Below are 72,089 nucleotides of genomic sequence, written 5' to 3'. Positions count from 1 at the left end.
ATAATATATTTATATAATCATATATTTATTAATTATATAATTATATATACATATAAAAATATATATTATTCTTATAAGTATATATACTTGTATAATTATATAAGCATGAATATATAGAAATATAATTACAAAATTGACTAGTATATAATTACATTTATAAAATATATAAAATATACATAATTATTATATAAATCTATTCATATAATATAAAGAATATGTTATATTATTATATAAAATAATGTTATATTATGATACATTACATATTTGTATTATATGTGTGTGTATACATAAATGTCTGACAGCTGCAGTGCTCCTATAAAGGAAGTGGCTTAATTTCATTGTTTTCATGGACTTTATTAGAGGTTCAATGTTTAAATCAAACCAGGTTCACATTTTTTAAACTGTTATTGGTGTCAGTTATGTTTTAATTGACTATATTTGAGTATGAGTTCCACACAACCTGAAAAATACAAATGCTAATTAATGATGGTTGTTTATGTACTGAAATGTTGATTTTATTGCTCATATTTAAGGATTGAAAGGAAGCTGCACTTAAATTGACTTGTTTTAAAATATCTTGTCATATTAGCAGTAACAAAGTTCTATTAAGAACAGAGTAGAAAGGTAAGAAATCTTTTCTTTTTAACCAGATATGAAATCCCAAATTTATTCTAATAAATTCTAGATATCTGAGGATTCTTAGGTTCTTGAGGTAAGTTTAGATTAGCCATTATTAGCTTATTTAATTATTTTCTGTCTAAAGTTATGTATACCCAAATTTTAGATATATATTAATATATATTCTATATACAATAAGTATATATGTAATAATATATAAGTGTACATATTTCATATAACATATGTTCAATTTTTATCTCGTAATTACAGGACAAGAGTGTGACCAAAGATTAAAGAAAAAAGAGTTTTTGAGTCAGATTAGAAAATAAACGTTATGATTTAAACAGAAGAGAGGCTAAGTATGTGGCAGGCCATGAGAATATAATTTTTAAAAGCACAGAGAAAAAGGAAGCACAGGAACATATAGCAAGACCTGCAAGAAGGGCTCCTGTGTCTTTTACAAAGGCTACAAAAAAGCAGGAGAGAGGTCTTGCCATATTCATATATATTCTAATATAAAGCTTTGCTGATCATGGCTAGAAGGATTTTGGATAATATACCTTTAGACAGAAAATAATTAAATGAGCTAATGATGGTTAATCTAAACTTATCTCAAGAATCTAATATTCCTCACATATCTAGAACTATGTTGGAATAAATTTGAGATTTCTTATCTGGATTACTCTGCTCTTATTTGGACTTTCTCAGTGCTAGCATGACAAGATATTTTAAAGCATCTCAGTTTAGGAATAACTTCCTTTTAATCCTTAAATATGAGGCAAAATATGAGCGATCAAATTAACCTCTCATAGTATAACCAATCATCATTGTTAACATTTGTGTTTTTCAGGTTGTGTGGAACTCATATCCAAATCTAGTAGGTTCATCCATAACTGACACCAATAATAGTTTTAAAAATGTGACCCTTGTTTGATTTAAACGTGGAACCTCTGATAAACCCATGAAAACAATGAAATTGAGCCACTTCCTTTATAGGAGCACTGCAGCTGTGAGAAATATTTAGTTTGCTCAAGCATTAATTATGGCTTTTCTATTAAATATTCCTTGAAATCATTAACAAAAAGCATGAGTTAGATGAAGGACCTGCCAACATAGGCCGCGATCCCACCCAAACCGTGAGGAAGGCGACCTGGGTCATCGTATGGGCAGCAACTTCCACAGGAACAAGCGCCTGCATGAGGAGATCGCCATTATCCCCAGCAAGCAGCTCCGCAACAAGAAAGCAATTTATGTCACACATCTAATGAGGCCGATTCAGAGGGGCCCGGTGAGATGTATCTGCATCAAGCTGCAGGAGGAGGAGAGAGAAAGGAGAGGTAACTACCATCCTGAAGTCTCAGCCCTGGATAAGGAGATCACTGAAGTGGATCCTGACACTAAGGAAATGCTGAAGCTTTTGGAGTTAAACAGTCTGTCCAAACTGCAGGTCACTCAGTCTACGTTAGGATGAATTTCAAAATGCCTCGTGGAGCTGGCTGAATCTTTCTGTAATGCTGTAACATTTTCAATAAACCTGGGACAACAGCAAAATAAATAACTAAATAAATAAAAATAAAAGCATGAGTTACACCAAGATATGTCAACGTAAATAAATTTTTCAAAAATATTATATATGATAAATACATGAAGGAGCTCTCAGCATGCATTAGGAGGCCAATAGTTTGTACATGGCACACTCAGTGATGCTAATGGTTTGGCATGATTAAGACCTAATTCTGCTGTAAATAGATGCCTTACTATCAGCTCTCTCTCTCTCTCTTCTCTCTTTTTCTTGCCTTCCATTTCCATCCCCAGCGAACTAATTCACTCAGGCCTCCGTGTGCTAAGAAGCTAGAATATTTTGTTTTTCTGTATTCAAATAACTAAAAACTGCACATAAAGCTAAATCTTATCAGCATGTGATTTTTTGGTGTATAGATGTGTAAGTTAATGCAAGCATTTAGCACATAATGTATTGCTGGGCCTCTAAAACTGTATCTTCCCTTAATGTGTGTAATGTAGGGCAGAGACCCCAGGACATTAACTACACGTAATGATATTTTATTCCTCTAGGATATCCTTATTCCATATCATCTGAATATAGTAGTACTTTCTTTCTAGTTTGCTGTAAACTAAATATACTTGCTTTTCCCAGCTTCCTTCTATTACTAATAAATGCTTACATAAGCCCTCTTGACACAATTACACAAGTTCTGCTTATTATGGTAAGTCCAGTGAAAGCCCACCCAGAGATCCTTCTCCCCTTTATCCCATGCACCAGTTAGGCAGCTTTATTTGTGTCCTCATTTTCCAGTTAAGCTTTCAGAGCCATCTCAACTTGTTCTTTTCTAAATGTCTGAGTGTCATCTAAATGTCAAGTGTAATTTCAATGGCTTCAATATGGGGATTCTTTATTTCTTCTTTTTTATACTGGGTTCAGCCCAGTCATTACTCATCCTTTTTTCTGCAACTAAAAACAAAATTGTTAGCACCATGTCTGAGGATGGCCCCATGACATTCTCCAATATAAACTTAGAAAGAATTTTTATGAAATGCCCTATAATCAATAAAAGTAGTTTTAACTATTGAATAATAAAAGAGACAATAGCTAGGTAGTCTTAATTCTCATTCAAATTCTCTGAGACATTTAGTTTCCAGTTAGTTAATATTTTGTACTTTCTTGTGTCACTCATATCCTGGGAAAAATTAATGTTATTTTTAAAATGATCTTCTCTACTCTGTCTGTGACAGTAATTCATACCAGATTAGACTTTATGCTATAAACACTATAAAATGGAAAAAATATTTTAAAACAACTTTTTGCAAGTACAAGATAACAGATATTTTAGAAACATGATTCTTGAGAGATGAGAAGTAAGCAAATGATCCCTATGATCCCCCTAACTCTGTGCCTTGAGGCACTTTCGACTTTGGCACAGCAAGGGATAATGGAAGAGTGTGGAAATTTTAGTAAGCTGCAAGTAAATTAAATTAAATACCTGCCAAAACAAAATTCAGCTATCTACAAGGAAAACAAAAAAATCTAGACCCTCAATATCATAATATTCACTTCAACCTCCAATAATAAAGACCTAGACATGAGAAGAAGTAAAATGTGACCAAAATGTATGAGAAATATGAATAGACGGAAACAGACACAGAACTGAGAAGTGATGTAAGTAGCCAGCAAGGACTTTAAACGTCATCATAAATGTGCATGAGAAACAAATAAAAAAACACACATAATGGGGAGATGAATGAAAGATGTTAAAAAAAAACTGCATAGAAATTTTAAACCCCCAAAATGTAATATCTATATTAAAAAAAAATAGTAGATGGACTTAATAGCAGATTCAATTCTCTGGATGAAAGCCTTGGTAAACTTGAAGACAGCAATAAAACTATCCAAATGGAACAACAGAGGAAAAACTGCTGAGAAAATAAATAATATAAACAGACCCCCATGATCTGTGGGAAAAGATTAGCAGTATAACATGCATGTGACTGAAGTCCTGGAAAGGAAAAAGGAGGTGGGAGAAGGGAAGACAAAAAGGGAAGACAAAATATTTAAAGAAATACTGACTGAAAATGTTCCAAATTGTATGCCAATCATCAAAAATCCCAAAGAACTCCAAGCTATAACACACAAAGAATACTATACCAAGGCTCATTACAATCAAACTTCTGGGACCACTGACAAACAGATAATATAAAAATAACAATAGGAGGAAGAAAACACATTGCATAGAATGAACCTCAAAATAAAAATTATCATTGACTTTGCATCAGAAAAAAGGCAAGCCATAAGAAACTAGAAGAGTACTTTTATAATTCTTTAAAAATTTAAAGCGGCTAACCTAGAGTTTTATAACAAAACAAAAATATCAAAAATAATAGTGAATATGAGATAATAGACATATTTATTTGTCTCACTATAGTAACCATTTTACTATATATATAATACATATACATGAGATACACATATATATGTATCTCATAACACTATGTTGTATACCTTAAATATTCACTTATTTATTAAAATAAAAAAAGTTGAAAAAAATGTAAAAAGTGAAATAAAGACAATTTCAAACAAGCAAAAGCCAAGACTTAATTTTAGGCTAAACTGCACTTACAGAAATGTTGCATTCTTTAGACTGAGGGCAAAGGATACCAAATGAAACTCATGTCTACACTAAGGGAGCACAAGAATGGTAACTATTACCCTGCTAGATGATTGATTAGCCTAAGGAAAGTAACAGAAACTGATGAAAGGCAAGCTAGAATAGGACCAAGAAAGATGCGGTAAGACTACACAGGAACCCGATAATTTACATGCAGGGTTAAGATGAGCTCTAATCATGCTAAATTATGTTATAACCCAGATAAAAGCAAACTGAAACAAAAGTAGTGACGAACTGCATATAAAACTAGTCCACAATATAAACAACTTACATACATGTAAATAACCACGTTCCCAAATATGACTTCTAAAAGTACTGACCTATCCAGCATAGTATAATACAATCATAGATACATTAATCCCACAGATAAACTCCTGCGCCTATTATGACAGGCTCCTGTCAATGGTGACACACTGAAGACAATGGAATATAATCTAACCTAATTATAACTGTATAACAAATATAACTATAACTGTATAACTATAACAATTGTATAACTATCTATACTAGTCTCAGAGAGAGTCAGCTCTGATGGCACATCATTCTCATTTGGATGATACCCTAAAACCCTATCTCTCCCATCTGTGTGCTTTTTTTTTCTGGATAAAAACAACCTTTGAAAGAATTGAGTAGAATGAAGCCATAAATCAATATTGTGAAAATGGCCATAGTGCCCAAAGCAATTTACAGGCTTCAGTGCTATTCCTTTTAAACTACCATTGAGATTCTTCAGAGAACTAGAAAAATACTATTTTAAAATTCATATCGAACCAAGAGCCCGAATAGCCAAGGCAATCCTAAGCAAAAAGAACAAAGCAGGGGGCATAATGCTACCCAATTTCAAACTATACTATAGAGCTACAATAACCCAAACAACTTGTACAACTTGTACAGTGGTACCCATACAAACACAAACACATAGACCAATGGACCAGAATAGAGAACCCGGAAATAAAGCCACACATCTACAACTATCTGATCTTTGATAAATGTGACAAAAACAAGCAGTGGGGAAAGGACATCCTATTCAGTAAATGATGCTGGATAACTGGCTAGCCAAATGCAGAAGATTGAAACTGGACCCCTTCCTTACACCATACACAAAAGTTAACTCAAGATGGAATAAAGAGTTACATATAAAATCCAAAGCTATTAAAAAAAACCTGAAAAAAACCTGGAAAAGTTAACTCAAGATGGAATAAAGAGTTATATGTGAAACCCAAAGCTATAAAAAACCCTGAAAAACAATACCATTCTGGACATACGAATGGGCAAAGATTTCATGATGAAAATGCCAAAAGTAATTGCAACAAAAGCAAAAATTGACAAATACGATCTAATTAAACTAAAGAACTTCTGCAAAGCAAAAGAAACCATCAACAGAGTGAACAAACAACCTACAGAATGGAAAAAAAATGGTTTTCAAACTATGCATCCAACAAAGCTCTAATATCCAGCATCTGTAAGAAACTTAAACAAACTTACTAGAAAACAAACAACAACCCTATTAAAAAGTGGGTATAAAACATGAACACTCTTCGAAAGACATACATGTGGCCAAGAAGTATATAGAAAACAAACAAAAAAACAAACAAACAAACAAAAAAACACGCTTCACATCACTGATCTTTAAAGAAATGCAAATCAAAACCACAATGAGATACTATCTCACACCAGTCAGAATGGCTAATATTAAAAAGTCAAAAAATGACAGATCCTGGCAAGGTTGCAGAGAAAAAGAAAATACTCACACTCAGTTGGTGGCAGTATAAATTAGTTCAACCATTGGGAAAGACAGTGTGGTGATTCCTCAAAGACCTAAAAACAGAAACACCATTTGACGCAGTAATCTGATTACTGGAAATATACCCAAAGGCATATAAATTATTGGGTAATTTATAAATTTTAAGGCATATAAATCATTCTGCTATAAAGACACACATACACGTATGTTCATTGCACTATTCACAATAGCAAAAATAAAGAATCAACCTGAATGCCCATCAAAGATAGACTAGATAAAGAAAATATGGTACATATATATCATGGAGCCATAAGAAGAATGAGACCATGTCCTTTGCAGGAACATGAATGGAGCTGGAGGCCATTATCCTTAGCAAACTAACACAGGAACAGAAAACCAAACACTGCATGTTCTCACTTATTATAAGTGGGAGCTAAATGATGAGAACCCACGGATACATAGAGGGGAACAACACACTGAGGCCTTTTGGAGGGTGGAGGGTGGGAGGAGTGAGAGGATCAGGAAAAATAACCAATGGGTACTAGCCTTAATACCTGAGTGATGAAATAATCTCTACAACAAACTCCTATGAGACAAGGTTACCTATGTAACAAATCTGCATGTGTATTCCTGAGCTTAAAATAAAAGTGAAAAAAGCAGAAATTATCAACAAAACGCATCCCTGAGGGAAAATTCCTTGAAAATACTCTCCTCAGGAAAACTGAAATAGGAAAATAGGAGGTGGTAAATGGTGCTGTTTTTTTCTTTGCAATTTAACTAAATACATGTTTCCATTTTCTTTCTGAAGATTATGGAATTGAGTGCTCAATATATTAAATATTATGAATGGGTTGTAGAGAATTAGAAAGAGCTAAAATGTAGAATACTTGCAATGACCTCCAACCTCAATTTTGCTTGTGCCATATCTCATACTCCCTATGGAAAAATTAGAATTTTAGAATTGGGAGGATTTATCTAGTTAGGCCAGTTAATATACAATTAAGAAAAAGGGCATCTCCCCTGCAATGTTAAATATGCAAGATCCTCTGAATAGACTTCCACATGAAGGAGTTGACAATAATTAGCTTAAATAACTGATTTATGACTCTCTCCTTTTAATCAGTAGCACCTTTTAAAAGGAAAATGTATTATTAACTCACCGCTTTGTATAAAGTTTTCTTCTGAACTAAAATACCAACTTTCACTCAATAACATTTAATATTCTTCATTATTTCCCCCTGGGGGAGAGAATGAAGCATTTTGAAATAACTCACATATTCTTTTTGATTAAAAAGAGGCAAGAATATTTCTCTTGTTTCTTGAAAAACCTGCTCTAAATTAAGTCTCACACCTTCATAAAATATGAATCTTCCTCCTGTGTTACATCCTCCTCTATAATTTCACACCTCCTCTTTGCCAATTACTAAGCCATTGTCTCTTAGCTTTAAATCTCCCTTCCCACTTCTACACTCAGGTTTGTAATATGGCTGTTAGTAGTCTACAAATCATATTTTGGCTTTTCTATTAGATTCTACCTAAAGGGAGTGCTAGATGAAACTGGAATACTGAGGAAGAAAGAAGGGACCATATTATTTGCTATCTCTTTGCTTCCTGTTCCTCTTGAGCATTACTTCTTCACTAAGCTTTAGTAGTTGATTCCTGTTTGCGGTTTTTTGGCACTTACAGATTCAGCCTTGTTGTATACTCCTTTGGGACCTCTGACACCAGTTGGCCAGCGTTTCTTCCTCAAAAACCTGAGTCCAGCCCCACATGGATAATCCTTCAAGTTTTTAAATTGTAATAATTCCAGCGTCTTCCCTTTTTTCTCCTTGGTCCTAGGGTTTGCAGCTGCTTTCTCCACTGTTGTTTTTGTGATACTTTATTTCCTTTTTCTCTTTCAATGTTTTCAAGTCTGAGAAATACTTTATATTAGAGAAGTTCAATATATTAAAAAATTATTCTCTGTTGTTAGAATAAATGGGTACTTTCAAGTCTCTTGACCAGACCCTAACTAAATTCACACCTCTTATAACTCCGGCTATTTAAGTTGTGTACCATGTTTCTCAGGACTGAGACGCGCCAAAATAGAATATTGCAGTAGAATCATGGCTTCTTTTGGGGGCACAAGTAAAATTACACTTAAAGTGGCAGCATTTTCTATCTCTGGACCCTGGTATTTCAGTGTTCACAGTTGTGAGCCAAAATGATATATCTGCAAAAAAAAAAAAAAAAAAAAAAAAAAAAAAAAAAAAAGGATGCAAGTAAATTAGAAGAAGAGTGCTTCATTGTTCTCTATTCCAGGTTCATGTAAAGTTAGTACCTCCCCATGCCAGCTTACTATTTGATCTTCAGAGATACACTGGCTCCCTGGCTCTTACTTTATGTTTCTCCTACATCATGAAGGTTTAGACAAACCTACATTTTCTATATTTAGTCAATCCAATCCTCTCATTTTGAAATTGAGTCATCTGAGCCCAAGAGGGGTTAAAATAACTTTTCCATAGACACCCAGCTAGTAAATGAATTGCTGGAACTCTATCTGCCTCTCACAAGTTGATTTCCAATATATTCTTTCGCAAGTATAGAAATAGCTGATTATCCACAAATTATTTTATGTTGCATAAATGTAAGTTTAACTAATCTGACCGCAGATTAAATTGACTGTCCCAGCATTAAAACTAAAAGTATCTTCACGGTTAAGTTCGGCTTCAAAATCAGTATCCCCTGTTATGGTTTGAATGTTTGTACCCTTGAAAATTCATGTTGAAATGTAATTGCCATTGCAACAGCATTAAGAGGTGGAACATTTAAGAAGCCATCAGGCTATGACAGTTCCACCCTTATGGATGGGATAAGTACCCTTATGAAAGAAGAAATCTAGCCCTCTCATACACTTTCCCCCACCTCCACCCTTGCCTTCTCCCATATGTTGAGGTAGCAAGAAGGCCTTCACCAGATGCTGGCACACTGATATTTAACTTTCTGGACTCCAGAGCTATGAGCAAATACATGTCTGCTTGTTGTAAATTACCCAATTTCAGATATTTTGTTACAGCAGAACAAATGGGACTAAGACAACTCCTTAAATTAAAGTCTACACATGTGAACTGCCCCGGCCAGTGTGGTAGCTTTGATCTCTGAAGAACCCAGAAATACTGGCTCTTTCTATCTTCCACTCCCAAAGTCATTTCATGGTCCCAAATGATTTATCTACCTCAGTGAATATACTAACAAAATAACCAGCAGGGAACAGGAGAGAGTAGGAAAAGGTCCACTGTCTTTACTTAGAGACACTTCCTGAATATTTTATTTGCCACTTACAGTAACAAATAGCACATTGTCAAGAACTTATTCAGAGTGCTACACACTACATTAGAGGAGGCTGCGCAAAGTAGTCTTTATTCTGAGTATCCATATTTTATATAAAAATTGGAGTTTAGTGATGAGTGATAGGAAATACATCTGGTTGTTTTCAGGGCATTTGGAAAATACCCGCATAAAAGCATTTTTTTTTCACGCTTTCATCAGTGTCCTTACCATTTATTTCCCTTAGGCAAGTGTTGGAGTATAGAAGCTTTGAACTTTCTGTCTCACTGGATTACAGATTAATTAATTCAACAAACTGAGTTCTCACAATGTGTCAAGAGCTTACGCTGGATATTGGAGAAATGTCCATGACTAGGATAGTCATGACTGCTGTCTTCAGGCAGCATATACCCTAATCAGGAAACATAATTGTATTTACTCTGATTAAAATTGAACAGCACGTAAAACCCCAGCCACAGAAATGTTTTCTAAATAGGGTCCTTCTTCCTCTATTATAAAGGACAAAGCAGCATTTTTCAATATGGTTGTTTACATTTTCGATATTGACACAAAATTTAAAAATTAAGTATTTATACACAGATTCATTGCAAACTCCTTGCCAAATTTTTAAAATCTTGTTATTTGCAGCACAAATTAAAGGTGTCATAAAAAGTATATTCTTTTTGCTTGGAATCCTCAGATTAACCTATTTTATGGTAAGAAATCAAGCTTGACGTGACTAAACAAGTAGGCAGTATATCAGATAATTAGTGGGTACGAATCTCCATTTAATGCCAAGTTTGTGAGTCTAAAGTTAGTCATTTTAATGACTATAATGACTATAATACATTAGTAATAGAACAAATGATAAAAGTTGTGAAAAATGTACAGGAAAAAACAAAGAAATGATGTTTCTGTATTGTAATCTTGTGAGCAACAAAACGTAAAAAATACATTTTGTGAGAAAGGGGCTCAAAGCATCATTCTATTCTTTACTCTGCTGTAGCATAAAGTTATTTTGGGTAGAGAGGAAGCTCTCTAGAAGCCTCCATGCACTGGATGGGAAGCTGACGAATGCCTCTAGCCTGGCTTAACTAAAGTTTTTATATTAAACTATGTCAAGCTATGAATAAATTAGTAAAAAGATAATTTAGTGTGTTAACTTTAAAGAGAATTCCTATATCCACTTGGTCATTTCAGAGATGCCGTAAATATATAGAAATGGGTCTGGGGTACTAATGTAATCCTAATGTTAATACCAAATTTGGGAATAATTAAAGGCTATTCAGAAGGCATATTATGGTTATATAATTATGTTAAAAGTGAACACATTATTTTGGAAGAGTGGGGAGTTTTTATTTCAATATATTATCTTAATTCTTTGAATACTCAATTCAATAAAACGTTGGAAGGGAGAAGGGGCTCTGATACTTTCCTTCTACTTGATATACTGACCCTCTGGCTGTCCTCACTGTTTCCATGTGGATAGAGAATTTAAAGCATGTAAACGATAAAAAAAATTTCCATTTTCCTAAGAAAATGATTTAAATCAACCAAGCTAATAATGAATGACAGAGTATCAGCAATCTTCAAGTCATTTTTTAGGTATTTCAACAGCTACAAAAGTAAGTACAAAATCCCTCCCTTCAAAGAAATTATTCTTTAATAAGAGAGATTAGATTTGAAAGGCATCTATAACCAAAAGAAAGGATGGACATAAAAGGGGTACAGATGGATTACCGGAAGAAAGAGAGGGTGTCTGGTTTTACAAGCAAGATATGATTTTTTTAATGAAATGATATTTGATGTGTACATGGTGAGTTTAGTGATATTTCAAAAGAACATAAAAGTATTAGAAGAGAGATGGCATTCAGAATAGATATATAAGTGTAAGCAAACAAGATGATAGGAACTCGAGATATTTGACCTCTCAGGTTCAATTTAATTAAAGAAAATTTTATGATTGTGTGTATCTTTATAGTAATCTAGCACTTTTAAATGAGTAATAAAAAATTTTATGCAAATAAATTATTACTCTCATCCTGATAGGAGTGAAGTTACATACCCACTGTGGATTGAACAAGAATAAAAATAAATCAGTTATTTGGTAACCTAAAATAAGGATTAAATAGGTTTTTAAAAAATAATTGTTTTATATTACTGAAGCATCCAAGTATATAGCTGGATTCAAGAGCTCAATAAATATCACTGAATTCTTTCCCTCTCTATCCCTCAGTCTTCCTCGGTGTCATAGACATAATTAGACCATATTCTCCAGCCTGTCCGCCATAAAAGAAAGAATCCATCGTCTCTGACAAGTAGGAATAGAACATTCACAGAGTTATCTGATCGGCCAGTTTGCATCACAGGCACACCTTTATTGAGGCAATTCTAACTGGTTAGGAATAGTTCAACACATCTTCATAAATTGCTAAAATTTGTGATTTAATTTTGCATATTTTTATCCCATTTTATTCCAACAATTTTGTGAGTAAAGCTGGCTATGATTATCTTTATAATAATATAAGAAACTGAGACTCAAGAAGATGATGGATATGGGAATTTGTCTGAGATTTTCAAATTCCGTCAGTGAGCGGAATTGATCATTTTAAAATCCTATATATGAGAACCTGGAAGATGATAAGGAACTAGTGAAATAGACCAGACAGATAAGAAGAACATTCTAGAGTCATGGAACAGAAGAAACAAAGACAATTTTAAGACATAGAAAGATGACAGAAACTACATAATGGTTAAAGAATAACACTGAGAAAAAACCAACAAATTTTAAATATACATGTGAAAGAGGGAAGGTACACTGTAATAAGATTATGTTGAGGAAAGCTTGGCATCTTGGATATTGACATTTGTGTGGCTTAAGAATGGTAAAAAGGAAAGCAATAGGATTGTATCCCAAAAGAATGAGATACAGTAAGAATTTAATATATTTATTTATTTTTGGGTTTCTTTGGTTTATTGTTTTTTTGTTTTTTGAGATGGAGTCTCACCCTGTCACCTAGGCTGCAGTACAGTGGTGTGATTTCAGCTCACTGCAAGCTCTGCATCCTGAATTCAAGCGATTCTCTTGCCTCAGCCTCCTGAGCAGCTGGGACTACAGGCACGCACCACCATGCCTAGCTAATTTGTGTAATTTTAGTAGAGACTGGGTTTCACCATATTGGCCAGGCTGGCCTTGAACTCCTGATCTCGTGATCTGCCCACCTCAGCCTCCCAAAGTGCTGGGATTACAGGTGTGAGCCACCATGCCAGGCCAAAAAAAATTTTTTTAAGATTTGTTTTGCTTTCAAGATAGCAGAAATCAACTTTTATAACATATGAGCAAATAGAAATAAACATATATTAAAAATATTTTAGAAATACAGTTTTAAAAGTATTAAAAACATTTTAGAAATAAAATTGAAAATGTATGGAAACTAATTTAGAAATAAAAGCTTCATTAAAAAGTATGTGTTCATTCAAACTGGTTTTAAATAACTGTGTTCAATTGAATGTAAAATTTCTGATAAGCTGTCAAAAATCTATTTCATTTCCTTGTAGGTGACTACGCCCATCCCATGACAAACCACTGACTAGAAACAGATTCAGTCTCCTGTGCTCTGAGGTCTAAACAGCAGTGACCATGACTTCACCTATCATCATTTCTTGATTGTAACAGAACAAATAGCTGCTAGAGGTTATCAAGGGTAAATTTTTTACCTTTACTAAACTGTCGCAAGCTTGGCAATTTTGGTGATTTTGATCAATAAGCTGTCTTCTCTTGAATTGCCCAGCAGTATTTCTGGTGTCAGTTTGGGTCATTCTCTTAAGATTTCTAGACTCCAACATTCTAACTAGCCCTTTTACTTTTTTAAATTTTTTTATTTTTATTTATTTATTTATTTTAAGTCTCTGACAGGTGCTAAACCCTCTTAATTAGTTTGAGTCACTGGAAAGAATAAAAGCACAGTGAAACAACTTGATGCCTGCATTTAGCTGTCTTTTTTGCTTGCCTGGGTTCTGACTTGCGGCTTGTAACAGAGGTATATTTGACTTCACGCTGAATTTTTGTAAATTTTTTCTTGCATATCCAATGAGATTGTGCCTTAATGGAAGCATTTTTATTCTGGGATAATCCTGAAAGTCGGCACAAGGTTAAAAATGTTAGCCTCTAAGGAAAGAGAAATCTGATTTTTGACATATCTTTTATATTTCCATGCTTGTAACATTTTTGTCTGTATCACATTTTGAATGCACTGACTACCAGTAACAACTCATCTTGGGCCAAGTGAAAAATTAATGAATGAGCAGAAAGAGCAACTACTGATGTTATAGGTAACAAGTGCTTCTTTTCTGAATTTGGAAAAATATCTTAATCTTAGTTTCAGTTCTTTCATTTGTTTAAACAAATAATAATAAAGTAAGTTAATAATTTTATATTTTTTATGGATCCCAGCACATTTATTTCCAATGAAAGCTTATACAGATCACCAGCCAGATATTAATCAAGTATGAATCCTTTTTGAAAAAGGAAGATTGAGCCCACAGTCCTGCCTGACTAAATCCTACATAGTGTGAAAAATCACTGAACTGGGCAGATGGCATTCAAAATAGTTTTTACTTCTGAATCTTATGGGCATTGTACTAACAATGGTCATCTTGGATTTGGGGCAGGTGTTGAGGGTGACTGGGAAGAGGTGAAATATATGGTTTGAGTATACACAATATAGTTAATGTTTTATTTTGTTGAGCAGAGTAGCAATTGACATTATTGGAAATACCAAAAATTTAAGGAGTATTCATTTGGAAAAATAGTCTTTACTCTGGTTTTTAGAAGTATTAAAAAAATTTTGTCTGGGTTGGGGCAAAGGTCATTCTATTTGAGTACAGAGGCAATGATTCTGCAAACTCAAGGTTGGGAAAAAATGCATTATTCTGTGAGATAATAAAGTTCACTCTGATGGTAGTCTATTTTTTTCCTTCCGGAATCCCTCTTTTGCCCTGATGTGGATACTCTTTCCTCTAAAAAGGGAAACAGCTGGCATAGCAATATAGTAACAAGTTGCGCAGTCTTTGAAAGTGCAATATCCTCATTTAGCACTTAGAGAAAACATGATTGTACTCAATGAAAATAACTGCTTCTAAGCTATTAACAGGGACATTTTTAGGCTTACATCAGATAGAAGCTTGTCAAAATCATACAATCTATAGCACCACTCTATTATTATTTTGTCTCCAATTACTACAAGTTTTCATTCAAAGAACATATCACAATTTTTCTTATGCATTTTCAAGGAATTCCTGAATTTAATACCTTATTACCTCACTCTTTTGTTCACCCAGTATCCAACATTTGGGGGTGCTCAATAATTTGTTGAGTTAATGAATAAATGAATGAATAATAACAAGAGTTCCTATGAAGAGCTATAAATCTGTATAAACTGTGAAGGAGATTGAAGGGAAATGAATAGGTAGTCAAATGGACCTACCCATAGAGATCAAAGGTTAATATATTTACCTACTTTCCCAATTTCAAACTGATGACCTCATTTAATTCAAACTTTCCTCTGGAGCGGGAATTTTTTCATGTCAACTTATTACAATAGACTTGACGTTTCATGGCATGTGACTAACTTTCACTTCTGCTGAGTCACAAATTTGAGGCATGGAGAGGGGCTGGAGAGAAGGAGCAATAATTTTTTTAATCTTTCATGAATTAGACTAGGCAGTGACAACTTGTACTTTCTACACTGCAATGAAGGTTTGCTTTTCTGTACTCATTGGTACAAAAACTCTAGATTTCATAATTATTTGCTAATTTTATGAAAATAAACACAAAGAAGGAGAACTCTATAAAAACAGAACTCAAGTAGAGTGTATTTAAATATGCTTTTAAGTGACTCTCTGCTTAGAATCATTAAAGATTTAATGGGAACCCACAAATACCTTTCAAGTATGATTTACCTTGTGGGAAAAAAAGTATTTACTATAGTGTTATTAAGGAATTTGAGAATTACAAAGCAATTAATACATGTCCTTCATAATGTCGGTGATCTACTGAGCAATTTCACAGTTCAAGTTAATCAAGATTCACTGAAGTTACATTCAAGTAAGTCTCCTTAGGAGAGCATATAAGCGCATATGAGAGGGTTCTTTCATCACAAATGAATCCCAGATTATTTCTTTCTTTGTTTAAAAACCTGAAAATTCTACTTGCTTTTACAACTTCCGTACTTAATACTAAGTTTCCATAGCAATTTAGGAAATGTTTATGTTGGAAAAATACTAAACAGGGAAATAAAAGTTTTGAGGACAGAAAAATGCAACTAGCAATATGCCCTGCAGCCTACAGTATAATTGCTTTAAAAACCAAGGAATGGAAAACAGTTAAAGTGTTATACTGCCATACATCTTACAGGGATTAAAAGTTATCATTTTTCAGACTTGCGCAGGGCAGTTTGTTTCGGCATGGCACTCTGCCACATGGTGATATATTTGCCTGCAGAGATCACACTGAGGTAGTATAATAACCAGTCCTACTTTGGATTTTCCCTAAAGGCAGACACAATCACTGCAATAATCGTGATAAATTGTGTGGCACTTTGCTGAACAGCAAGAGACTCCCCCCAGTTTTGCAATAGTTTGAGGCAGTTTGACTGTGTTTGGTTGTTTTTTTGGTTATTCAATCATGTTTTCCAAAGAAAATACTGGTACCAGGATTTCACTGTAAATGCCAATAACACAAACATTTTGTTCCATGACCTTTAAAGTTTTTGTGAAAACCTTTTGCATTCCAAATCATGGTTCAGTTAAGGCAAAAGATAATGTATTTTCATATTTTAGTAGAAATTGGACTTTGAATTATATCTATTTCTTAGCAAGATGTAATGTGTTTGACTAAATGTTCATTTCAGAAAACCAAAAATGTTGAGTCCCCTCAATGTGCCAGATAATGGATTATGTGTAGAAGAAACTAAAATGAATAACCTAACCATCAAAAATTTTCAATTTTAGGCCAAGCACAGTGGCTCATGCCTATAATCCCAGCACTTTGGGAGGTAAAGGCAGGACGATTACTTGAGCTTAGGAGTTCGAAACCAGCCTGGGCAACAAAGTGAGATCCCTATCTCTACAAGAAATGAAAGTGAATTTAAAAAATTATCCGGTCAAGGTGGTGTGAATCTATAGTCCCAGCTACTCTGTAGGCTGAGGTGGGAGAATCCCTTAAGCCCAGGAGTTCAAGGCTGCTGTTAGCTATGATCGCACCACTGCAGTGCAGCCTGAGCAACAGAGCAAGACACTGTCTCAATTTTTAAAAAATCAATTTTAGAGGATCTTGCTATGAACACAACATGATCACACTGTCCTCTTAATCTTTCAATGGCAATGCTCATGAATGAATGCAGACTTCATCATTTGTTCTACCCTCTATGTATAACAATCGCTTATATCTGCAGCAGAGGGAATGTTAAAATCTTATGACACCAGAGAATGATTTCTGCATCTGAATATGGATCAAAGTAGAAAAAAGTGTGAGAATGACCAGTATACATATTAAAGTAAGGACAACATGCATTTCAATAATCCAGCTTTATTAGACTAAACTTTCATTTCAAAAAGTCAGAAAAATTATATGAAATTAATATATCTATAATAACAATCATAGTTGACCATATAAGGGAGAATAGTGTGACAGCACAGAGAAGATTTCCTCTTCTCAGGGTCTTTGAGGTCAGAAGTGATAAAAGGAGTTTTTCCTAAAATGACCAGTAGTACACTTTAGGAAAAACTGGGCAATGTGACTTTTACTGAGCCTGTGCAAAGAGACTAGAAGTATCAGAAAGAAACCTCAGAAAGGTTCTCTTTTTCTCTCTCAATATTTCCTTTCTTGGCATTTTTACCATATATTGTGGTTCCAACTGTCACTTTTAAAATGTATCTCTACAATCATTATTCCAAATAACCTTTTGAAATCCTCATCTGTTTAGGTTGGTGCAAAAGTTTTTCCATCGATGGCGAAAACCACAATACCTTTTGTAGCCACCTATAGATTTTCAGCGTCTTAAACTCATTCTGTCAAAACCTAAATTAATTGTCTGCCCTTTTGTTTTACCGCATCCAATCTTCTCCCAATGACTCGAATTCAAAATTCTATGTTTTTTTTTCTTTTAGATTTACATTACAAAATGAATTTCTACACTCTTCTCCACCTCTCTCTTCCTCCCGCCACTGTCTTCTTTCAGATTACATCCAGGAACAGACAACACAATATTGTGGAAAGACCACAGGTTTGCAGACCAGTTTTGTTTTGAGTCTTTTCACTTCTCTCAGCTATATAATCCTGTGAAATAATTTCATCTCTCCAGCTATAGTTTTATCACTTTAATAAGTACGAAGTGTAGCTAGCCTAGTATTAAAGGAAGGAGTCTCCTTGATAGATTAGTCATCATTTAATTAATCCATTAAATAATTTATTTATTATTTTAAAAATATGTGTTAATTGCCTACTGTGAACTAGAAACTATGTTATGCACTGAAATTATTCAACCTGGGAGCATATTTTTGCCATTAACGGGGATGAAGGGCACTGGAAGATGCCTGGGTTTTGGTGGCATAAATCAGTGGAGTAAAGAGGAGAAATGTATAAGACATTCGATTACAGGTTTTGTTTGAAACCAGAGATATAAGTGAGGTTTTATGAAGGTAGAATATAGTGATAAAAAAAAGAATGGTCTAGTATTATCATAATGAACTCTAACGCTTCATAGACAGAAGAAAATGAATCCGCAAAGTATATGACAGATAAATCAGAGGAAATATGGAGACTTAGCTCATAGAAGTTGAACTAAAAATATTTTAAGAAGGAAATAAACTGCCAATTTTTGTTGAGAGATTCTACAAGGGGAGGATGAAGAAACTACCCATTTGATTTGGATTTATGGACATAATCACATACCCCAGTAAGAGTTAATTTGTAGGAATGATGGAAATATAAAACTGGAATATTTGGCAGATTCTGCTACATGTCTTCCACATGCTATTTTCTCTAGCAGAATAATAAAACTTCCTATTTTTCTCTGTGCACCTACAAAATTAAGCAAACATTTCCCAACCATCATTGTAATTGCATGTGATTAAATTGTTAATTTATAGATAACGTAACAGAACTTCCTGATAATGCTTTTCATTTTTCCTTTTCCCTTGCCCAGTGACTGGGATGTGAACATAATTGTATGCTACCTTTGACCATGCAGATAAAGGCAAAACTTTATAAATATCAGAATAAGATAGAATAAACATGGGCTTTGAAATTTTATCAGAAGGATGATGTCATACCAGTTTCTTTCTTCTTCTTCTTCTTCTTTTTTTTTTTTGAGATAGAGTTTCGCTCTTGTTGCCCAGGCTGGAGTGCAATGGTGCAAACTCCACTCACGGCAATCTCTGCCTCCAGGGTTCAAGCGATTCTCCTGCCTCAGCCTCCGGAGTAGCTGGGATTACAGGCGCCCACCACCAAGCCTAGCTAATGTTTTTTTTATTTTTTAGTAGAGACAGGGATTCTCCATGTTGGTCAGGCTTATCTCCAACTCCCAACCTCAGGTGATCTGCCCGCCTTGGCCTCCCAAAGTGCTGGGATTACAGGCGTGGGCCACCGCGCTCAGCCACCAGTTTCGATTTTTATAAGCAAAATATAATTCACGTTTGTTTAAACCTTTGTTAATTTTGGATCTCTGTTGTAGTAACCAGACTTATACATTCTTACCAGTATATAGATAATATAATGAGAGTGCGTTGAAAAACATGGAGACAGCACTTTAGAAAACTTCCTACCATTTGACCTAAGGAGAATAGAAAGCTAGCGAAGTAGCTGGAGGAGAATGAGGGGAAAAGTGACTGTAACAAGGTGTATTTGTTTTCAATGGTAAAGATTTGAGTATGTCTAAAAGTAGGAAGAATCCAGGTGACGGGTAGAGGTTAAGAGTGTTGTTTACCTGGTATACTGTTTCCAGGCTCAGATATTATGACTCTCTTGTCCTAGTAGGTGATGCTGCAAAGCCTGTGTGAATCTGGCATGGTTAAAATGCAGATATCAAGAGATTAATGAAAGACTGATACTGCTTCTTTTGTTTTCGTATCCTCTTTTTCTCTGCATAGGATGCATGGTACATTGCTTTTTTGCTACTTCAATGAATTCAAGAAAATTATGTATAACATAGTAGGAACTCAATGTCTATTTTTTGAATGAATGAATGTAAACCCATTCTATCTAAACTTCACTCTTTTGGGATTTCTGTATCTAGAGTTGAGTGCTAAATACCACAAAATTACCACCTGTGTAATGGAACCATAAGCAGATCGAAATAGGCAACAAAAGCGTTCCACATTATAATTTCTCTGGGGGAAACACACGTATTCCTTATGTATTTCATTATACAGTACCCAGAATTGTCACTGAGATTTTTAACCTGTCTGTATGTAGTAAAGGCTGATGAAATTATATTTAATGATTGTATTTTCTATGCTTCACTCATTAGAATTATATTCAGATAGTGTGGCTCAAGCCTGTAATCCCAGTACTTTGGGAGGCCAAGACGGGCGGATCATGAGGTCAGGAGAACGAGACCATCTTGGCTAACCCGGTGAAACCCCGTCTCTACTAAAAAACACACACAGAAAAAAAACTAGCCGGGCGAGGTGGCGGGCGCCTGTAGTCCCAGCTACTCGGGAGGCTGAGGCAGGAGAATGGCGTGAACCTGGGAGGCGGAGCTTGCAGTGAGCTGAGATCCGGCCACTGCACTCCAGCCTGGGCGGCAGAGCGAGACTCTGTCTCAAAAAAAAAAAAAAAAAAAAGAAAGAAAGAAAAAAGAAAAAAGAAAAAAAAAGATAGTTTAAATACACTATTGTTTTTTCCTCCCTCATAATTAAAGTCAGGATTCCACTTGATCATGATCAGTTAAGCATTCCTGAAGATCTCTGTCAACTTGCATTTAAATATCAGGTCCAGCCTTTCTTTTGGTAACAACCTACTCACTGGCATGTCTATCAGCTGTGGCATTTCTTTGCAATGAGTCTCTGGTGTAACTTGGCTGCATATGTTTCTTTTTGTTTTCCCAGTAACTGGGAAATACATCTTGAATGCAGCCTATAATGACCATTCAATCCTTTTTTTCTATTTTTAGGTGTTTCTCAGTCAAAGAAAATACATTTTTTTAATTAACCTGAATTTTGTGACTCTTTTTTTTTTAAATTCCAAGGGATTAGAGCATTTGTGTAAAAATAAACCTGAAACATATAAATATGTCACACAAAACTTCATATTCTGAAAATGTCTACACAGAGCTCTATAGCTAAACATGGGTGTAAGCACTTGACAGAATAATAAATTAATTAACAAGCCTCTGTAAGCACTAAAAGCCATGTTCACCTTTTCAATACCAGGCTTTAGGAGGTCTGACTTTTTTTCTTTCTTTTTTTTTTGACGGACTCTTGCTCTGTTGCCCAGACTGGAGTGAAGTGGCACCAGAATCTCAGCTCACTGCAACATCTGCCTCCAGGGTTCAGGTAATTCTCCTGCCTCAGCCTCCTGAGTACCAGGGACTACAAGCACGCACCACCATACCCAGCTAATTTTTGTATTTTTAGTAGAGATGGGGCTTCACCATGTTGGCCACGCTGGTCTCAAACTCCTGACCTCAAGCGATCCACCTGCCCTGGCCTCCCAAAGTTCTGGGATTACAGGTATGTGCCACCATATATCAGGAGAAACCCCAAACCTGATATTCAATGTGGATTCTTTTCTATTTCCTTAAGCATCAGCTGGTCTGAGAAATAAAGGGAAAGAGTACAAAAGAGAGAAATTTTAAAACTGGGTGTCGGGGGGAGGCATCACATGTTGGCAGGTTCCATGATGCCCCTGAGCCATAAAACCAGCAAGTTTTTATTAGCACTTTTCAAAAGGGAGGAGTGTATGAATAGGGTGTGGGTCACAGAGATCACATGCTTCAAGGGTGACAAAAGATCTCAAGGTAGGAGATGAAGGTGAGATCACAAGGTCAGGGTGAAACTAGAATCACTAATGGACTTCCATGTCCAGCTGTGCATGCATTGTCATTGATAAACAAGGTTCAAGAGTAGAGAACCAGTCTGACTAGAATTTGCCAGGTTGGAATTTCCTAATCCTAGCAAGCCTGGGGGCCCTGCAGGAGACTAGGGCGTGTTTCATCCCTATTTACATTTGCTTAAAGTCAGATACTCCCAGGGCGGCCATTTTAGAGGTTCCGCCCTGGGAATGCTTTCTTTTCCCAGGGCTGTTATTTATTAATATTCCTTACTGGGAAAAGAATTCAGGGATATTTATCTTACCAGTTTTCGATAATAAGAGAAATATGGCTCTGTTCTGCCCAACTCACAAACTTCAAAGTTATCTCCCTTGTTCCCTGAAAATCACTGTTATCCTTTTCTTAAGGTGCCCAGATTTCATATTGTTCAAATACACATGCTCTACAATTTGTGCAGTTAACGCAGTCATCATAGGGTCCTGAGGCAACATTCATCCTCAGTTTATGAAGATGACAGGATTAAGAGATTAAAGTAAAGGTAGGCATAGGAAATCACAAGTGTATTGATTGAGGAAGTGATAAATGTTCATGAAATCTTCACAATTAATGTTCGTCTATCACGACTTCAGTTGGTCCCTCTGTTCGGGGTCCCTGACTTCCCACAACAACCACACTCAGCCTAGGAGGCCCAACTTTTAAGTGCCAAAGCCATTATAGAATTTAACCTTTGACCCCCTAAGATTCTGGATCCTGTAAACAATTTTGAGAACCAACAATCAGAAAACAATGCGATCAAATGCTTATAACATGTTTGTGTGCTTATGGGAAGAGGAAGACCAAAGGGATCAAAAGTAAGAACATGTAATCCCAGCACTTTGGGAGGCCGAGGCTGGCAGATCACGAGGTCAGGAGATCAAGACCATCCTGACTAACATGGTGAAACCTGGTCTCTACTAAAAACACAAAGAATTAGCTGGGTTTGGTGGCAGGCACCTGTAGTCCCAACTACTCGGGAGGCTGAGACAGAATGGCATGAACCCGGGAGGTAGAGCTTGCAGTGAGCCGAGATAGCACCACTGCACTCCAGCCTGGGCTACAGAGCAAGACTCCATCTCAAAAAAAAAAAAAAAAGTAAGAACAAAAAGGGGAGGAAGATACAAGCCTATTACCATTTCTGAAATAAATGCTCTTTTGTTGTACTGACTTCTCATCACTTTGGATTTCACGTCTCTTTGGTCTTCTCTGAGCAGCTCACTTATATGAACATTTTATATTACAATAGTGACCCCTCATCTTTGGTTTTACTTCACATGGTTTCAGTCACCTGCAGTCACATGAGGTTTAATAATACATGCAATGCAGTACAATAAGGTATTTTTGTGAGAGACCACTTTTACATAACTTTTATTACAGTTTGTTGTTGTCATTGCTCTACTTTATTATTAGTTATTATTGTTCATCTCTTACTGTGCCTAATTTATAAACTAAACATTATCATAGATATGTATATATAGGAAAAAACAAAGTGTATATTGGGTTTGGTACTATCTGTGGTTTAAGGCATGAACTGGAGGTCTTGGAATGTATTCTCTGTGGATAAGAGGGGATACTGTGTGTGTGTGAGATGATTATCATATCAGAAGCTACAAACTGCTGTAAAATTACTGCCTCTTCAGTAACTCTGTATTACTTTTTAGAATTTATACTATTTACTGAACACAATCCAAACTTGCATATTCAAGGCACCTAAAATGATTACTTTACTCTAATAATACACTCACAAGTGGAACCAAAGAGAAATTGAAAGAGTGAAAGGAGGACAAAGACAAAGGAAAAAAGAAAAAAAATAGGATGGAATGCAAAAAAGTCAAGAGGAATAAGTGGAAAAATTGTGTGAAAAACAATATGGAAAATAATAATTGAGGGCACAGATACCTAATGTAATGAATACATGAATGAACATTTCCACATGCTTAATTGTTCTTTAGTTGTGAAGAACCTTTACTGAAAGCAGTTTTCTTACCTCAGAGCTGTACTTTCTTTTACGTATAGCTGCTGTAATGTTCTAAGAAATGTTTAAATGTTGGAATAACGTCAGAAAAGGCTAAATATTTATATGATACCTGTAATTACAAGAAATGGGAGCAATGGAATTTGCATTGTTTAGAAAATTATATCACCCTTATGATTATCAAATATTCTCCCTCAAATTCATTTCCATTTCCATCTTTCAGTTGTGCAATTCTAGGAATAAAGTGTAATCATGGTCAAACCTAGATATACTTGGTCTGAGAAGCTTAGAAATGAAATGTTTATAGTTTGGATGAAGGAGTGTAGTATAATTTTCACATATGGATACATACATATACATACACACATAAAGAAGCAAACATAAATTGAGGTGTGTAAATTCAGTGCATAAACAAATTTAATGAAATTCTACATCTAAAAAATAAAAACCATCTTTGTGTGCATATTAACTTCCATAAAATATACGCTAAATATTTTAAACAAAAATTGTATTCATAGATACCTTTATTTTTGGCCCATTTTCATTGTATTTAGTCCAGGTTTCCATATTATTTGATGTGACTTACCTTTCTAACATGTGAAAACCTTCTGCCAGATGTCTCTGTAATAAAATATTAGAAAGATAGCTGCTAATATATGCTCATTACTCTTACTTTTCTGGGATCTCAGATAACATGACAGGTCACTGGCTTTTAGTTTCTCAAAAACTGTACGTTTTCATTGGTTAGAATGTTTTAAAAATGCATATTTTTATGTTACTAGCATTGTATGTATAGCCTATTCTCTGTCAAAAAGTGAATCTTGAAAAAATAATGAAAGAAAAAATGATTTTTAAGAGAAAATATAAATTAAAATGTTTCATTGATTCATAACTATTTTCTTTTTTCTTTCAAGCAGTATAAATCTAGGAAGTCCTCTTTTTGCACAGTATTGTATCATAATAAAAATGACTGTGCAAACTGAATGATCTTAAAAGTGATCTTAATAGCCAATGAGAAATTTATGATTGTTCCATTACCTTTAACAATTTTTGCCAAAATATTGGAATGTGCCAATTATAAATGTACACAGAAATGAAAAATAGTAAATTTGTAATATTTATGCCATAATTTGAAATAATGAGAATGTTTAAAGTGTTTTATGTCTTCTAAAAATAAATGTCAATAGTATTTTGCACACACAGTGAATAGTCTTTAGCTCCTTCTTGTTGCATAATTTACAATATGGAATGAGCATCCGTTCTATACTTTGTGAATTATCATACTCTTTTCTAATCTGGATCCACTTCCAATACTTTATCCTTTGTTTCTTCAATGTCATGAAATACCTCTGAGAAGCCTTCAGAAGTGCCTATGTCAATTATGGGACATTTGATCTTTTTCATCACAATCATATTTTTCCTCACTTATATTGATAAGTTGGCCTTCACTAAGTTCTTCTGGGTGTGTATCTAGTGTCTCTCAAATAGCTGCAGTGTTAACATTCCGAAAGTTAGCTGTTTCTGCTATAACCCCATTTACATTTGACTCATATCCTTTAAAGTTATTTGCGTGGTACAGTAAAATTATGCCATACTGCATGCATCTTACTTCTAATTACCTTCTGCCAACACTTGAATGTTTTCCATTGCTTTATGCTTTATGTCATATTTTCTCCAAAATTCAGCAAAAAAAAAAAAAAAAACTTACATGATCTTCCATCATAGCATTAATAACCTTTCCAAAAGTCAATTTGTAGTAATGGGCAAAGTTGAAATAAATTCCAGACCCATTGATTGGATTGATGAAGTTGCATTTGGTGTAAAAATTAAATGTTCACATTTTCATTCATGCTACAAAGAGAACCAAGGTGACCTGGAACATTTTCCAATGGTAGTAGTACTTGAAAGTTAAATTATTTTGCTTAGTCTCTTTCTACATCTGAGAGATAAAGAAGCACAACTATATACTTTGCTGCCTGTGTGTGAGCTGAATAACAGATGTACAGTATATCACCAAAAGTTTTTGAAGGAAATAATAGCCATCTATCACTTAATGATGGGGATACTTCCTGAGAAATGTGTCATTATGTGATTTTATTTTTGTACAATCATCATAGAGGATACTTACAAACACTTAGATGCTATAGGCTGTCACACACCTGGCTATATGCTATAGCCTATTGTTCCTAGGCTAGAAGCCTGTACAGCATGTACTGTACTGAATACTGTAGGCAGTTGTAACACAATGCTAAGTATTTATGCATCTAGACATTTAAACATAAAAAGGTACAGTAAAAATACTGTATAAAAGACTTAAAAAAGGTATATGGTATATCTGTGTAGGGAGCTTACTGTGAATGGAGCTTGGAGGACTGGAAGCTGCTCTCAGTGAGTTGGTGCATGAGTGCTGAGTGAATGCAGAGTCCTAGGACATTACGATATACTACTGTAGACTTTATACATACTATACTCTTAGGCTACACTGAATGAAAAAAACACTTTTTTTTTTTTTTTTTACTAATAAGTTAACCTTAGCTTACTGTAACATTTTTTGTTTAGGAACCTTAAATTTTTTCAACTTTTTGACTCTTTTGTTATAACACAGCATACAACACAAACATATTGTGCAGCTGTACAAAAATATTCTCTTTATATCCTTACTCTATAAGCTTTTTTCTGTTTTAAAATTTGAAAAAAAATAATTAAACTTTTTTGTTAAAATCTAAGACAGAAACTCACACATTAACCAAAGCCTCCACAGGGTCAGGAGCATCAATATCACTGTCATTCAACTTGACATCTTGTCCCACTGGAAGGTTTTCAAAGGCAATAACGCATGCGGAGTTATCTCCCATGACAACAGGGTCTTCTTCTGGAATACCTTCTGAAGGACCTGCCAGAGGCTGCTAATTTACAGTTAATTTTTTTTTTAAGTGAAGGAGTACACAAAATAAAATGATAAAAAATATTGTGTAGTAAATGCATAAGCCACTAACAGTCATTTATTATAATGTATTGTGTACTGTATCTAATTGTATGTGCTGTACTTTTATACGCCTAGCAACATGGTAGGTTTGTTTACATCAGCATCACCACAAACATGTGAGTAATGCATTGCACTATGACATTGTAAGGGCTACCATGTCACCAGGTGATAAAATTTTTCAGCTCTATTATAATCTTATGAGACCATTGTTACATATGTTACCTTCTTTGACCAAAACCGCATGCAGCACATGACCGTATGTGATTGGTCACTGATTATAATGCATTTTTTTTAATATAATGGTTTTTATAACAAAGAGCCAGAAGGAAAGTTCATACTTTATGTAATTACTCACAGGTAACATATGGTAGTAACTGAAATTTAAATTGCATTACTGGGGAACTGGTGTTATTTAAGTAACTGGTGTTAACTGAAACACATATATTGAATCGTGCAAAGTGAAGGTCATCTATATTTTACGTGATACTTACTGTTTCTAAAATTAAATAACTTCACTAAGTTTTGAAGCTGATTTTCCTAATAATATCTTTGAAATAAGTATAATTCGATTTTGCTTTCAAACTGAAAGACTTAGAGTGACAAATAGTTTGTTAAGCAATGAACAAATTTTGAGTTGCTGGAGGACAGTAATCGTAACTCACTTATCAGTACTTACCAGAACCTAATTGTGCTTGTGTGGTAGCTGGTTTGAATGAATTAATTAATTAAAGGAAAAAATACTTACTCTCAATATGTATAATGTATCTGATAAAAATGTTTTATTTAACGAAGTTAAGAAATATAATATCTCATTTTTATATAAAATTATGGACATAATTACATTAATGTTATAAAATGTACATAATGTTAGAGGATCGTAACAGATATAGTGAAACTATTTTTCCCTTTGAATTCTCCCAATAAAAAAAAGAAGACATGTTTATATGTCATGTTTGATGTATGAATAAATTTGGGGTTGGCAGCTATGCTTCTCATATTCTTTCTTTCTTAGGCATTTTTTTCTAGAATATGAATGCCTCTTTGGTCTGAGAAAATATATTTGTATCTATAACCCCATTTTTGCTTCCTGTAATATAAAAACAAGTAAAGCTTTTATGTTTTTCCTCTCTAATCAATTGTATAAGTTGATAGTGGTCTGGATGTGTTTCTTTTAACATTACAATATTTTTGGGCTAGTGATTGATGTGTTTCTTGCCTCTCTAAAAATAAGAAACCCATATCAGATTTTATTGTCCTTATGCATCTCACTTTGAAAATTATAGATGACTATATATATCCAATAAAATCAGACAAATAAAAAGTAATGAAGCATAAATTCAGGAAATCAAAATACTATGGTGAATATAATGTTATTTCTATGGAGAAGGTGAATTATACTCCATTTTGGGTACAATAGAAAGGTGTGTGGAAATAACATTTCACATACAATAAGGAGCAGTATGATTAATTCCACAGCAATGAGGTAAACTTTCTCTTCAGTGTTTGTGGATAATTAGCAAACAGACATACTTTTGAAAATGAGCCTTACTCCCTTGGTACTACATAATATCAATTTGTGTCCTATTCATTGTAAATTCTTTGAGGTATACATACACATTTGAAGTGGCTCTCTGCATAACTAATCATAATTATGTTGAAAATATTTTTTCAAATCAAATATCTAATATTGGTCAAATAACATGAATTAATATTTGTTTAGAATAGAAGATAAAATCTTTTTTTAAAACCTTGTAATTATTTGTTCACTTTTTGTATTTGTTTATTAGACAACAAAAGTAGTGAAAATGGGTTCAATCACCCCTTCTGGTTTTCTGCCATCTATTTTCCTTCAAATTAGTAAAATAAATCAAAACAAACCTTAACACAAACCAAACATTTTATGATTCCACAGGCAATTAATATATTAAATAAAATTAGAAAACAACTTCTAAAACTTGAATAGTGGAATAAACTTTTTAAATTATTTCATTTATTGATCTTCTTCTGAATTAAACCTGACTAAATTTCATTATTTCACATGGCAAAATATTTTTATATTCAAGGATTGTTTTAAAGACAAAGTCTTGAATTAATTCTTAAAGAATTGGGAATTTTGCATCTATTGGTAAAATTTTGATATCTCTGAATTCTCTTGTTTGAACTAAGTTGTGGATAAAATTTATTGAGGTTGAAGTGATGGAAAGATGAGAAGTAAAAGCACTAGTTGTAATTATATCTGTTAAAGCAAGGCCATGACCACAATATTTTCGATATCCAGGGTGGACATACCATTTATCCTCCCACTGCAACACTTTTGAGAATCAAAGGAAGTCCTATCATAGTTACATTTGGAAAACAGGAACAAATTAGTACTGTCCTTACAAACCTAAATGTAAGGTTGTTCCTCTGGGCAGCAAACACGAATTATGGGCAAAGATAATGTATTTAATTAATCTATCTTTGATGCACACATCTTTAAATTTTTGAATCCTGCTGTGTTTCACACTGATATGGTTTGGCTGTGTCCCTACCCAAATCTCATCTTGAAATATAGCTCTGATAATTCCCACGCATTGTGGGAGGGATGTGGTGGGAAATAATTGAATCATGGAGGTGGTTTCCCCCTTACTATTCTCATTGTAGTGATGGTCTCATGAGATCTGATGACTTTATAAGGGGAAATCCCTTTTGCTTGGCCTTCATTCTCTCTTGTCTGCTGCCATATAAGATGTGGCTTTTGCTTTCCACCATGATTGTGAGGCCTCCCAACTACGTGGAACTGTGAGTCAGTTAAACCTCTTTTGCTTTATAAAATGTCCTGGCTATGTCTTTATCGGCAGCATAAAAATGGACTATAAACAAGCATTCTGTGTCTTTTTTTTTTTTTTAAAGTGTAATAGAATAGTGGAGAAAATCATAACATTGTAAAGAAAGAAAAAAGAGATGAGAGACAATGAGAGGAGAGGAGAAAGAAAAGGAAAGAGGAAAGTTTAATAGAAGACCCCGTGTACCACTGACTCAAAAAGAAGAGACCCAGAATATATGCATTTTAAAAAGAAGGAAAGGACATTTGAAAAAAAATTTATTCCTAGATAACCCGTATTTTCCATTAGGAAATAAACTGAGATATTTTATATATGTGTGTAATGAGAGGCAGAAGAAAAATGAAATCCACAACTCGCCAAACACATGATTTGCTGGTACAATGTATCATTAATCTGTTGATAGTTTCCATCCTAATTTTGTCTACATCAAACGCTGTTAATGAATGAACTACGTTTTTTCAAAATCATGTGTTTAATCATGTAGTAATGCTTATCATGGGGGACCTTGTAAAATGCTTTTCCTGAAAGTCTAACATGACTCGAAATTAGGTTTTTTTGTTTTTAATTTTATGAACTCCTCTTAGCATATCAAAGCTTATGCAAGAATGTCTATATCAGATAGATGGAAGCAAAAAGACAAAATTTTCCTTCATAGAGAACTAAAAATAGGTATTGAACATAAAATATTATAAAATAGCCCTTGTGAATACAAATATTTTTATACTGAGTTACTTTTACTCTGCAGTCATAGATATATTTAGTTATTGCAACTAACTATTTTTCATTCATTAATATTTAATATTCAGTTACAGTGACACCCATTTCACCACAGGCTTTTAAAATTAGAGTCATGAAATTGCATCCTACTCCAAAAAAGATAAAATAGTTCTCCCATTAAGTGAAACCTGTTAAGTATCATTTCCACAGCCTGCAAACCTCATAATTCTCATTGCATATCTAGCAGTCTTCCTCCATTTCTCAGCAGCAGATCATTAGCTGAGAACTGGACTGAGACCTAATTATCATTCACACTAACCTATTTTCACAAAATGTGTTAAAAGAAATTTACTGGTCTACCTGAAGCATTGTCAAAAAATTGTTACCAAACCACATTTGTCAAGATAAATGAACACAGTACACTTTATGATATGGTCTTCATTTTCAATCATCTTTGCTGGCTTGTTCTCTAATTCATACAAATCAGTAATTGGCAATAGATTTCTGTCATTTATATAAATTTGGTCTGGCCTTCTGTAGCTTTAGTATACCAACAAGCCTAGAATTTTGTGGCTATTTTTAACACTTAAAATGTAAATGTAAACACTTACTTGTTTGTGAAATACACTTTTGTTATTTTTGACGTAACATAATACAATGTACATTAGCAGAGAACATGTTTATAATACTTAAGGGAAAACAAGGTATTTCTTAAAAAGAGTTACTATCTTTCAAATTTGATAGTTTAAAATTAAAAGGTCCTAAATAAAATAATTACCAAAAATCAAAGGCAAATGAGAACCTGAGAAAAATGTGAAAGCTAACTAGCTAAATTTATTGATATACAAAAACACATACACCAATAAGGTAAGGATTAACAACTCAATGTACAAAACAGCAAAGTGAAACAAAATATAAATGGAAAAAGAACTTGAAAAAATAGTGACTCTTATTATTATTAAACAATGCAAAATAAAATAACAATGAAGTATTATTCACTTAAAATCTTAAAATATACTTAAATTCGATATGAACAAAGGCAGTCTCTCAGACGTTGTTAATAAAATTATAAAATTATGTACTATTTTTTTAGAAATGTTTGGAAAAATACAAAGGAAAAAATCCTAAATATGCTTTCTCATTAATCAAGCAAGTTTGTGCACATATAATACATGTAATATAAATTTGTGATTTGTGGATGTTTTCATGCATAGAATGTCACTACATATTTATTTTGGCCCAGTTTGGAATGTCGGATTCATATAAACTTTTGTTTTTGAAGAAAATGGCAAGGCTAGATATCTTTATTATATCTTCAATATATGATGTATTTGATAAAAATGAAAAGGAACTAAAGGTAATGATGATTTTTAAATTGTTACTATACTTTCCCTAAATGATAAGTTTTTGTTCCTCTCTCACCATCTGTATTTAATGAGAAAAATATATTTTAATCTGTGTTGTTCTAGTTCAAAGTTAAAGTAGCAGGATATAAATAGGCTATGTTTTTTCATCTACAATGCCCAGAATGATCTCATGTTTACATGATCTCTATTTCAACCTTTTAAAAAAAATGTATAACATGGGCATACAAGACATTTACTCAGAAGTCAAAATTCTGTCAATTCCTAGCCCTACAGGGAGAGAACTAATACTGAGAACACTCTCCATCAAATAAAATAATCCTTTGCAGGGATTTCCTTACAGTATGGAATGAATAATGGGTAAACCATATCCTTATTACCTCAAATAATAAATGTAAAATTACCACTGGACAATCAGGCTTATTATCAGGGAATGTAATTAGACCTAATTACATTCCAGACTTATTTTTCCTAATATTTTACTCTCCTGGTACTCATGCATATTGATTATACCACATAATCACAGGCGTACTGACTTGTTGCCTTTTAATTGGTCTCTAGTGTTTCACGGATATATAGTTCTCATCACCGTAGGGCTGTTTTGTCTTTTTAATGCCTTTCCTACATTCCTTAGTAAAATTGACAATCAGGAAATGTTTCTGTAATGAAAACATAATGAAGGAGAAGCAGTTCAGCATGGCCTATTAAATCACTTAACTATACAGAAAAAAATCCAACATGGAAGGTAAGATTCTGGTTGTCAATTGGATAACAATAAGAGAAGATTAAGCGATAGTTGTATAGGGAAGGATAAACCAAGGAATCTAGGTCCAATGAATTAAATAGAAAGTAAGGAATGGTCACATTAAAACAATTTTGAATAAATGTCATATGTAGTCATAGAAAGAGGGGGAAAATAATACCAGGTGTTCACATGGCTTATTTGTCAGGACTAAGTATACATATTTTTAATGACTTATAATAAAATACAAAAGGAATATGAGTTCCTGTTATTGAACTCATAAAGGACAACTTTGTTAGATTCAACGTTTCTCTGTTGGCTCTATACATACATTTTTACAATCATTTTTTTTTTTTAATTTCAAGCAACAATAGAGATACATTTTCTGAATCACTTCTTTATGCTTTGATCGTTGTAACAGCATATATACTGATCGATGTCATATTGTAGGATTGAACAGAAATTTAAAAATAATGAAATTAAGTGTCAGATAAAATCCTATGTATATCAAAAGCCTTGAAAAATACAATGGAAAATGTTACTCCATAGGCAATATATGTGATATGCAACTTTCAAATATCTGGAAAAATTATATTATTACTATACCCAATTTATTCAATCTTACTAAAGGCATTTGTACACATTGAGGGATAGTTCCATGCCAAGATTAAAATTTTAACAGCTATTCTATGCATCAGCTAAAATGCATTATAAAAATCTTCTAGGAATTCAGTAACACTCAATGACAAATCATATATATATTTGTACTTTTAGTTATTGAACAGCCACTTTTATTTATTGAACAGTTTGACCTACACTATATTTCTTTCTATGTGTAATCAATAACACACATATTTTCCTGAAGTTGTTTAAATTGCAAATATTTTTCCTTTTCTCTATGAAAGTGGAATGTGATTATTTTCAAATACATAAAAATGTAAATGTAAGAAAGTGCGAGTTGAGATTGTTATCTTTGTGAGGACAGGAGCTCATCTTTGTACGAGTCTGGATATAAATCCAGGTTGAATACCAAAATGGTAGTTTTGTTACATATGCTTCATATAACTTGCTGATTCATATAACATTCCTAATTCAGGACTAGAGTTCAGTAAAATTTGTTTCTCTCTTTCTCTACACACACACATACACACACACACACACACCTGTATATATGTGTATATGTTTGTATATACACATACATATATGTATATATGTATTTTTGTGTACAGATTTATACGTACATATGCACATATGTAAGTGTAAAATAAAATTCAAATTTCCTATACTTCCACAGAATTATTTTTTCATAAGTAAGGAATTATAATTATCTGATCAATGATTCCTTATGTCTTTCCTCATGATAGAGAATATTATTTAATAAAGACATTCACTGTGTTCAGATGCAGAATCCTTTTCAACACAAAATTTCAGTTACCATTACCAGTATATTGAAAACGCTATTATAAGAAAAACATTTGTAATGTAATAACTACAATAATAATTTGTTTCCAATATTTTAAAAATTGTGTTATCAACTATTATACTCATTTCATACAAGCATTTATAAGTTTCCTTTGTTTTTATATTTCTGAACATATCAATTAACCTTGATATCATCTGTTGAGATCATTTAGTCTTTAAAGGTTTCATGTTATTTTGTGCAAATACATACACAGTTATAACCATTGTGAATTGTAATGAATAAGAGTATGGTTATTTCATTCAATATTTTCTCACCAAAATCTAACATTTCTGATAACAGAAAATTCCACTTTCATTTTGTTTGCAGTTGCCTGTAGGTTTTTGCTCACCTGTTTATTTTAATGTTTAAGAACGAACTTTCTTTCTTTTTGTCTTTTTTTTTTTTTATTATACTTTATTTCTAGGGTACGTGTCCACAACGTGCAGGTTTGTTACATATGTATACTTGTGCCATGTTGGTGTGCTGCACCCATCAACTCGTCAGCACCCATCAACCCGTCATTTACGTCAGGTATAACTCCCAATGCCATCCCTCCCCTCTCCCCCGTCCCCATAATAGGCCCGGGTGTGTGATGTTCCCCTTCCAGAATTCAAGTGATCTCATTGTTCAACTCCCACCTATGAGTGAGAACATGCGGTGTTTGGTTTTCTGTTCTTGCGATAGTTTGCTGAGAATGATGGTTTCCAGCTGCATCCATGTCCCTACAAAGGACACGAACTCATCCTTTTGTGTGGCTGCATAGTATTCCATGGTGTATATGTGCCACATTTTCTTAATCCAGTCTATCATTGATGGACATTTGGGTTGATTCCAAGTCTTTGCTATTGTGAATAGTGCCGCAATAAACATACGTGTGCATGCGTCTTTATAGCAGCATGATTTATAATCCTTCAGGTATATACCCAGTAATGGGATGGGTGGGTCGTATGGTATTTCTGGTTTTAGATCCTTGAGGAATCGCCATACTGTTTTCCACAATGGTTGAACCAGTTTACAATACCACCAACAGTGTAAAACTGTTCCTATTTCTCCACATCCTCTCCAGCACCTGTTGTTTCCTTACTTTTTAATGATTGCCATTCTAACTGGTATGAGATGGTATCTCATTGTGGTTTTGATTTGCATTTCTCTGATGGCCAGTGATGATGAGCATTTTTTCATGTGCTTGTTGCCTGTATGCATGTCTTCTTTTGAGAAATGTCTATTCATATCTTTTGCCCACTTTTTGATGGGGTTGTTTGTTTTTTTCTTATAAATTTGTTTGAGTTCTTTGTAGGTTCTGGATATTAGCCCTTTGTCAGATGAGTAGATTGCAAAAATGTTCTCCCATTCTGTAGGTTGCCTGTTCACTCTGTTGGTAGTTTCTTTTGCTGTGCAGAAGCTCTTTAGTTTAATTAGATCCCATTTGTCAATTTTGGCTTTTGTTGCCATTGCTTTTGGTGTTTTAGACATGAAGTCCTTGCCCATACCTATGTCCTGAATGGTATTACCTAGGTTTTCTTCTAGGGTTTTTATGTTTTAGGTCTAACATTTAAGTCTCTAATCCATCTTGAATTAATTTTCGTATAAGGAGTAAGGAAGGATCCAGTTTCAGCTTCCTACTTATGGCTAGGCAATTTTCCCAGCACCGTTTATTAAATAGGGAATCCTTTCCCCATTTCTTATTTTTGTCAGGTTTGTCAAAGATCAGATGGCTGTAGATGTGTGGTATTATTTCTGAGGGCTCTGTTCTGTTCCATTGGTCTATATCTCTGTTTTGGTACCAGTACCATGCTGTTTTGGTTATGGTAGCCTTATAGTACAGTTTGAAGTCAGGTAGCATGATGCCTCCAGCTTTGTTCTTTTGACTTAGGATTATCTTGGCAATGTGGGGTCTTTTTTGGTTCCATATGAACTTTAAAGCGGTTTTTTCCAATTCTGTGAAGAAAGTCATTGGTAGCTTAATGGGGATGGCATTGAATGTATAGATTACCTTGGACAGTATGGCCATTTTCACGATATTGATTCTTCCTATCCATGAGCATGGTATGTTCTTCCATTTGTTTGTGTCCTCTTTTATTTCACTGAGCAGTGGTTTGTAGTTTTCCTTGAAGAGGTCCTTTACATCCCTTGTGAGTTGGATTCCTAGGTATTTTATTGTCTTTGAAGCAATTGTGAATGGAAGTTCATTCATGGTTTGGCTCTCTGTTTGTTTGTTACTGGTGTATAAGAATGCTTGTGATTTTTGCACACTGATTTTGTATTCTGAGACTTTGCTGAAGTTCCTTATCAGCTTAAGGAGATTTTGGGCTGAGACGATGGAGTTTTCTAAATATGCAATCATGTCATCTGCAAACAGGGACAATTTGACTTCTTCTTTTCCTAACTGAATACCCTTGATTTCTTTCTCTTGCCTGATTGCCATAGCCAGAACTTCCAACACTATGTTGAATGGGAGTGGTGAGAGAGGGCATCCCTGTCTTGTGCCAGTTTTCAAAGGGAATTTTTCCAGTTTTTGCCCATTCAGTATGATATTGGCTGTGGGTTGGTCATAAATTGCTCTTATTATTTTGAGATACTTTCCATCAATATCGAATTTATTGAGAGTTTTTACCAGGAAGGGCTGTATAATTTCTATCTTGGGGAAGGTAGTAATTCACTCCTTGCTGGGATATATAGCTATTACAAATATGGGTGTTACTTCCCTAATTACAATGGTTGGTCTATTCAATTTACAGGATGCCTGATCTATGAGCATGATATTCTCTACAATACTGTCTCAGATCAACTGGTCATTTTCTTTTTTTTAATGTAAGTTCAATTTTATGTTCAAAATACAGCACATATTTTGTGAGAACACATACAAGTTAGAAGATACTTATTAAACTATTAGAGTCTTTGCTTAGGTGGAGAAGGGAAGTACTGAGACTGCGATATGAGAAAAAATAATAAATAAATAACTACAAATAATAGGTAGGGGAAAGTAGAAACAATGAGATTCCCTGGGAAGCAATATGTGAGTGTGTGCATGCATATGTGTATGTGCATACAAGTATTTATGGAGTTGCAGAATCTTTTTTGGTGTTAATGCTAAATGTAAGCCTTCAGAACTTCAGATCAACTTTGTGCTTTGAGATGTTTTTCGAGGGATTCTACAGTGAAAATGAGGACAGAAGAAAACGTGATCCACTGTCTTACCATGTACTTTATTGTACAGAAGCATCTAACTAAATCCTAAAAGAATGTTGAAATGCCCAATTATGATGCAGTAGATGCACGGAGTAAACAACTAGTATATAGTGTTGTGTTTCTAATAGAATGCATAGGTCCAGAAACAAACAACTGGTTACTTTCATAGAGACTACTAGTGCTCTCAACTTACCCTCAAACTTAGGGTCTTCCAGGTTAGGGGTCCTGGTTCTCAGGGTCATTAGACTCCTATGAGGATAAAGAGAAAAATCTTCCACTAAACTTGAAACTGTAGTTTCCATGTAGTAATTATGGGTTACTCATGACTATAGACCAAGATTTTAAAATTTCTATGTGGTAGAGAGGGGGAAATCTACTAAGATCATTATGACAAACTAGCGTTGCTTTTATACATTGGATTTGGGAAAGAGTATGCATGAGACCCACAGAATTTACTGGACACTCTTGTACCCAGTAATAATGGTGACTGGGCAGTTAACACAGCCTAACAAGGGCATGGTGACTAAGGGCCCAAAGTAGTTGAAGTGCCGACTGAGGATGAAGGAAATCTAGAATAAGTGGAGAAGTGAAATATTTGAGAACAATTTGTGCCCCTGAGAATAAGTAATAATTGTAGCTTATTTCAATAACCATAATATATTAAGTCTTTGCAGAGACTGCAGTTAGCTACCTCCCTGAAAGAGACTGGAATTACATGAGAAATTCTGAGTGGTGCAAAGAGTGGATTATTAACATCTCTTATGCACATTAAAGATTCTATTGGCATAACTAATTATTTTTTCCACTTCTGTGGAAATCAGTTTCATGCAAATTCTCACCAGGTTCACAGTTACAACCTGACCTGACCATGGTCTCACTTAAGTCTTGTTTTTCCACTCTTCTTTCTTGCTTCCCTAGAATTAATAGTTGACATAAGGGGGAGGACACATTGGGAATGAGTTAAGAACTCAAGCATGTGCAACCTAAAAGCTTTGGGGACTTAATGCCCTGTGGAGTAAACCTGTGATTAATAAGGAAAAAGGGCTAATGATTAAATGTTTTCTGCTTTTTTTTTTTTTTTTCTAGGACAGAGGATCACACAGTTCTTCAAATGGCCACAAGTCATTGAGCAAATAGATACCCTAGCAGTGGCCAACTAAATAACCTATCCTTGTATTGGCTCTCAATTCTTCCTATTTCATTCTCTTGTCTCACTCATGCTCTTTGAGCAATAAGTCTTAGTAAAACCCTTGCATTTAACCATGTGTTTTAGGCTCTGATTTCTGGGAACCCAGGCACAGATATATATGAACAAGGATGTTAATTATATCAGTGTTCTTAATGGTAGAAAAAGTTAGGAACAACTAGCAGTAGAGGCATAATTGAATGAAATTCAGAGCGCACTAATTATGAAATGCTATTCAACACACCAAATGACTGAGTTAATCTTCATGGATCAGAAGACACATAGAAATCATAGAAAAACAGGTTAGTGTGGTTCAATTGTCATTTTAATACCAAACCAAAGTGTTTATATGTACATATGTTATTGTACACAATTTTATAATGGGAAAACACTAGGAAAGTAAACCAACAGATTATTTTTGGAGAATTTTAAAATTATATATTGACAAATTATAGTTGTATATATTTATGGTATACAGAGTGGTAATATTATTTTTTAATACAGTGTGGAATAATTAAATTAGCTTAATTAACGTATCATCTCAGATACTTAACATTACTTGTGATGAGAACATTACAAATTTACTTTGAATTATATTGAAATGTACAGTAATTATTATCTGTGATCAGCATATTGTGCTATTGATTTATAAACATCAGATGTATTCCTCCTATCTAACTAAGGTTATTTTGACTTGATATTTTTGACTATTATGTGCCCATTTCTCCCACTCCCAGCCTCTGGTAACCACCATTCTACTCTCTGCTTCTAGAAGTTCAGATGTTTTAGATTTTACATGTAAGTAAGAAACATGCGGTATTTGTCTTTCTGTGTTTGGCTTCTTTCACTTAGCATAATATTTTCCAATTCCATCCATCTTGATGCAAATCACAGAATATCTTCCTTTTCAAGACTGAATAGTATTTCATTATGCATACATACTACATTTTCTTTATCCATTTACCCTTGAATAGACACCTGGTTTGATGTCATTACTTGGTTATTGTGAGTAGTTCTGCAATGACTATGGGGGTGCTGATATCTCCTTGACATACTGATTTTAACTTTTTTGAGTAAAGACCCAGAAGCGGAATTGCTGGATCATATGGTAATTCTATTTTTTGTTTTTTTGAGGAATCTCCATACTATTTACAATAATGGTTGTAATAATTTACATTCCCACCAACAGTATACAAAGATCCCTATTTCTTCACATCCTTGCCAACACTTGTTTTCTGTCTTCTTGGTAATAGCCATTCTAACAGGTGTAAAGTTATATCTCGTGGTGATTTAAATTTGCATCTCCCCAAAAATTAGTGATGTTGAGCATTTTATGTATCTGTTAAGCATTGATATGTCTTTCTAATTCTTTTAGAAAAGACAATAGGTTTTTAACATTTATTATTTCAGGAGATGAAATTGAGAATCATTAACTTTCTTTCTATTCATTCTCAAATTTATTTGTTGTAAAAATGAATAAAGTAATAATTTAGAATTTAAATGTAAAACAGAAGAAATAGTTGTGCCATGCTCCTGATGATTTTTATAAGAATGAACTTATCACTGAAGTTTGCAAGACAGCCATTGGAAGAAATGTATTACATGGGAACAAAAGCGTAATTAAAATTGTCTGAAGAGAAAATGAGAGTTAAGGATTTCTTTTTTTTTAATGAGTGTAGTCTATGCTTTTGAGGAATTTCTGCTGTAAAGAACAGTTGACATGTAGTGCAATTAGAGTGAGAAGAAGATGAATTCAAGAAAGGGAATCATTAAACTATTAAAATAATAATTAATTTGCACTTTCATAGGTAGATTTTTGGTGAGGTAAGAAACTGATGACATAAGAGGGAGGAGATAATTCCTTGAGGAAATCATTGAGCATCCAGTGAAAGAGAAGCGGTGCTAACCTTCAGCAGGTGTGTGGTCAGGAGAGAAGGGAGACCGTCAAAGCACAGATGCAGATGGATTCATACAGTTAGCATTGCTTATGTTGGTCACTTTCTTAGTGAAATAGAAAATAAGGACATCATTCAAAAATCGGGAGAGTGCAAATGGAGACAGAATTTTAAGGAAAGATGAAGAAATGTGGAATTTATAAAACTAAGAGACAATTATCTAGGAGGTTAAGAAAGGATTGCTAAGCAGTGCTTAGCTTGAAGAATTTGGTTGTAATTTAATATCAGTCCTTAGAATCCACATAGGTTTATTTTTCCAGCATGGTCATCTATCTGTGTGGATCTAGACCAAAAAAGAGTGTTGTGGTTGGATGTTTATTCTCTCCAAATCTCACGCTGAAATTGCATCCCCAACGTTGGTGGTGGGGCCTATTGGAAGGGGCTTGGGTCGTGGGAGTGAATTCCTCACGAATAGATTAATGCCCTCCCTTGGGGTGAGTGAATTCTTGCTTTATTAGTTCCTGAGAGAGCTGGTTGTTAAAAAGAGCCTGGAATAGCTGGGTTGAGTAGTAGTTGAACTCTTAGTTCTTGGAGAAATCTTCAAACTGCTTTCCACAGTAACTGACTTTCAGCATCATACAATATACCTTTGTATTAAACTTGCATATATACCTCTGATTCTAAAATAAAAGTTTAAAAAAAAGAGACTGTCACCTCCCCACCCCAATTTGCTTCCTTTCTCACTACATGGCTTCTGCACACTCTACTCTCCTTCTCCTTCTGCCATGAGGGGAAACAGCTCGAAGTCCTCACCAGATGCAGATGCCCAATCTCAGACTTTCCAGTAATCAGAATTATAAGCAAAACAAACCTTTTTAATTTATAAATCACCTATTCAATGTGCTTCTTTAGAACAACACAAAATGGACTACGACAGGTAGGGTTTCGTTATGCAAATAAAATAAATAATAAGCTAAAATCTAAGTTTTAGCACTCAGTTACAGAGTTGAACCACTTCCTTTCTATTATATTGTTATTGATAATTTCCCTTACTTTCTACTATAATAATCTTTGTGTAGCAGAAATGATGAGAGATGCTACTTCTTAGTACAACAGCTTCTAAGTGTTTGGCAGGTTCCTCTGCCCAGGAATGCCTTCCATGATGCTAGTAGATATTTCATGATCTTTGCAGATTTGATTTAATGATAACTGTCTTTGAGGCTATCCTGCCTGGTAAGCCTAAATTCATAATGTGACAATCCCACCATGATTTTTCACTGCTCATTACAGATGTCCTATAATAAAGGAACCTTTTATCTTTAGGCTCCTGTAGCTAATCAAGATGGAGTAAGGCAGTTTACTTCCTCCTCACTGTATGTGGTTTATATTAATTAATTATTTACATAACACAGTGTTTGAGAATTCACCATGGAATTAGTAGAAACAAATTTTTTAAAATATAAAATGGTATCATGAATGACGAATAGTCTTTTTTATTAATTGCTTAACTCCAGGAGGAAACCATTTTTTGTCATAAACAGTAGGATAAGGGTTTACTACAGTTGTTAGAATTTTGCATCCATCTTAAGCTGTGATGAAATACACAATGTTACAACCAATAAATTTGATTTATTTGAGGTATATGTTCACAGTAGTTTCTATTTTTGGCTGTTTCTATAAGATAGTATGTATGTAAATATATACACACACTAAATAATGTCTAACCAGAACACAACCTAAAAATAATTTATTCTGCTACTGTTCTTCATTTATCATTTATAAATTTGCCTGTTGACATTTTTTTAGCTCTCGTTAACATATTTCAGAAAGAAAGGTTTTTGCTTTAATAAGATATAGTCCTAGAGATTTTGAAATAATGAATATGATCAAAGCAACAAAAAGTAGATTTTAAATCTCTTTACTGGAAATTTTGTATTAAGTATAGTCTTTCTATAATGTAATCTAGGGAACATACATCACCACAATAATTAAATACATTCTTTTCTTAAATGCTGGTAAAATATATACATATAATGAAATTTACTATTTTTGTGATTTTTCAAGTGTACTATTCAGTGGCATTAAGTACATTCACATTCTTGTTCAATAATAATCACCATCAATCTCCAGAACATTTTCATCTTCAAAAACTGAAACTCTACCTGTTAAGCAATAACTCCCCACTCTAATTTTTTCTCAGCTCCAGACAACTACCATTCTATTTTCCAACTCTGTGAATTTGACTATTAGACTGATCTCATGTAAGTAGAATTATATAGTATTTTTCATTTAGTTACTAGGTTATTGCACTTAGCTTAATGTCTTCCATGTTGTAACTTTTGTCAGAATTACTGTTATTTTTAAGGTTGAATAATATTTCATTGTATGTATACACCACATTTTGTTATTAAATCTTCTGTCTTCGTGATTTCTGAAGACAATAACATCATTTAATTTTCGTCATTGAAATAAAATATTTGCAGACTTAAACAAATCTGAATCATATTGCTTGTAGTTTCTTTAGTGGAACTGTACTGAAATAAGAATAGAGAAATAAATGGCCCTAGAGTCCAGTAGATGAGAAAATCTATAAATTTACACATCTATAACATTAACTTTATGCTTTTTCTTCAATATGAACATGAACAGTAGCCAAAGTTTGCAGCCAAAATATTAAATAACACTTTGGAACTTGAACTGTTTTTTATCCCAGGACCTTTACACTTGATATTAAACCAGAAACACTCTTCTTCCATAGCCTTACATATTTGATTCCTATTCAGCCTTCAGAACTCAGCTCCAACATCACCTTTTAGCGAGGTCTATGTTGATCTGCCTGTGTAAAACGCTTTTCACTCTTCGTCATTTGTTACCCAAATCAGAGTCGAATTGGCTTTATTTGATATCACTGAATTTACAATTCCATAAAATGATATATGTGTCTACTTGGGTACTGTCTCTTTTTAGCATTCCCAACTAAATGCGTACTCCAGGAAGGACCTTGTTTGTCTTTTTCATCTGAATCTCTAGTTCCTGAAAGAGTAGCTAGTATATGGTAGGTAATGAATGAGACATTTGCAGAATAAATGAAGTGAAATGAAATAATGTTTAGGCTAAAACTTCTAATAAAATCATACCTTTTTTCAAATTATTGAAGTTGAATGCTTTTTTATTAATTACACAAATATAAAACTCTTATACATGGACCATTTTTAACTCGTTTTATGAGAGTCATTTATGGACCTGTTTATTGGTCCTGATGGAAAATACACTGTCCACATTTCATTTTTCATGGTGAATAGATATCTTGTAATTAGTTGGATCTCAGTGTCTATGGTAGATGCTTACTTTCTGTCTTATCTTTTAGACCTCTTGGCCACAGAAAATATTTATTTCTCTCTGATACTGGAAAAAAATATTTTGCAATTTCTTAAGCTTTTGAGATTCATTTAATTTTCTCAATCTTTAGTTCCTTAACTCAGAAACACTCAGTAGTAAATCAGTTTCTATTTCTAAGAACTGTGTATGAAACTAATGAGACATTTAATTGTATGGTACCATTTTTCAAAATCTATGCAACATTATTTTTAATGTTACTAGGGAATCTTATAATTTAAGAAAGTTTCAGGAACTAATTTCAATTGTACTTTTCCAAGTCTCTTAAAAGAGCTACACTTATATTAAATAATTAGCTTTTTGAATATCATGGTTATAGAGAGCTGCTGCTTTTCATATGTCTCACAGCATATTATTTTAAGGAAAAACTGGCCATTGGTGCTTCATCTGCTTAGACAATATTAAGATCTTTTTCAATTTCTTGTTAAGAAATAACTCAAGCTCTTCTTTTCTCAAAAGCACTCTTTCATTTGAGCAGAATGATGCATTGGAAACAATCTTTCCCAACTTTAAATACTAAATACCAGAGTGATTATTGAGCGATGGAGTGTTTCCAATACTTTTTGTCTTTCAGACAGTTTTTTGTATCATTAATTTTTTAGTGCAGACAGAGTATTGCGATATTCTGAAGTGCAACCCCTTTCCCAATGAATCTCATAAATCTCAGGCCCACTGTGGGTATGAATTATAATTGCAGATATTCCTGGCCTAAAGACAAGTACTTTTACAAGATCTGTTTTCATTGTTGTGATTACATAAAAGGAGGCATTTCAGGAAGAATTGTATGGCATAGCATGACAGGCTCTGGTTAAGTAGTCTGCAAACATTGTTTCTGATTGAAGCTGAACTTGGAAATAACAATTTCTTCAGGGAGAGATTCACATTTAAAAAGGAATAATTCTGCTAATAATGGTGTTCTAACTTATATCGATGAAAGTAAATACACTGATACATTATTTTCCAAAAATAATAAGGAAAATGTTTTCTCTAAGATAAAATCATGACTTTCTAGAAAGCCTCTGCCTGAATAGTTTTTTGACATTTCTGACTCAAGTTAGGAGGCCAATCTCATCTACTTTACTAGAACTTTTTTTTTTTTTTTTTTTTTGGAGTCAAGACTAATTACCAGGTTGGCATTCTAATCTGGGGTCCTCAAAATTAGGTCTCTTCAGTTGGTAACACTGCATATTTAACATGGGAACCAGTAGTTTGAGGCACTGAAAATATAGATGACTAAAGTTTGAAGAAAATTATTGTCAACTTCAACCAAAAGCTTCTGTAAATGAACATGATTTTGAAAGTGTCTCAAGAAAGTGGCCTCAGGAAAATATACTTGTAAATGGTTAATAATAGCTAATAATATCACTAACTGACTATGTGCTGATTTCTAGATAAAAGAGATAAGAACTACTGGCAGTGCCATTTGCAGCACAAATATGTGCCCCCCAACATTTCCAAGAATCTAAGAACCTAGGTTGTATGTTGTATGTAAACATATGATATTCAGTAAGGTCCTGAATAAGAAGATAAGAAGCAAATAATTTACTAGATAATCTTTTCAAAATATGACATAAATTAACTTACAAACATTTTTAGTTTTTCCTCCTCTTAATTCAAGCTTCAACGGAAGATACATATTAAATACATGTATTTAATATAAGTAAACATCATTTCATAACTGCTTTGCTAAAAATAACTGCTTTGCTACTGAAATCTCTTAGAAAATATGTATTTTTAAAAGCGCCAATTTTGTTTAAGAAGATTACCCTGCTAGCAATTTTCTGGGACTTTTTTTTTACATTTTGAATTGAATGAAATTTGGGACACTCATTTTTAATTCTATACATTAACTCGTGATGGTATATTTGTGCTAATTATTTTAATCCAGATTTTTTTATCATTACATAATTTTATTTACTATATTGACTATACATGTTAGTAATGTTTAAATGATTTATTATTTCTTATTTTTTTCCAGGAAGCTATAGAATAATAGTCATTTGTGTTGAAAATGGGTAAAGTATTCTAAGACATCTTTTATAATGATTTAAATTTTCGTTACTAATGGTATCTATGAGAAAAGTAAGCACAGCAGGCTGTTTTGGAGGTACAGGTTTTCAATTATAAAATATTAACTGTTTACACCTGTAATCTCAGCACATTGGGAGGCAGAGGTGGGCAGATTGCTTGAGTGCAGGAGTCAGAGATCTGTCTGGGCAATGTGGCAAAACCCCGTCTCTATGAAAAGTACAAAAATTAGCTGGCTGAGGTGGTGTGTGCTATAGTTCCAGCTACTCAAGAGGCTGAGGTGGAAGGATCAATTGAGCCTGGTAGGTCAAGGCTACAGTGAGTCATGATTGTGACATTGCACTTCAGCCTGGGTGACAGAGCAAGACCTCAATTCAAAAATAAATAAATGAAAACATAGTTACAGTTTCATGCTTAGAAATCATCCCTGCCTCCAGTACTTGTCCTAGGACCATTGCATCAAAAAGGGGAGAGAGAGAAAAAAAAATCTCTTTGAGGTGATCTGGGGAAAAAAGAAAAAATTATAATATTTAAATCAGTGTACTCTTTCCTTAGCAAAAATTGCATAGTCATACCACGATACTCCCCATGCCCTCTTCCCCAGATAAACCAGAAAAATAGAAAAACCTAGTGGAGACACTCCCTTAGTCCTACTCATGTTGAATGAACATACACTTGCGAAAGCGTGTAAGCTAGCCTTTCACGCCTTTGTCTCCCTCTCCCTCTGTTTCAAACAACCATGTTTTAATTGCCAGTTCCACTTTTCTATAAAACTGTTACTATGAGAAGGATATCTCTCTGCCCACTGTTGTGGCCATACAGCATCTTTCTTAGTCTGAAGAAATGACACAGGCAATCCAAACCCATGCAATATCTTCTGATTTTTTGTTTGTTTGTTTTTATTTTTGTTTTATGACACACTGGGCATTTTCATCTTCCACCAGGGAAGCAACGCCCACTCCAGAGTTAGTGGCTATTCCTGTCAAGATCTATTTGTAGCCCCAAGGGCTACCAGCATCAATCTCACTTTCCAGCTGTGTTCAGGGCCTTCCCACCAAGGAATCTGCCATACAGCCATAGGCAGTCTCTGTCCCTTTTCTGACAGAGAGTAGTCTCATTAGCATTATGTGCCTGAGATGGTACAAAAGGAACATGTTTAGGTTCAGTCTATCTCTGCACTGCTGTAGCTTCCCTGAATCCACTGATTTTATGGGCCCAGGAGGCCACATCAAGAGAGCATATGGGGTCAATTCCAGTAACCTTCTGGATCTGGAATGGATTCACAATGGGTATTGGGATTCTGGAATGGGCATTGACTTATTCTACTTTAATGCACCCTTCAATTTTCCATAGGTCCATGCTCCTTACAGGCATCCCTTTAATCATCCAGGTTTCCATTGTCCTCTCACCTGAATGGATAGCCAGGTCATTAGTAACTACACAAAAGTCAGTAAAAACCCAAGCACAGAGGCTTCTACAATTGTTCAAATCTTCCATTACTGTTAGGAAAACAGCAGGCAATTCAACCCACTGGGCAGATCTGTTTTTACCTTCTTTGGTCAAAACAACAGCCTTCCAAACAGGATGGTGTCCATTTACCTGGGAATTGCCATCCATGAGCCAAGTTGCTTTTTGTCACTCAGTTGAGAGCTGTTTATCAAGCTCTGTTGAATCCAGCAGTTTCTTACACAGTTCCAGAGGCCATTATAGTAGAAAAGATACTCCCTGCTTGAGGGTGTCTCCTCCTTGCATTCCCCAGGTAGCGTGATTCTTTATAAACTATTTCAATTTTATTATAGACCTCTTCTGGAACTGCCATTCTCATTAGAATGTTTCTCTGACATCATTCAAGACAGTATGAGTAGTTCAAGTGTCACAAGGATAGCTTCAGCTAACATTTCATAGTAAAACAGTAAACGCCTCTCATGTTGAAATTGTCTAGTGCAAAGTATCAGTAGTTGTTGTTAGGAGGTGCTCATAAGCCTTTGCCATAATTTTAAAAATGCTTCATAAAGGACTATTAAATGGAGAATTTGTCCCTATCAGTAACCTAGCTTCTACTCTGCACTGTGCCGACTTGGGCAACCTTACTGGTTGCCATTTAGCATGTCTAGTTAATATTGCTTGAAGGGCAAATTGACATGCCTTCTATTTTATGGCACTAGGTAGGGAAAACATTTCCCAGTTAGATACAATGTTCATACCCATGATACAATCAAGTAAAAGAGATGTAATCACTTCACATGAACTGTGATCAAATATGCCAACTTTCATAATCCTGTCAGCTCTTGCATTTTTATGTTCTAGGTCCAAGGATGCCTCTTCTTCACCCCTAGACCATTTTATCCTTCCTTGTGCAAAAAGGCTTTCGGTCCTCAGCCAGAGGTTGGACCAAAGGATCCCGACCCTTCCATCAGTCTTTGTCTTGATTAATCTGTTGGACTATTACCCCTGGCAATCTTGGATCTGATTTCTCATTATAATCTCTATCTTCTGAATTTTAAAATTTCTCCAAACTGGGGGAAATACAGCAACCTAGTTTGGGGTCCTTTAATGTTGGGGGACTAGGAGGGACTCCTTTTGGTTCACCGAATCTCCGATAATGTTTTATTAAGACCTTTGTTTTAATGCCATCAATTTCCATTTTATTCATTCAATTTCTTAATCATCATCTAAAGATTTCCATCATGCTGGGATTAGTCCAGTGAGTCTTCCCTTTGTTTTCCTTGTTGGTTTCACCCCTGTCAATGTTTCCTTTGTCTCATTTCTTAATGACCTCTTAAAAACTTCCACTTTCCTGGGATGAGTCCTTTGACTCTTCCTTATGCCTTTCCCCTTCTCTTGTTAATTAACCTAATGTTTTAATTAACATCTGCAAGACCCGTGGGGGAAGCTGAGAACCTGGTAAATTTGATGAGGCTGCTCAAACTATTGTTCCACTCTGCAAGAGTAAGGTTATGTGGGGTGCCCATGTAGAAGAGGTACACTTAACCACAGCATTTGCCATAACCTAGGTAACAGGCATATTCAGTGAGTGGATATCCCTGTCATCACAATGCCAGTCCTACATGGCTTGTATATGAAGCATTTTAGCTGCTTCATCTGGGGTGCTCCACCATCTGGCATTTATAGGGGGAGTTGGGCAGTCACCTTTCTCATGGTAAACAGACTTTAAAGTAGCTGTTATCCAGTCCTCAAGCCTGGTTGTTCCCTCGGGAATAACCTTCTCTGTGTCTGGATCATAGATAGCCATCTGCAGTTATTCAATAGTGAGCTGTGGGTCCTGCATCAACCCAAATGTGCTTTTCCACTCTGCAGCATTTAAAATCAAAGATACTGCCCTTAAATTAGTCATTTTCATAATCTATTTTAGAAAATGTTTTCGGGAAGTTGGTGATGTCCATCTACAAATTGAAACAATTCCTTCCCACTATACCCTCTGATTTTAATAGGGTTAATGAGTGCCTGCCATTTCTTAGGGACCTTTCCTACTTTGCTCGTATCTGTCTGACTACCTACTCTAATACCATCAAAGATTATACCAGTGTTATTGATGATAAAAATTTAAAATTCCTATTACAGCTCTGTCTTTTGTTTCTTTTCTGTTTTTGTTAACAGAAGTAAAAGATAAATACTGCAAGAGTAGTCATTGTGCAAGATGATAGAGCTGAAAAGAAACACTTGCAACTTTGCCTAAGATAGCACTCGGGAGGTAAATGCTACTGGGAATCATTTTTTTCCCTTAAAAATTAGGCTGCCAAATTAATTATTGACTCAGAAATATCACTGGATTAAAATGAAAAACAAAAAGCCAAAGAAGTAAGCTTTCCATGTAGAATAGAATATGCATTTTGCCTGTCTCTAAGCACATATATACGCATTAGAAGAAATTTGCCTCTAGCAAACCTAGCCTTGCCACTCTGCCCATGAACATTAAGTTTTCTTATAGTAACATCATAGCCCTATGCCCTTATCTATCAAATCTATTGTAAAAACGTGCTTTCAATCTCAGGAGCAGCCTTCATCTTGCCAAAGTCAACAGTCACTACTTTGTTTTCATATCATTCAATCTCTCATCAACACGAATGACCACTGCTTTTCCCCAAAACACCTTCCAGTCTTAGATTCCACAGCACAGCATGTCTCTGATTGTTCTTAAATGCCACAGGCGCTTCTGCAGCAATTCCCTTTCTGAAATCCTTCTGCTATGACTGACCTTTAAATGTTAGGTTAAGCCATAGTTTCACTTTTAATTTCTTTATCATCTATATCATTTCTCTGTGAACACAGCTTCAAATATTATTTATATTTAGCTGATTCACAATTATCTACCTCCATATTTATGTTTCCCTTGAGGCTGAGACTTAAATATTCAGTTTTCTACGGAAAACAAAAATAAAATTCTGGGCCCCCTCAACTGACTGACAAACCCCCCTCTTGAGCAAGGGTATTCCAAAGTAAACCTGAAAAGTTAGTTCAGGCCACGATGGGAAGGGAGGGGTGGGGCACACTCATTATATCCTCCCCCTTTGAAATTCAGGCACAACTGACCAACATTAATGTTAAAACAGAGACCTCGAGACTGACAAATCAGATACTTGTAGCAATAAGACACCAAATTCCAATCGGACTCTAGTATAGTATCACATGACAGATAGTCATAAAAATGACTTATCTTTATTTTACCCCGAAACATATTTATTTAACATATTTTGAAATGGCCCTGAAGAGCTATCACTTGTGGGGAAAATCTGCATTCTGTAAAGAATCCCCTTCCCTTTTCTCTGATCCAGGAGAGAGTTAACTAAATGACTTGCACATCATTAGGTCTGATAAGGGCTCTGAAGTCTACTACCTGGAGGCTTTATCTGCGTAAAGAACCCCTTATCTTAACCCAGACACTCCCTTCTATTGATCCCTTGTCTTTAGATAACAACTTAAGTCTTTTAATCAATTGCCAATCAGAAAAGCTTCGGATTTGTCTATTAAATGGAAGCCTCTGCTTCAAGTTGTCTCACCTTCCAGGACTGAACCAAAGTACACATCTTACACGTATTGATTGATGTCTGCTTGTAACTTTTGTCCCCATAGAATGTATAAAATCAAACTGTAAACCCACCACCTTGGGTATATGTTCTCAGGACCTCCTGAGGCCATGTCATGGGCCATGGTCCTTACATCTGACTCAGAATAAATCTCGTCAAGTATTTTGCAGAGTTTGACTATTTTTATCAATTCTTACTACACATTTCATTTAGCTGAAAATTAGTCACCTCAGATTCAACATGTTGAATATAGAGCATTTTATGCATCCCATTTAATATCTCAAACCTATAGGTATACTCTGTTCTGGCTTCCTTGTATAGTAAATGAAACTAAATGGAAGATGTGGTAAAACATCTGAGAAGGGTCTTTAATTAATCTCTTCTGTCTTTCCTAAATCTAACTAATCAATAAATACTATTGACTTGATTTCCAACATATATCTTATATATATGTGTTTCTCTTCATCTCTCTACTGTCAATCTCCTGTTTAAACTCATTGTGAAATGCTAAAATTCCCACTTTATACTTATACATCTCCACACTTGCCACCTACAATCTATTCTTCAAAGAATAAACAGAATAGTCTCTAAAAATAAGTTGAATCAAATCTCTCCCTTGCTTAAAAACTTCCTCATATTTAGAATCAAATCCAGACTCTTTCCCTTGGTTTGCAAAATCTACATATTTTGTTTGGATATCAATTTAATATTATCTTCCAAACCTCTCCCCATTCTCTTCACCTTCCAGTCACACTGACTTTCTTCCTCTTCCTTAAATGTGCTAAAAAGGTTTCTGTCCTCAGTATCCTTGCACTCATTGTTCCTTCCACCTGAAATTCTTTTATTCAGACTCTCCACATTCAATTTTCAGTCCTGATTTCACCTCCCCCGAGAGTGTCTCTCTGCCTTTCCTTCCTATGTTAGCCAGAGCCTCACAATATATCTGCCATGGAAGAATGAGCCCTGTCTGTATAGATTGTCTCTTAGGATTGTGTTGGGCATCTAACTTTTACTTAATATACAGTGGTTGATTCAATAAAGATGTTAAATGAAAACTTTCAGGAAGTATTCAGAATGTATTCACACTGATTGAAGAAACATTTTAAATTTGTTATTAAATTTTTAACATTAAAAATAGAGATTATTTTTTAAAATTTACTACAAAGATTTTGGGGTGCCCTTCATCAGATGGCGGCAGGATTTGAGGGGTATGCCATAAGCCATACCGGGTCTTCAAGTAATATTCATAAGTAATTCCTTCTAAGGTTCATGATAAAAATATCCAAGGAAATTGCACTTGCATTTTCCATCAGTTTCATTTTCCAATTTGCTTCCATTTTTAGTGATATTTTGTTTGTTCATAAGTGATTCACATTTAATTTATCAAATTAGGATAAAAAAATCACATCAAAGGAAATAGTCTATAATGTTAAAACAAAAATGAATTTAGAAATATTTGTATCTCCATGCTTTGTAAACATATTTTAAATATATGCTATCAAGCATGGGAGTTAGAAACAGTTAACCTGAATTATAGAGTTATAATTTCACTGATGAATTCTTGAGGCACAAAACCATGGGTCATATCCTATAGATTTTAATATGAAACTCTTTTCACAGTTAGAGGAGTTCCACTTGAAAACTGTGAAGACAGGTTGTGAATTAATAGTCATAAAATGCATTGTTCTATGAACCCCATATTGAATTAATAAAAGAAATATGAGTCAGGCTAGTGAGAGAGGAAGGTATATTTTCTGGTTTAATGAAAGAATATACTAGCACCGTATTTTAGAATTAGAAATGAATGCTATAATTTTCTTTAAGCTATAATAGTCATATTTAAAGAAAATATTTTTACTCAAGTAGGGCCTGAGGCAGATAAAATACTTTGATGTTACAAATTCTAGGAAGTGAGCAGCTACCAGTGACACATGGACAGTCTATTTTATTTTTACTTATTTAACCAATGTCACATACACATAATTTTAAACTAAACTTTTGTTATTCCCTTGGTAGAATCTGCAAAGTGACATGAGTTGAAGGATTATTTGGTTCAATCTCTCAATTTTTTTATGTGAGGATATTTAGGTTGCAATAAGTCAAATGACAAATAGCATTGGATTTGTGAATAGGCTACTTAAGACAGAATGTGACCTTTTGCAAATTACTTAACCTTCCTAAACTTGGTTCCTCATCTGTAAAGGGGGAACATTTTGTTGCAGATCATTTTGTAAATAAGCAAAATTTTATATATATGTATAAACACATATATATATATAGCTATATATATATAACTAGTTTTTCTATATAATTAATATATATGCATTCTATGTTATAGCAATACTTTTCTATCCATTTAGTTTTTAAATCTTCATTTTCTAATTTTGTAGGCAGGCTTATTTTCTATTTTCTCTTAGTTCTCTACCTTTAGAAAAGACAAATAGACTAAGTCTAATCTAGAAAAAGTTGACATCAAATTATTAAACAGTATCATAACAAAAGCCACAATACTGTAAAAATAATTGGGCTAAATACATATATTTTTAATTTTCTTTTACTTGTATTTAATTCTTATTTTTATATTTTTATAATTACATGATTTCACAGAGAAAAATATTTTAATATTGTTTTGAAGCAACAAAGAGTTTCTCTATACTGAGTAGAGATGAGAGGTGTTATGCATTAAAGTCATGATATTTCCATGGGTTACTGTCTTGACTTTGTTCTTAGATAATATGTCCATATACACAGGAGATTTGATGAAATCTACCAGAAAGAGTACAGGGTATAAAATCAATATACAGCCATGAGTTATATTTCTTTATCCTATTCTTTATCCTATATATCATTATCCTAACAAAACATACAATTGAAGTGAACAAAAAGTACTATTTATGGCACAAAAAATATAAAATAATTAATTTATAAAACATTCCTGAAAAAAAAAATGATGCAAAACATGGAGAGTTACAGTCTTCTAGGTCAAAAGCTTCAGTATTGTTAACATGACAATTTTTCCCAAATTGGTTTCACTCAACTGCAATCTCACTCAAAATTCCAGTAGGATATTTAATAAAAATTGACAAAATGATTCTATAATTCATATGAAAACGCAAAGGACTTAGAATAATCAAAACTACTTTGAACAAGAGAAACAATATTGGAAGACTAACAACACATGGTTTGAAAACTTACTATAAAGCCTTTTATATGAGCTATAATCATGCCACTGCACTCCAGCCTGGGAAACAGAGTGAGACCCTGTCTTTAAAAATGAAAAAGGGAAAAAAACTACATATAATGACGATGGTGTAAATTCATTTAAGTAGAGAAGGAATAGTCCTTTCAATAAACAGCGTTAGAACCATTACTTATCCCTCCATAAAAATACATGAATTTTGAACCTATACTGTGTACCACATGAAAAAATTACCTAATATGGATCACAGTCCTAAATGTAAAATCTAAAACTATAAAGTTTTTGAAATAAGATAAAATATTTATGAATATTTAGTTAGATAAACATTTCTTAGCACAATCTATAAAACATTATAAGTCCTAAAAAGGAATTGACAAATTGATGTTATTTAAATGAAAAACTCTGCTTTTTGAAAAACAGTATTAAGAGAAGGCAAACACAAGCAAGAGATGGGGAAAAGATATTTGCAAATAGTAAATCTGAGAGAGGACTTATTTCAACAATGTAAAATGATAGAAAATCAAACTAATTTTTAAAAATAGTCAAAGATTTAGATGGCTACTTCAAAAAAGGCAAATGATTGGACAATAAGCCCATGGAAAAATGTTTAACATCATTAAGAACTGGGGCAATACAATTAAAACCACAGTGTGATACCATTACATACCCATTAGAATTAAGATTGAATAGACTGATCAGAATGTGAAGACATGAGAACACTTCCGCACTTCTGGTAGAAATGTAAAATGGTACAACCCATTGGAGAAAATGTTGGCAATTTCTTAAAGTGTTAAACATTCATCTATCATATAGTTCAGCTAATATTATCTTAGATATTTACACAGAAAACATGAAAGCACATGTCTATACCAAAACTTGTAACAGCCTCTAACTGCAACTAACCCAAATGTTCATCAGTAGGTGAATGGATGAACAAATTATGAGATATCTACACAGTATTCAGCTATGAAATGATTGAATTACTGATACATATATCAACATGGAGAAACCACAATATAATTACACTGGATAAAAGGAGCCAGATAAAAGAAAATGTGTTGCAATATTACATTCATATAAAATTCTAAAATATGCAAATAAATCAATGTTAGTAGAAAACAGATCAGCATTTGCCTAGGGATGCAGATAGTGGAAATAGGGAAAGTTTTGGAAAGGAGGAAATTGAGAAAAACATACAAAAACTTATAGGGGTTATTGATATATTCACTTTATTGATTATAATGGTGGCTTCACAGATATATAAATCAAAATGTCAAATTATACACTTTATGTGTGGTTTATCATATGTCCATTATCCCTCAATAAAATTGTTAAAAATCAAATTGAAAAAGTAGATATAAAGGCAGCATGCAGTAAAATTGCAGAAGGAAATTAAAATTTAGAATATATTTGAAAAATTTATTTTAAATATCTTAACTATTTTTTAAAATTTTTATTATACTTTAAGTTCTAGGGTACATGTGCACAACATGCAGGTTTGTTACATATGTATACATGTGCCATGTTGGTGTGCTGCACCCATTAACTCGTCATTTATGTGGTGATTCCTCAAGGATCTAGAACTAGAAATACCATTTGACCCAGCCATCCCATTACTGGGTATATACCCAAAGGATTATAAATCATGCAGCTATACAGACACATGCACATGTATGTTTATTGCAGCACTATTCACAATAAATATCTTGACTATTTTAATCAGGGTTTCAATAGGGACCATTGTTTAGTACTTTATACTCATTCATACCTTTATTAATATTTTTCCTCTCTTACCCAACCATACTAATTTATTACTTAAATTAACATCTTTAATAAAGACACACACAATTTTGAAATGCAGTAATTTCACAGTTAAAGATGTCATACTCCTCATGGATGGAGATGGAAGCCATTATCCTCAGCAAACTAGTGCAGGAACAGAAAACCAAACACTATATGTTCTCACTTATAAGTGGGGAGCTGAACAATGTGAACACATAGACACAGGTAGCGGAACAACACACTGTGGTGTATAGGCAGGGGGTGGGGGGAAGGAGAACATTAGGATTAATAGCTAATGCATGTTGGGCTTAATACAAAGGTGATGGGTTGATAGGTGCAGTAAATCTTCATGGCACACGTTTACCTATGTAACAAACTTGCACATCCTGCACACGTACTCTGGAACTTTACATTTAGAAAAAAATTAAAAATAAAAATAAATATGATTTTAAAAGAGTGATTTGTGAGTACAGAATAACCACAAAATCCCTATGTTTGAGATTGTGTCCTCTGCTAATAATTAACAATGAAATCTATCAGAGACTGATTTAATGTCAGTCTCTGATAGACCTACATTAAAAAGAAAGTCTTCCTCCTAATAAGCCAGATTCCTTTTATTTTTACTTGTATCAATTAACATATTCCTGTTCTTCTGGACACCAGAACTAATGTTCTTCCTTTTGTATAGGTACATCTGAAAGTAGTTGAAGGAGGCTATTAAATATCCCTGATACCATCCCTTTTATAATAAAAATTATACCCAGTTTATTCTGTCATTTTTCTACCCTCTTCATCTGATTCAGGATTCCCTTGAGTTTATTAGTGTCACTCTTAAAATATGGAACCCCAAACTGGAAGCAATGATCTGGATTTAATATGATCAACAGAGAGCACACAGAGACTATAATCTCCTTTGTTCTGAACCATACAACAGCCAAAGATTGGATTACCTTTTTTAGCAACAGTGTCATGCTGTCAGCTCCTATTGAACTTGAAGTTAAGTAAAACTTCAAGCTTTTCTTATTTCAGTAGCACAGCTATAAATTGTTTTCTACTTTTTTGTTTATATAAAATCAACTGTTTGAACCAAAGTATAAGAATTTGTATTTGCTCCTGTGAAATCACATCTTGTTTTATTCTTCTTGTTTCTGCCTATTGAGGTCATTTTGAATCCAATCTTTTCATCAACTATATTTATAGTTCATCTTAGCTTTGGGTAATTCACAAATCTCATACACAACATTTTATTTTATGTGCTTTCCTTCAGCCTTATATTCCCCTCTAGCTACCAATTTACCTTTCACCTTCACTTCACAATTACAGTAGACTTATGTTATTTATTGCCCAAGGTACATTTCCTTAAGAAATCATTTATTCTCTTTTGTGGAACTGGCAATTTCAGCACACCACTCTTCCTTCACTAAAGAAAATGTGATCTGTACTGGTCAATTTGAATCCTCTGTTTCCAAGGCTGCTGTGATTTGTTCATAAATTGGAATATTATCTGCACTGGGTCAATCAGTATCCTCTGCAAGGCTTATACACTAAATTAAACATGAAAACACATTTAAGTCACAATACCGGGAGAATGTGATTATCCTATTAAGAAAAAAATGATGGAAAACTGTTGAGATTAGGATAGAATAAAACCAACTCACAGTCATAGGCAGTTGAAGGGAAGACCAGAATTGTAAGAAATTGTATTAACTTCTGAATCCAACCATAACTAAAGTCACTATCATGCCTTAACCTCCTGATAATATTAGCTAACTAATTATGTTTTTGTATAAACTACTTTGAGTTGAATGTTATATAACCTCACTTTTCACTCTTGTTAATTCTTAATAACAGTGCTATATTTTTTATTGTAGGAAAATTACAAAGTATAGCAAAGCAAATTTTACCTATGTGAAGATATCTAATACTATATTATAGATATAGCCTGTATATGAACAATTACTTTTTATTAATTAACTCAATTCTATGGAGAGTCAAATGTATGTCAGATGTAGCATATAATGTCAGTAGTATAGTTCTCCTCTTCTAGAATCTAAGATTCCAGACATGCTTGGCAAAGATCGAATACATATGTTTGTAATTCATTACACAAGTAATCTCTTAATTCCTTTCTTCCCTTCTAAAAACTAAGAAATAAATACTCGAAATCCATCACATCCTAATTATTATACCATCATCTATGCTCTTGAGGTTACTGGTATTTGTATTATATGATGGAAATATTATATGGTTGCGTGCTTTTGTGCATGTCCTCTGAACTCTCATTCAGTTACTTCATGATAAATGACATCAGCCATGTTGGGAATATTTACACCATAGACACTCGCAAACACTACAATTCAAGCCTTCCTCCACACACACGGTTATTAATAATTTATCAGCACACCAAGCAGAGCAATAAAAATAGAAAGCAAAACATGCCACCATTTGGTCTTTATATGTTAAATATATTAACTCATTTAAATCTCACAAAGATAGTATGAGCTAAGAACTATTTTTATCCTCATTTAACAGGTGAAAAAACTAAGGGACAAAGAGGTTAAATAAATCCTTTGATATCACACAATTAAGTTGCAAACATGTCACATAAAAAGTCTCATCTCTGTCTTTCCTTAGCATATACAAAAACATTTATGATCCATACTAAGGATGAGTCATAAGAATGATATTTTATGTTTGTAAAGGTCTGGGCAATGATTTCTCCAGTTTAAATATTTGAAAGGACTTGTCAGACTCCATAGAACATACTCATGAAAGGCTTTCATTTTCTTCCCTTTCTAGCTTGAACATTCTTAAAGTGAAAAACAACAAGTAAAAAATCCTTTAGAAGTTATCTCTGGCTTCTAAAAACAAAATCCTATAACAATTTAAAGTTTTCATGTCACTGAAATTTCCTTTTTTTTTTTGACAGGTCTCACACTGTCACCCAAGCTGGAGTACAGTGGCCTGATCATCCCACCTTAGCCTCCTGAGTATCTGGGACTACAGGTATGCACCACTATACTGAGCTAGTTTGTTGTTGTTTTGTTTTGTTTTTGTTTTTGTTTTAATTTTTGGTAGAGACAGGGTTTTGCCATGTTGCCTGGCTTGTCTTGAACTTCTGGGCTCAAGAAATCTGCCCATCTAGTCCTCCTAAAATGCTGGGATTACAGGTGTGAGCCACCACATGACTGAAATTTTCAGTATATTTTCATGCCACTTTTTGGTAAGCATTGTCTTTGTTATTCAATACCCACTTCACTTTAAATTTATATTTTGTTGCCTTTTTTTTTTTTTTTTTTTTTTTTTTTTAACAGTACAATTACTTCATGGAGCTAATTGTTCGTTATTTCTTTGGGTATATTCCATTTCCTATTTTTCTTTTCCACTGAAATTATCCAGAATTAAACAGTCAGGGGTGGGCACAATGGCTCACGCCTATAATCCCAGCACTTTGGGAGATCAAGGCAGGCAGATCACCTGAGGTCAGGAGTTCGAGACCAGCCTGGCCAACATGGAGAAACCCAATCTCTACTAAAAACACAAAATTAGCCAGGCATGGTGACACACGTATATAATCCCAGCTATTCGGGAGACTGAGTCAGGAGAATCTCTTGAACCTGGGAGGTGGGAGTTGCAGTGAGCCGATATCGTGCTACTGCACTCTAGCCTGGGTGACAGAGCAAGACTCCATCCCAAAAAGATAAATAAAAATTAAAATATAAAAATAAACAGTCAGATTTGGTTTATGGTGGGTTTTTGCGTGTGTGTGTGGAATTTGCCTGGTCATAGTCCTTCTTACCTCTGCCATAAGACCATGGTTTCCTGTTCTTGAAATATTTAAAAACTCTTTCCTAAAGTCTTTGGTTCTTATGGTATTGTGGCCCAATATTTTTTCTTTGATTTTGTAAATATTAAGATAGCATTATTCTTTCTTTCTGTGGGTAACTATTGTTTCTATAAAGTTTTCTATTTATATTTCTATAAGCCTATATTTTCTTAGTAAAAATAAACTTCAGTGTAATAATTTTAATTATTGTTTTTATATGCTCAAAAATTATCAAGTCAAATTATTAAACCCTTTATTATATATCTTACATTTTGCCTATGTTTTTACTTCATGTAGATACTACCTCATAGATGGATAAATATAAAATATAGTCAGATAACGATGAAAGAGTCAATCAGCCATGAATTTGAGTTCTGGATCTATCTTTTACTAGGTTTAAAAACTTTAGCTGAAGTTTTGTTAAGTAAAAAAATAACAAAGATTGCAGCAGGGACTACATTATTTTGCAGCAACACTACTCCTGAATGACATTGTAATAATGAAGCTCTTGACATGCCTGATACATGTTAGGTACTCAAAAGTATTGGGGTTATATACTTACAAAAATGTTTCTTAGCATTAACTTGAAATATTTTTTGAACTCAAAAAAGAAAATAATTTAATTTAAATAAAAATTCAGTTCTTTTTTTAATGGTAATAAAAGGGAGATATCTAGTCTTTAAAGATAATAACCATGATTGTAATGTCGATCATGATGGTAAGATGCATACTCCCTAAATTATATAGAAAATGCTATTCATATCATGTAAACATGTTACTCATATCTGCAAATTTAGAGTGTGTAAACTAGTCTCCTCATTTCACAAATACAAAATGAGGCTCAGACTTTACATGTACGAATTGAATATTTCACAGGTATGAATTCAGTTCATTCTCACCACAACACTGTGAGATAGGTACTATTAGTACTTCCATTTTACAGAAGTGGCCCAGAAAATTATAACTTCCTTGATATAACACACTTGCTAAGTGACAGAACAACTGGCCCCAGAGGCTTCACTCTTCACTCTGTAGTGCCCAGAGGCACTATAACAAGCAGTTCCTCAACTGTGCCTTATTGCTAGAAAGTGATAATGTCAGAATAAAAAGATGGGCAGGCTACTCTGTCTGATGTTCTTAACCACTACACCACCTTTATCTATGAATGCCTCAAAATTACCAGGCTTTCTGCAGAGATGGGTACTTTCTCTCTGGAAAATCACAGCAAATCACTGATCTGCGGCATACATTTTATTTAGCCTCAAAGTTTTAAGACTTTTGCATCATATATCTCATTTAAGTCCTTTTGTCCTTTGTTATCAGAGGTTTTCCTTAAGTGATTCCCAAATTCCTACAAGTGTCTATCTTTACTATCTTCTTTATCATCATGATCATAACAAGTATTTATTTAATTATTCTATATGGGACGTGCCATATGTGCACGGTGGACAGGCATTTTATTCAGTTCTTTACAACAAACAATAAAGCACAGGAGTGTAGAAAGAGGAATAGAGAGGACCTAGGCCCTCTATGACACTGTAGGGGACATGAGAAATACACATTCTTTGTGGATTCTAATCTAGCGGGAATAGACTGCAGGCAGAGAGGTTACACGCACAGTATAGTGCCCTGATGCTAGGAATTATTTACCTACCTGGGCCACTGATGAAGCTGATCATATTTTCTCTATCATTTCATAGATAAACTTCATAGGGCTCAGTGAGGTTAAGCAACTTGGCCGAGTTAAGCTAAGACATACGAAACCCAGGAATAAACCTGCTGTACTCCCTGCAATCTACCAGAATCCATTCTCTCTCACTTCCAGTAGACCAACTTAGGCTTAGCAATTTGCTAAAGAATATGCCTGTATCTTACATGTCAAAGTAAATGCAGAAAGGTATTTTGTAGCATATTTGATTGCACAGAACTTTTGTGAATTTTGTTTCCCTTGGGGAAAGTTATGGTAGCTTTAAAAAAATTTTAAATGCTGTATTTATTGGTACTTGTTGGCATGCAATGCTGGTCACTATTAAGGATTTCAGTAAATTTGTACAGGAAGAAGAGAGCTTGTTGGAAGCAATAAGTTCTAGACTTTAATTCTTCATTTTTTTAGTTCAGTATTGACAAAAATTATTTGATGAATTACTGTCCATCGGCAGGAAAGAGAACCAAGGGCAGCTAAAGAAAACTCACCAGGAAGAAAGGCAGTGTTAGTCTAGACTGGTTTTCTGTACTCCATAGAAGCCTTCTAAAGGTTTGTGGGGTTTGGGAGTTGATTGACTTTCTGCATAACAACTCATCCAAAAACCTAATGGCTTAAAGTAACAAACATTTGTTATTGCTCATAAATCTATGGCTTAGCTGGGTGGTTCTGCTGATCTGGGCCAGGCTTGACTGATCACAGCTTGGGCCTGTTCATGTTTCTCTGATGGGTTGGCTGGAAACTGGCTCATCTTAAAGTCCTCACTTACTATAAGGTATGGTGATGAGGGTGACATGTCTCTGTTCATTCTGGTGGCTAGTAGGGTGTGTTTAAATGGCAATCTCAGGGTTCTAAGAGACTGAAAAGAGGAATAAAAGGCTTTCTGAGGCCAAAGTTTGAAACTGGTACCAGTATTACATGTACCATATTCTATTAATCAAGCAAGAGACAAGACCAGGGAAGATTCAAGGGGTAGAAAAACAAACTCATTTCTTGATGGGATAAGCTGTAAAGTCATGCAGCAAAGGGGAGTAGATAGAGAGAAAGATGAAAATTTGTGCCTTTTATGGATCTATCTTGTCCTGCTGTGTGGGCATTGGAAACAACAGCTAAGCAGGTCAGTCTTGATTAAAAAGCTGTAACTTTAGGAGCTGAAATGTGTGAAATACACTAAAATCTGTGAAAACTGACCTTGCAGGGAGACTTTTCATCAGTGCCCCAATGAAACTTTGGCAGAAGCAATGACAGTGAAACTGACCCTCCAGTTACCTCTTCACCTGAGGTTTGGCAGTGGAACTGACCTTTATTGACTGAAGAGTTCTCTGAGTTTGTAGCTCAAGCCCCAGGCAGAATTCTTGAGAGAGATCTAAATAGATTGATATAATTTGATAGATAAATGTTACAGTAATTTATTTGAAAACGAAAATGGATTAGAAATATTCATATCCCATGGTTTTCAATAGCTGCTTATATCAGAGATACATATTTTGACATTTTGTGTCAGTGATTTCTCCTTAAAATTATTTCTGAGTCTCACCCTCTTACTTTGTCTCATTATATCCCCTGCCCTGCTACATAGTTTATTATCTTTTGATTCCTGCTTTAATGGTTTGATTTTAGGATTTTAACATAAGCTTAAAAATATTATGCTACAAAGTTGACAAAATGCATTTAACTGTATGTAAGCTGAGCAAACTTAAAATATCTACAATCTTTTACCCAGTCACAAAATACGCGCTAAAAGAATACAATTGTTTTTAACTGGGGCCCAAAAGGATTTTTAAAAATAAGTAAATTAACAGTTTCTAACACAAATAAAAAGCTAAAGTAATTTGCATGACTTTAGTGCTTCACAGTTTGAATACTTAATAAATTATTTTATGAAGCTAATACATATTATGGAATATTCAGGGAAGGACAGAAGAAAGTTAAAATTAACCAAACAAACAGAAAGCTGATGTTAATATTTTGATGTGTCTCTTTAATATATTAGATAAAAAATATTCTATGATTTTTTTAAAAATGTGTATATGACAGAGAAAGTTAGTGCTTACCCAGTGCTCCATGTACCCCCTCTTGCATGCTCCTAGGACCACTTGCATGAGTGTGTGGAGCATGCATCTGCTTCTGGATAAAAGACTGCATCACAAAGAACACGTAGCGCATTTTGGTGCAGGTTTTTTGCTTCTGCCTTCTCAACCACTATGACCTTGGACACCATGGGCACCAGTGAGCGTAACTCTAAGATGAAGCACTCAGTGACTTATATCAAACTTTATGTGTATGAGTACTCCAAGGTTTCAGCTCTGTGACTGAAATATAGCCATTCCAATCCTACAAAGATCATTTAATGAAAATGTGATCATTCTACATATTAATCTTGCATACTTGCTTTTCTCACTGAACATTACATATGTGTGACATGTATAACTCATGTTAGTAAACATATTTAAAGTAATAAATAGCCATAAATAGTAAGTCATTCCAATCTATCTCTTATTTTTTCAAACACATAGATGTAATTCTATTATTGATCATATAAATGGATGCATTTCAAGTGCCACACAGCTTACATATTGATAGACTATGCCGTCACACTATCTGAACATGAAAATTCATGCTTATTTTCTCCATTTTGCAGAATGACTATATTTTTAAATGCCACCCAAGGATGGTCAAAGTGAGTTTCACATGTACCACATAGACTTTTTTATTAAGACAAACTATCCCAAGCATGATCTTCAGAATTTAGTTGAAAGATTTTTATCATTTTTGAGTAATGCTATACTAGATTGACAAAAATATCTCTTTGTGTGGTTAATTAGGTTAAGTTACAATCTTTTATATTCAGAGTGTAAAACATTACATTTCAATTTACACACTAATGACAAATATTTTAATAACTTTTTAAGACTTTAAAATATAACATTCTTTCATCAAAAAGGCATTATGAAGCAAAGCAGCAAGAAGGCATTATGAGTAGTTAATATTTAAGATGTATAATAAAAACAAATGCTTTTTCTTACTTTAAAGATTATGTTTTCAGTTATATATGCCAGTATCTACATTTTACATCGTGTTTGTATATATTGGCATTTTATCCAGTATTCAAGAAAATACGGTAATTTTAAATGTTCTTTTTATTTTCCTTTGTAGCAGTGATCCATGAGTCTCTTAGCTATATATATATATATATATAAACTTTGCAAACTAAGGAGTGGAAATAACTATATTTTATAGCCCAAAAGAACACAGATGTTGGTGATGTACTCTTTCAGATAGAATAACTTCTTGAAAGTAACCTCCTCATGGTATCAGTCTAAATATTTATGACTCAGATAGTTTATGAAAGCGCTTAATCTTTACTCAGAAGGAGATCACCAAAAGGGTAAAGACTGCCTGAACAGAATATGTGGATCATTTCATCATTAAAGCAAATATACATACATTTAGAGGTGTCATATCTTTTAAAAAAAAGTTTCTTTTATTTTATCATGAGGCAGTTCAGAGATTTACCAATTACCACAACATGTATCCAGCTATGTATTACAATCCATAAGCATGAAGTCAAAATTGCCATAGAAATTACTCTTTTGTCTTTTTAAAGTGAAGAATTTCCAAAAATAGGCACACCCATTGGTAGTGCATACATGTACAATAGTCCATGATTCATTATGCTGCCTGACAAAATTACTGAGGCATAAAGAGTTAGGTAATATTTAACAATAAGCTAGAAGAGTTTGAGCTTGCAAGATATTCACCAGAATGCTGGACATTTTAGTTAAACAGTTTTCATTGATTTGATATCATTTTAATCACTGAAGGATGTCTTGTGCTATCATTTTGCAATATAGCTATTATGATACTGATGGTTTTGATACTGGTATTTGATACTGATGGTGGCCCTGCGATATTTCACATAGACGAATGAAGAAGCAATAAGATAAGGGGGACTGGTGGAGATTAATAATGTAGTGTCTGGGCAGGAAAGGGAAAAATCAAACAACAAAAGCCAACCCAACAATTTTAGGAAGGTGGCCATCAGGCTGACTCTACAAATATTACACAGAGTAGGTGAAAACATGAATATTTGGTGGGCTTACCTGGGGATAGTTGAAGAATGGGAGACTTATTTGCATCTTAAATTTTTCCTGCCACTTTTGTCAAGGGTTAAAGCAGAATGACAAGTATTTTAAGTCTTCTTTTAAATGTTTTAATAATTAATATTAATATTTCTTAGTTGAGTCAGTCCAATAACTATAATATATGTAAATTTATATTAGTCCACCAGCCAGGTGGAAAGGTAGGATGAAGAAATGGGTCACTTTGAAGCTTTTTTTGAATTTTTTGCTTTATTATAAAATTTTCACCCTTGATTAATTCACATAATCTTAGATATCAAATATTAATTATTAAAAGATTAAAATGACAGTAGTAATTATTATCCATCTGTTGTTACTTTAAATGTAAATAAATTAAATTATCCAATTGAAAAGCATAGGTTGGCTGAATAGCTGAAAAACCCAAAACAAACAAGAAATAAACTTCAACTATTATGAAGTCTATAAAAGACTCATTTTAGATACTAGGACATTTATTTGCCTAAAGTAAAAAGATGAAGAAAGATATGCCACGCAAATAACCAAAAGAGAGGAAGGGTAGCCATAATTATAACAGAAAAAAATATCATCAAATCAAAAACTGTAATAAGAGACAAAGGACATTTAAAAATTACAAAAGGGTTAACAAACCAGAAAATATAACAATTATAAATAGATATACACCTAACACCATAGGTATATTGGTATATATGCAGCTACCAAAAATGCAAAGCAAACCTTGACAAAATGGAAGGAAGAAATAAACCGCAACAAAACAACAGTAAGAGACTTCAAAACCTCACTTTCCATAAGGAATAGAACAACCAGACAAAATATAAATAAGGAAACCAAGGACTTGAACACTATAGACTAACTGAACTTAAAAGAAATATACAGAACACTCCACACATCAAAAGCAGTATATGCATTCTTTTCAAGTGCACATGAAACAGCCTCCAGGATAAACCATGTTAAGTCAAAAAATAAGTCTTAACAAATTCAAGAAAATTGAAATCACACAAAATATGTTCTGACCACAATGGAGTAAAAGTAGAAATGAGTAACAGAGAAAAACTGAAAAATATGCAAACATATAGAAATTAAACAACATACTCTTAAATGATAAATGGCACAAAGAAGAATGAAAAATAAAAACTTAAAAATATCTTGAGAAAAATGAAAATGAAAACACAACATACCAAAACTTACAGGATGCAGAGAAAGCAGGACTAAGAGAGAAGCTTGTAGTGGTAAGCATTTACATTTAAAAAGAAGGAAGATCTCAAATAAACAACCTAACATTACACCTCAAGGAACAGAAAAAAAGAAGGAATTAAACTTAAAGTTAGCAGAAGAAAGGATATAATATAGATAATAGTGGAAATAAATGAAATAGTAATAGAAAAATAATGGAAATGCTAAACAAAACTGAGAGTTGTTTTTTGGAAAATATTTTAAAAATCGAGAAACCCTTAGCTAGATCAAATAAGAAAATAAGAGGGAAGATAAATAAAGTTACAAATGAAAGAGAAGGTATTATAACTAATGCTACAGAAATCAAAAGGTACATGAGATTACTGTGAACATTTATGTGCAAACTGGAACACCTAGAACAATAGATACATTTTTAAATATTCAACTTATTAACTGAATTATGAAGAAATAAAAAAATTTAACAGACCTGTAACTAATAAAGAGATTGAATCAATAATGAAATACATCCCAACAAAGAAAATCCCAGGACCAGATGGCTTCAGTGGAAAAATCTACCTAACATTTTAAAAAGTATTAACATTAATCTTTCTCAATCTCTTCCAAAAAATTGAAAAAGTTGAAACATTTCCAAACATGTTTATGAGGCAATCATTACATTGATATCAAAGCCTAAAAAAGACACCATCAGAAAATTGCAAATCAATATCCCTGATAAACGTTTATGCAAAATTCCTCAACTAGTTTTTACAGTGTATTAAAAGGATATTCTATCTTGATCAAGTAGGATTCATTCCAGGAATGAAAGAACAGTTGAAAGTACAAAAATCTATCAATGTAATACACTGTATCAATAGCATGACATACAAAATTTGCGTGATCATCTCAACTGATGAAAAAGCATTTGACAAAATTCACCACCTTTTCTTAACGAAGACACTCAATAAACTAGGTATAAAAAGAATGCACCTAAACGTAATAAAAACTATCTATCAAAAGATCACAGACAACATCATATCCAATAATAAAAAATTGAAAGCTTTTCCTCTGAGATAAAGATTTAGGAGCATATACCCACTCTCACAACTTCTGTTCAACGTAGTACTAGAAGTCCTAGGCAATGAAATTAGGTAAGAAAAAGCAAAGACATCCAAATTGGAAAAGAAAAAGTAAGGTTATCTTTATTTACAAATGACATGATTTTTATATGTAGAAAACCCCAAGAATTACATACACACACACACACACACACACACACACAGACACACACACAGGCACACAACTGTTATGAGTAAAAAAAAAATCAGCTAAATTGCAGGATATAAAATCAGCATACAAAAGTAATTTATGTGTCTCTACACTAACAATAAGCAATACGAAAAGGAAATTAAGAAAATAATTTATTTACAGTAGCATCAAAAAGAATAAAATACTTAGGAATAAACTTGACCAAGGAGGCAAAAGACTCATACACTTCAAACTATAAACGTTGCTTAAACAAAATAAAGATGACAGAAATTGAAAGTCATCCAATGTTCACTGGAAGATATCAGTAATACTCAATATCTGACCGGGTGTGATGGCTCGTGCCTGTAATCCCAGCACTTTGGGAGGATGAGGTGGGTAGGTCACTTGAGGTCAGGCATTCATGAGCAGACTGACCAACATGATAAAACCCCATCTCTACTAAAAATACAAAAGTTAGCTGGGTGTGGTGATGGGTGCCTGTAATCCCAGCTACTCGAGGGGGCTGAGGCAAGAGAATCACTTGAACCCAGGAGGCGGAAGTTGCAGTGAGCTGAGATTGCATTAATGCACCCCAGCCTGAGTGACGGAGCGAGATTCCATCTCAAAAAAAAAAAAAAAAAAATTGGGAAGATGTGGAGAAATTTGAACTCTTGCATATTCTAGGTGGGAATGTAAAGTAGTACAACTACTATATAGAAAATAGTATGGAGTTTCCTCAAAAAATAAAAAAATGGAATTACATATGATCCAGCAATCCCATTTCTGGGTATATATCCAAACAATTGAAATCAGAATCATGAAGATATGTTTGCCCACCAATGTCCATTGCAGCAGTATTCACAACAGCCAAGAGGTAGAAGCAACCCAAATGTTTACTGAGGGATGAGCAGATAGGCAAAATGCATGCGTATGCATTATGGAACATTATTTAGTCTTTAAAAGAAAAGGAAATTCTGACACATGCAACAGCATGGATGAACCTGGAGGACATTATGTTAAGTGAAATAAGCCAGTGACCAAAAGACAAATACTTTATGATTACACTTATATGAGGTATCAAATATGGTCAAACTCATGGGAAGTAGAATGGTGGTTGCCAGGAGTAAGAGAAGGGGAAATGGGAGTTGTTGTTCAATTGGCATAGAGTTTCAATTTGCAAGATAAAAAAGTTTGAAAGATTTGTCGCACAACATCTTAAATATAGTTAATACAACTAAACTCTGCACTTAAAAATGGTTAAGATGGTAACATGTATGTTATATTCTTTTTAGCAAAATTAAAAATGTTTTTAAAAATATTTTAAAAGTATTTTTTTTCTGATAACTCCAATATTTGGATTGTATCCTTGGCCACTAGGAATTGTCATATCATAATTTGAACAATGCTGTACCCAAGACCAGTGGTTCTTAATGTATTCCAAGGACTCATGGTGGGGGGCTGGGTCCTGTGAAGTCAAAATTATTTTCAAGTACACTGAGATGTTACTTACCTCTTTATGTTCATACAATTTTTAGGTGCACAGTGTAGGCTACATGACAAATCCACAATTATCTGGAAAGGCTACTACAATACTCTTCTTTCTATCAACTATATATCTATGTAAACCTGGAACTTATTTATATACTTCAATCAAAACAACGTATTTGTGACATAACGAGTGCAGAACTAGATATGAGATTCCAATTATCTTATATTAAGCCGGAAATTAAAAAGGTGTACAAAATGTAAAACAATGCCACTTTTATCTTTACAGAATTTGGGGGGCAAGGGAATCTTTCTATTTTTATTTTAAAAATAAACAAACAGTTACTGGCATTAATGTATATCACCACGTATAGTGTTTATTATGGTTTATTCTAGTCATAATGTTATTAGTCATCTTGTGTAGTATTTGTTATTGTCATTTAAAAATGACATGAAATGTGGATATACTGAATTACACACTTAAAAACGGTTAAGACATTAAATTTTGCTATGCATCTATGCCATATTTAGAAATAAATATGAATTAGTAAATATTTTTAAAGTCCATTTTTTATTTCTAGTATTATAAATATCAATAGATACACATAAAGAAAATTTCATTTAGCTCTTGAGTTTTGAGTATATGAAAGTATTCTGAGACAAAAAGTTTGAAAAATGCTACTCCAGACATCCCCACCATTTTAGACTATTATTAAATTAGAATTAAAGCCTATTGAAAAAGTAGAAAGAAGTACAGTTCCTTCAGAATTCAAGAACAATTGTCTTATAACAAGTGAAAATTGACTTTTTAATTTATCAATTCAGTTTTGTAAACAAAGACTGCAACAGCTGTGTCAGCAGCAACAAAAATAGCTGTCACGGTAAGTAATTGAAATTAGTTTCCATTGTTCTATTGCAGAATTCAAGGTTTTTTTCATGTGTTCATAAAGTGCATTGTCTGTTAAGTTTTCATGGATGAGAGAGAAGAGATATAAATCTGTTCTTCAAGAGAGAAAAAATGGAATGCTCCACTCAATAAATACAAAAAAATTCAGTCTTTAAATAAATAGTAGTACATGTGGCGTGTAATAGATCTGAATTTCTCATCTATTTTACCTTTATACATTGTGATCTCAGCAAATAGCAATTTTCTTTCTTATAGCTTCAGAACAATACCATTGCTATTATGATAAAAAGTACTTGAGAATGAGAAAATGACAAGAGCCTATTTCTTACTGCCTTGGTAAAGAAACGTAAATGTTAACAATTGTTCATTATATTTCATACTAGTTGTATTTGTGTTAGTTTGATGAATGGAAATAAATATCTCATCCTAAAGCAACCTAAAAGAATTACCATTATAGAACTTGGAAAACAAACACTTATTTTATTTAAAAAAATAAATAAAACATGGATGATGTGGTTATTCAAAGCTGTACGTAGGCTGTAGCACTCAAAAGCTGTTTCATAATCCCTGTGAATTCTTTTACTGGGTTATCTCTGCCACTCACTTCTCCTTCCCTAGTTTCCTTTGCCCTACATTAAGAGAATGTCTATGTTACCTAACAGCAGTGTGGTTCTCATAGATGGTGTTTCTCTTACAATAGGGATTTACAGATTATTTTCTTTAAAAGACTACATAGTAAATACATGTGGCTTTGTAGGTCAGGCAATCTCTATGGCAACTATTCGACTTTGCCACTGTATGGTGAAAACACTCACAGGCAATGCATAAATGAGTGTGGCTGTGTGTGTGGCTATGTTTCAATACAACTTGATTTACAAAAAAAAAAAAAAAGGCTGGGGAGGAAGGCAGATATGGCCCATGGGCCATAGTTTGAGGACCCTGGTCTTACAACACTGCTTCCTGCTCCCTTCCCATTAGTAATTCTTGTGTGAGATAATTAAGCCACTGTATGTGTGTTTCCATGGCAGGGTTGTCTCCTTTAAGACATACAACAACAAACCCCTGTTCACATGCATAAATCACTAAAACTTTGAGAAACATTGAAAATTGTGTGGCTCTTTTTTTTTTTTTTTTTTTTTTTTGAGAGGGAGTCTTTCTCTGCTGCCCAGGCTGGAGCGCAGTGGCGTGATCTTGGCTCACTGCAAGCTCAGCCTCCTGGGTTCACGCCATTCTCCTGCCTCAGCCTCCCGAGTAGCTGGAACTACAGGCGCCCGCCATCATGTCCAGCTAATTTTTTGCATTTTTTAGTAGAGACGGGGTTTCACCGTGTTAGCCAGGATGGTCTCGATCTCCCGACCCCATGATCCACCCGCCTCGGCCTCCCAAAATGCTGGGATTACAGGCGTGAGCCACCAGCGCCCGACCGTGGCTCTTTTCTTTTTCTTTTTCTTTTTTTAACAAAACTCTCTGCTTTTGATTTTTGACCCAGAAACACAAATCGTTTCAGCTCACATATTTAGGCTGATTTGGATTTCAGTTAGTTTAACCCTGCACTGACAGCGACAATCTAATTAATGGAGAAATTTTTGTAAAATTGTTAAGGTTAAAAAAATGTTTTCTCATCTCCTGTAGTTGCTAAAGCTCCCATAGAAAATGGAATTTCACAGATCCCAACATACCTTAAAGTATACCCTCTAGTAAGCAAATCCCCCACAGTCATAAACACTGTTGCCATTTAGAAATTTACTGCATTTCCCGGCGCAATGGCTCAGTAAAAGCAATTTTTATTTTTACCTAACGTATCAACCTGTGTGAAAATCTTTCCATGTCAGAGAGGCAGTAGGAGGCAAACATTAAAGTCCTTTTTTATGTTACCATTGGAAAACCAGGCTTCAAAAGGT

The sequence above is a fragment of the Rhinopithecus roxellana genome, chromosome 4, assembly GCF_007565055.1.
Source record: "Rhinopithecus roxellana isolate Shanxi Qingling chromosome 4, ASM756505v1, whole genome shotgun sequence".
Classification (NCBI taxonomy): Eukaryota; Metazoa; Chordata; class Mammalia; order Primates; family Cercopithecidae; genus Rhinopithecus; species Rhinopithecus roxellana.
This window is presented reverse-complemented; position numbering follows the sequence as displayed.